The sequence below is a fragment of the Leptodactylus fuscus genome, chromosome 10, assembly GCF_031893055.1.
Source record: "Leptodactylus fuscus isolate aLepFus1 chromosome 10, aLepFus1.hap2, whole genome shotgun sequence".
NCBI classification, from domain to species: Eukaryota; Metazoa; Chordata; class Amphibia; order Anura; family Leptodactylidae; genus Leptodactylus; species Leptodactylus fuscus.
This window is the reverse complement of record NC_134274.1, coordinates 87,395,174-87,467,262: the sequence shown is the minus strand read 5'-3', so window position 1 is coordinate 87,467,262 and position 72,089 is coordinate 87,395,174. Positions and strand designations below refer to the sequence as shown.

Here is a 72,089-nt window from a genome sequence, read left to right as displayed (position 1 = left end):
GGAAATATTCCAAGGATTTCTGGGAGGAGGAGAAGGCTCAGCTACGGGATCTATGTAAGGGTTACAGGAGGCCTCAGTATCCCGAACTTAGGGGAGAGGTGCGGAGGGTGGTAATAATAGAAAGGTACAGGCCTCGCCTGACAGGCATTACACATCACCAGTAATGGGGTCACAGAGACCTCCTCAATTTAAGAGAGAAGATTGGCAAGTGTCTATAATTCTGCAGCTAGACCGACAAGTGCGGCCATGTTGGTTGGTGGAATCATTGCTGGACATCCTCCACTGTACTTGGATCCAATGTTTGGCCAGGGACATGTTTTGTTCTCCTTTTTTATATTTTTCTTCATTTCTTTCCCTTTTCACCCATCAGAGCAGTGACTACCTATGTATAAGTGAAGTCATCTTCCATTTGGAAACCACTGAGTAAAGACTCTTCGTCAGTCAGTCGGAGTTTCGTGTAGGATGCTTTTCCTAACCTGCCCGGCCAAGGTAACCGCATTGAGGAACCTTCTGACCCACAGCTTCCCAGGATCCCTGAAGGTAGGACAAGCACATGGGAAGTCTTACACATCTAGATGAATCCAGTCCGCTCTACTGAACTTTTCCTGTTTGGTCATCACGTAGGCGTACGGCGCCGTACACTATGTCGTCTGCAATAACCCCTTCAGACTTCAAGTCTTGGTGGACCAGTGGCCAGAATTTACTTCTGTAATATGTCGTCCTCCACTAGAGGTGAGCAGTTGCCATCCCTCATATCTAAGTTTTATAGAATGGGATAAGAATATTTTTTAATAAGAATTTTCTTTCTTCTTCCCTAGGAAATGACCGATGACTTGGACCCTTACACCAACTCTTATTTTCTCTTCAGTAAAGATCCACAGAACCTCAGCCAAATGCTTGAAGAACCCATCGCTGTAAACTGGAAGCAGAAGCTACAGATACAAGGTAGGAATAATGGTGGACTACAGAGTGGGATTGGCCCACCCGATTACAGAACGTCCTCCAGTGGTCAACACTCCAAGGGTTGAGCAGATGACTCATCTGGAGCCAACCATGGGCCACTAGCGTCTATTTCTGGTGGATCCATGCTATGTCATGTCATATGAAAGCCAAGTAGTCTAGAAGTGCCAGATGTTGGCGTCTAACTTGTGTTTCTTCTAGATCATCTCTCATATGTTTTTCCTACAGGATGTCAGCCGCAGCTGGAGGAGACGCTTCGTGAGATAAGTTCTAGACATGGGACCAGTATGGAGACCATAAGTAATGTGTTATACACAAGACCTGGGGTGACGAGTCCAAAGGAAGCGGAAAACCGGAGCAGCCGGAGGTGACTCACAGATCCCCATCTCTATGGTCCTATTGATATTATAAATGTGAAAGTTTAGATGTTTGTGGGTTTGTGTGTTTGGATGTTTGTGGGTTTGTTACTCAATCACACCAGAATGGCTGAATGGATTTCCTAGAAATTTCGCACACACCTACATATTGGCCAGGAAGGAGACATAGGCTACTTTAAAAGTGTCTCACTCAACCCAAAATGCTACCGCGACCCTCAAAAGTTGTCTCCTGCTCCACTGTTGGCCCGGGCATGACGTCAGCGCAGGTAGTTACACGCCACTCCTATTGGTGCATGGCGGTGTGTGGGCAGGACAGGGAGCCAGCACAGCAGCCCATAGGTTGGTGCCGAATTGTGAGCGTGGGCAGCGCGCAGGGACCCTTTCCTCAACATGGCGGCTGCCCGCATGGTTCCGAACGCCGCTGACATGCCGGCCAGCCAGTGGTGGTGGGGGCAAGGGGTAGATGTAGGAGGTGACTGTGATCTCTAAAGGGGGCGTGGGTGGGGGGTAAGGGGAGAGCCAGGGGCACGGGTGGGGGAAAGGGGAGGGCCAGAGGTGTAGCAGTGGGGCCGTGAGGTTCTGTCCCACTATGCTGTGGGAGGGCCCAGCGCCGGCCACAAGGAAAGGGCCGTGGGGGGCCACGGGCCGCGCTGCAGGTGGTTTGCGCAAGGGTGAGAGGACAGCGGACGAAGTCGCGGGTTATAGCTAGTGGTCCTATATAGTACAGTGGTTATTAGTAGGACCAATGTGCATAGGGGTGACCAGATATACCTAGACTTGGGTACTGGGAAATAACATTGGCCGTGTTTGATGTTTGCCTTCAGTCCTAGAATCCCACACCCTGAGATACGCGGCCTCCATCGAACAGTCACCCACTTTTATAAGGGTTTACATACATGGTTGGCCAATCCTTACATGGACACACATATGAACACTTAAGACGGAAGCTTCCAGAAACATTTGGTGCCAGGAAACCCATTGAGGCAACTTGGCGAATTCTTTCTTATATCTTCTCATCTGTTCTGGCCTCACCAACCAAATCCTGTCTCCATTTTGCAGGAGTATTAACTTACACTACGGTCCATTAGATCCAGATGAAGCTGGCCTGGTCAGTGAAAAATGGTGGTTTGGCGGCAACGAACGCAGCAAAGATTACATTGCGCGATGTATTCGGATGTTTCCTTCCATGTGTGCAAGAAAAGAGGCCGGACAAGAACCTATTTCATGGGCGATAAGTGAACAGTCTGCAGAAATTCGCGCGGGATACACTGAGGAAGCCTACAGGGGGCAGGGGATACTCGGGAATGTCATTGTAAGACTGGCCAATATAATGACTACAAGGGGCATCCCTCTATACTGCCATATAGCGGCCGACAACACGCGCAGTCAGTCAGCCTGTACGGCCATCGGGTACTCTCCGGTAGGTCGATGGCTGCATTGGAACTTCCAGCCTTCCTAGGACTTGCTAAGACTGAATGCCATACGATGTCTAAATAATACCGCCATGTAAGACTGAAAGTTTATACCGATATTATGTCAATATCACTATAGAAGGCCTAAATAATACCGCCATGTAGTGTCAAAATAGTATTATATCTGGTGCCCACAGACCACGCTCCTGTCATGTATTGTCTAAGTAATGCCGCCATATTACTACATCTGAAATTGCAATTGCACAACATGGTGTAGTCGGAGGAGGGCGGGCGGCCTCGGCATCTATAAAATGGAGCGGCACAATTTTACAGTTTCCGTTTTTTATTCTTCAGTAAACTCAGCGTCCAATAAGAACGTGTGACAAAGCCCTACATCCCTACAAGCTGGGCAGTGATTGGCTGCCTGGATTGGCCCCACATTTGGCGGGTTCCCTGGCTCTTCGGCCTCACAGGTGACTCGGCTGGTACTTGCAGATGAAGTGATGTCTCTCCACACAGTTCAGTTGATCCCAGAAGTTTCCACCTGCGGAGAAATGTCAGTGGTCCTAAAAACTGAGGCTGCAAAATTATATGGTACATCCCAATGAATTATATACTGTACGTGGGCGCCATCACCTGCCTGATCACTGCTGTATACTAACATGTATACATATATACTAAAGCGTTTGCCAAGGGGCAATCTGGACATTCTCTTCAAGGGCAGGGTGACTGAACATACAGTAAGCATCCCTGGTGGTCTATGGCTGTGAAGGGCTCAATGTGAGCATCCCTGGTGGTCTATGGCTGTGAAGGGCTCAATGTGAGCATCCCTGATGGTCTATGGCTATGAAGGGGTCAATGTGAGCATCCCTGGTGGTCTAACAAGGTAAATGAGTTAATGTGAGCATGTCTGGTGGTCTAGGCTGGTGTGGGTTGGATTTCAGCATCCCTGGTGGTCTAGAGCAGTAAGGGATTAATCTGAGCATGGTGAAGGGGTCAATGTGAATATCCCTTGTGTTCTAGGACAGTAAGGTAATAACGTGAGCATCCCTGGTGGTTTATGGCTGTGAAGGGGTCAATGTGAGCATGTCTGGTGGTCTAACATGGTAAATGAGTCAATGTGAGCTTGTCTGGTGGTCTAGAGGAGTAAGCGGTTAATGTCAGCATCCCTGGTGGTCTAGGATGGTGTGGATTGAATTTCAGCATCCCTGGTGGTCTATGGCTGTGAAGGGGTCAATGTGAGCATCCCTGGTGGTCTAACAAGGTAAATGAGTTAATGTGAGCATGTCTGGTGGTCTAACAAGGTAAATGAGTTAATGTGAGCATGTCTGGTGGTCTAGGCTGGTGTGGGTTGGATTTCAGCATCCCTGGTGGTCTAGAGCAGTAAGGGATTAATCTGAGCATGGTGAAGGGGTCAATGTGAATATCCCTTGTGTTCTAGGACAGTAAGGTAATAATGTGAGCATCCCTTGTGGTCTAGGATGGTGTGGATTGAATTTCAGCATCCCTGGTGGTCTATGGCTGTGAAGGGGTCAATGTGAGCATCCCTGGTGGTCTAACATGGTCAATGAGTTAATGTGAGCATGTCTGGTGGTCTAGAGGAGTAAGTGGTGAATGTCAGCATCCCTGGTGGTCTAGGCTGGTGTGGGTTGGATTTCACCATCCCTGGTGGTCTAGAGCAGTAAGGGATTAATCTGAGCATGGTGAAGGGGTCAATGTGAACATCCCTTGTGTTCCAGAACAGTAAGGTAATAACATGAGCATCCCTTGTGGTCTAGGATGGTGTGGATTGAGTTTCAGCATCCCTGGTGGTCTAGGGTAGTAGGGGGATTACTTGTGATCTAGTGTGGTGAAAGGGTTAACTACCCTATAGCCCGGTGCATTACCCACCTGCCTGCACTGAAAGCCTTATATGAGAGCTCTGAGCTGGAGCCGACATAAATATAACACTGGCACAGGCGACAACCCAAACTACCCAACCCCTCTAATCCTTATCAGCCATGGACTCACCTCCAAGACTTAGGCCCAAGCACATGTTGATTCCAAAAAGTTTCATTATTTTGCCCCCGGAGAACTTCAGAAACCGGAATTGCGATCCATCCGCCCAAGTATTAGACCCCTGGGGAGCAGTAATACAGATTAGCAAGCATCGAAATTACCTAGAGCTTCTGTATCCTACAAACCTGCCCCACCTACCTCATCTGGAATCACCGGTGACCAGAGAAGGACTAACCAACTTGTACCAACATGAGCTTTCCTGGAGTCCGTATGGAAAAATTACTCCACTGACCCTAGAGGAAGCCATTGGAGTGCAACGGGGCCCTCACAAGGTTGGATGATCCCATCACTTTGGGCAAGAACCCAAACTTGTTTGTGTGGCCTGCCATATTGTCCGCCTGGTCAGTCTACTCCTGTACAGACCGAAACTAGGCTAAGAAGCGGACGAGGCTTGGTCCTACTCATGTCACCCCAACCCAGAGATAAGATGGCCACCAAAATAAGACCCCGAAGAAACATAATCTATAGGAGTGAACCGCAATACCAGACCCCACCATGGACAAAGGTGGCGCCGTTACAATCAGAGCTTTTTTACATGGCAGTATCAGTTCTATGATGGAGATTGTCACTGACCTTCTGGATGCTGCCACCAGTCCACAGTTTGTTGCCAAGAAATCCTTTGGAACGGGCCAAGGCCATAAGGAATGTATTGTGCTCCTCGCTCATGATACTTGTAAGATGGGCCCGATCAAAGAGAAACCGGCAATGTTTCTGTCACGTATGGAAGGAGAAGGCAGGTGAAAAACACAAATTATACCAAAGGTGAAGACATCATGTTACGACTGACCGCTGTAGAATAGGAAAATAGCAAATACCGCCCTTCATGAACGCAAAGCGGAAACGCCCGGCCTGTGGCATTCAGATTTCCCTTTTACTAGTCCCATGACTATAACACATAATCTCTAAGTAAATCAAGTGTCCTGCTAGATCAATAATGGCCGCCCGCCTTGTGATAACAGAGAGCCATTGTAGATCCTTAGAGATAAGACTTTGTATAGAGGTTTCCATACCACCTTGAAGGCAAATACATCTGAGATGTTTGATCTAGAAACCAGAAGATAATCCAGATTAACTCTCAAGGGTTAACTAAATACAACCTGGAAATAATCTGTATATTGTGAGATGGCGAGGATGATAGCTTGTAGGGTGGTGGTCTCCTAAGAAGAAGTCTACAGCAATATGAAGGATCTGTCTGGTCTGGATGAGGTGGTGGTCATCTCAACAAGGTCATCTTTAGGAGAGGCTACGGTTAGTATGGACTTCAGCTGTCCATGTATATTGGATTTCTGGTGCTGGACCCAATATGGCCAGATTTACCAACAATTTAATGTGAATGGGTTGGAGTTGGTAGGCATTGACCATACAAGAGTTTGGCCAACATCTATCTTATGTGTCTAACCTTCACTCTTCATACATAAAACCAAAGTTGGCCAAACCCATTGCTTTTGGCAACTATATTAGGTGAACTGCAACCTCCCAATTCTAACCTGAAAAATGATGTCCATGGAAGGAAAGACTGGCCAAACCGAACCTCCATATGGGAGTGGCAGGAGGAACAGCTGATGGTGGACCTAGTATTAGTCCACGAGGTATTGGAGGTGTATGACCACCTTAAGGTCCATACAGAACATTACAACTTGAGGATTTCTAATCCTATGACCATAGGTGTCCAGCCTTGTCCTATCCTCTGCTGGGTCTTGACAGGGGCCGGACTATTTCGCCATCCTGCTCAATACTCCTGGGTCTGGTCTGGAGTCTACGTTACGAGGTGCAATCCTATCCCAAGAATATCCTGAGGTTCCTCACCTTTCTCTTTTTTTAGGATCCTCCTCTTGACCTCAGTGAGGAACCAAGTCATACCCTATCCTTGCACCATCCAGGTCATAGTAGCAAACCATTGCCATTGAGATATTCTTACCTCCGCATCCTTCCAGCTAAGTTCCCAAGCCACATATATGTGACAGTAACCATGATAGTAGACCCAGCCATCTTTACAAGGACCTTGACAGAAATTCGATGGCTTCAGGTCATCTGGATCTGATTCTTCAGTTTGTTGTCCATCATGCCCATGGTGGTGGTGTTCATGTGAAGATCCTCCAATCCCAATGTTCAAGAATGGAAGCCGGACTTCAGAGGAACCGGAATCCTCACGGCTCCCAAATAAAAACGCTGCATGGAAAGTTGTGCTCCATTAATGGTCCCACATCTTCTCTAGTGACCAGGAATGGGTTAGGAAAAAACACGACTTACCCTGAGAACCTAGAAGAAACAGGAAGGAGAGCAACAGCGACAACATGGCGGACATGTTCAATCCTGTAGAAATATAATGTGGGTGAATATATCAGACAAAGCCGAACACGTAAAAGAAGGCGTGTGCGAATATACAGACCGGTCCTGCAACGTATCAGAGGCCCAGCAGGGGACAATCCATTACCGGAACCTTTGCAGCTTCACATTAGGTAGAAACCATCACCCAGAAGTGGCAAAGTATCGGGGCAAGTCTACCAAGTATGAAGGAACAAGCCCTCCCTATATACAGTATAGATAGGTTACTGTCACCAGAACCAGCATATCACCCCAGCCCTGCAGATAGATAGGTTACTGTCACCAGCATATCACCCTAGCCCTGCAGGTAGATAGGTTACTGTCACCAGAACCAGCATATCACCCCAGCCCTGCAGATAGATAGGTTACTGTCACCAGAAACAGCATATCACCGCAGCCCTGCAGATAGATAGGTTACTGTCACCAGAACCAGCATATCACCCCAGCCCTGCAGATAGATAGGTTACTGTCACCAGACCCAGCATATCACCCCAGTCCTGCAGATAGATAGGTTAGTGTCACCAGAACCAGCATATCACCCTAGCCCTGCAGGTAGATAGGTTACTGTCACCAGAACCAGCATATCACCCCAGCCCTGCAGATAGATAGGTTACTGTCACCAGAAACAGCATATCACCGCAGCCCTGCAGATAGATAGGTTACTGTCACCAGAACCAGCATATCACCCCAGCCCTGCAGATAGATAGGTTACTGTCACCAGACCCAGCATATCACCCCAGTCCTGCAGATAGATAGGTTAGTGTCACCAGAACCAGCATATCACCCTAGCCCTGCAGATAGATAGGTTATTGTCACCAGAACCAGCATATCACCCCAGCCCTGCAGATAGATAGGTTACTGTCACCAGAACCAGCATATCACCCCAGCCCTGCAGATAGATAGGTTACTGTCACCAGACCCCGGCATATCACCGCAGCCCTGCAGATAGATAGGTTACTGTCACCAGAACCAGCATATCACCCTAGCCCTGCAGATAGATAGGTTATTGTCACCAGAACCAGCATATCACCCCAGTCCTGCAGATAGATAGGTTACTGTCACCAGAACCAGCATATCACCCCAGCCCTGCAGATAGATAGGTTACTGTCACCAGAACCAGCATATCACCGCAGCCCTGCAGATAGATAGGTTACTGTCACCAGAACCAGCATATCACCCCAGCCCTGCAGATAGATAGGTTACTGTCATCAGAACCAGCATATCACCCTAGCCCTGCAGATAGATAGGTTATTGTCACCAGAACCAGCATATCACCCCAGCCCTGCAGATAGATAGGTTACTGTCACCAGCATATCACCCCAGCTCTGCAGATAGATAGGTTACTGTCACCAGCATATCACCCCAGCCCTGCAGATAGATAGGTTACTGTCACCAGACCCCAGCATATCACCCCAGCCCTGCAGATAGATAGGTTACTGTCACCAGAACCAGCATATCACCCCAGCCCTGCAGATAGATAGGTTACTGTCACCAGAACCAGCATATCACCCCAGCCCTGCAGATAGATAGATTACTGTCACCAGAACCAGCATATCACCCCAGCCCTGCAGATAGATAGGTTACTGTCACCAGAACCAGCATATCACCCCAGCCCTGCAGATAGATAGGTTACTGTCTCCAGAACCAGCATATCACCGCAGCCCTGCAGATAGATAGGTTACTGTCACCAGAACCAGCATATCACCGCAGCCCTGCAGATAGATAGGTTACTGTCACCAGAACCAGCATATCACCGCAGCCCTGCAGATAGATAGGTTACTGTCACCAGAACCAGCATATCACCCCAGCCCTGCAGATAGATAGGTTACTGTCACCAGAACCAGCATATCACCCCAGCCCTGCAGATAGATAGATTACTGTCACCAGAACCAGCATATCACCGCAGCCCTGCAGATAGATAGGTTACTGTCATCAGAACCAGCATATCACCCTAGCCCTGCAGATAGATAGGTTACTATCACCAGATCCAGCATATCACCCCAGCCCTGCAGATAGATAGGTTACTGTCACCAGAACCAGCATATCACCCCAGCCCTGCAGATAGATAGGTTACTGTCACCAGACCCCGGCATATCACCGCAGCCCTGCAGATAGATAGGTTACTGTCACCAGAACCAGCATATCACCCTAGCCCTGCAGATAGATAGGTTATTGTCACCAGAACCATCATATCACCCCAGTCCTGCAGATAGATAGGTTACTGTCACCAGAACCAGCATATCACCCCAGCCCTGCAGATAGATAGGTTACTGTCACCAGAACCAGCATATCACCGCAGCCCTGCAGATAGATAGGTTACTGTCACCAGAACCAGCATATCACCCCAGCCCTGCAGATAGATAGGTTACTGTCATCAGAACCAGCATATCACCCTAGCCCTGCAGATAGATAGGTTATTGTCACCAGAACCAGCATATCACCCCAGCCCTGCAGATAGATAGGTTACTGTCACCAGCATATCACCCCAGCTCTGCAGATAGATAGGTTACTGTCACCAGCATATCACCCCAGCCCTGCAGATAGATAGGTTACTGTCACCAGACCCCAGCATATCACCCCAGCCCTGCAGATAGATAGGTTACTGTCACCAGAACCAGCATATCACCCCAGCCCTGCAGATAGATAGGTTACTGTCACCAGAACCAGCATATCACCCCAGCCCTGCAGATAGATAGATTACTGTCACCAGAACCAGCATATCACCCCAGCCCTGCAGATAGATAGGTTACTGTCACCAGAACCAGCATATCACACCAGCCCTGCAGATAGATAGGTTACTGTCTCCAGAACCAGCATATCACCGCAGCCCTGCAGATAGATAGGTTACTGTCACCAGAACCAGCATATCACCGCAGCCCTGCAGATAGATAGGTTACTGTCATCAGAACCAGCATATCACCCTAGCCCTGCAGATAGATAGGTTATTGTCACCAGAACCAGCATATCACCCCAGCCCTGCAGATAGATAGGTTACTGTCACCAGCATATCACCCCAGCTCTGCAGATAGATAGGTTACTGTCACCAGCATATCACCCCAGCCCTGCAGATAGATAGGTTACTGTCACCAGACCCCAGCATATCACCCCAGCCCTGCAGATAGATAGGTTACTGTCACCAGAACCAGCATATCACCCCAGCCCTGCAGATAGATAGGTTACTGTCACCAGAACCAGCATATCACCCCAGCCCTGCAGATAGATAGATTACTGTCACCAGAACCAGCATATCACCCCAGCCCTGCAGATAGATAGGTTACTGTCACCAGAACCAGCATATCACACCAGCCCTGCAGATAGATAGGTTACTGTCTCCAGAACCAGCATATCACCGCAGCCCTGCAGATAGATAGGTTACTGTCACCAGAACCAGCATATCACCGCAGCCCTGCAGATAGATAGGTTACTGTCACCAGAACCAGCATATCACCGCAGCCCTGCAGATAGATAGGTTACTGTCACCAGAACCAGCATATCACCCCAGCCCTGCAGATAGATAGGTTACTGTCACCAGAACCAGCATATCACCCCAGCCCTGCAGATAGATAGATTACTGTCACCAGAACCAGCATATCACCGCAGCCCTGCAGATAGATAGGTTACTGTCATCAGAACCAGCATATCACCCTAGCCCTGCAGATAGATAGGTTACTATCACCAGATCCAGCATATCACCCCAGCCCTGCAGATAGATAGGTTACTGTCACCAGACCCAGCATATCACCCCAGCCCTGCAGATAGATAGGTTACTGTCATCAGAACCAGCATATCACCCTAGCCCTGCAGGTAGATAGGTTACTGTCACCAGAACCAGCATATCACCCCAGCCCTGCAGATAGATAGGTTACTGTCTCCAGAACCAGCATATCACCGCAGCCCTGCAGATAGATAGGTTACTGTCACCAGAACCAGCATATCACCGCAGCCCTGCAGATAGATAGGTTACTGTCACCAGAACCAGCATATCACCGCAGCCCTGCAGATAGATAGGTTACTGTCACCAGAACCAGCATATCACCCCAGCCCTGCAGATAGATAGATTACTGTCACCAGAACCAGCATATCACCGCAGCCCTGCAGATAGATAGGTTACTGTCACCAGAACCAGCATATCACCCCAGCCCTGCAGATAGATAGGTTACTGTCACCAGACCCAGCATATCACCGCAGCCCTGCAGATAGATAGGTTACTGTCACCAGAACCAGCATATCACCCCAGCCCTGCAGATAGATAGGTTACTGTCACCAGAACCAGCATATCACCCCAGCCCTGCAGATAGATAGGTTACTGTCACCAGACCAAGCATATCACCCCAGCCCTGCAGATAGATAGGTTACTGTCACCAGACCAAGCATATCACCCCAGCCCTGCAGATAGATAGGTTACTGTCACCAGAACCAGCATATCACCCCAGCCCTGCAGATAGATAGGTTACTGTCACCAGACCCAGCATATCACCCCAGCCCTGCAGATAGATAGGTTACTGTCACCAGACCCAGCATATCACCCCAGCCCTGCAGATACATAGGTTACTGTCACCAGACCCAGCATATCACCCCAGCCCTGCAGATAGATAGGTTAGTGTCACCAGACCCAGCATATCCCCCCAGCCCTACAGATAGATAGGTTACTGTCACCAGAACCAGCATATCACCCCAGCCCTGCAGATAGATAGGTTAGTGTCACCAGACCCAGCATATCCCCCCAGCCCTGCAGATAGATAGGTTACTGTCACCAGACCCCAGCATATCACCCCAGCCCTGCAGATAGATAGGTTACTGTCACCAGAACCAGCATATCACCCCAGCCCTGCAGATAGATAGGTTACTGTCACCAGAACCAGCATATCACCCCAGCCCTGCAGATACATAGGTTACTGTCACCAGAACGAGCATATCACCCCAGCCCTGCAGATAGATAGGTTACTGTCACCAGAACCAGCATATCACCCCAGCCCTGCAGATAGATAGGTTACTGTCACCAGAACCAGCATATCACCCCAGCCCTGCAGATAGATAGGTTACTGTCACCAGAACCAGCATATCACCCCAGCCCTGCAGATAGATAGGTTACTGTCACCAGAACCAGCATATCACCGCAGCCCTGCAGATAGATAGGTTACTGTCACCAGAACCAGCATATCACCCCAGCCCTGCAGATAGATAGGTTACTGTCATCAGAACCAACATATCACCCTAGCCCTGCAGATAGATAGGTTATTGTCACCAGAACCAGCATATCACCCCAGCCCTGCAGATAGATAGGTTACTGTCACCAGCATATCACCCCAGCTCTGCAGATAGATAGGTTACTGTCACCAGCATATCACCCCAGCCCTGCAGATAGATAGGTTACTGTCACCAGACCCCAGCATATCACCCCAGCCCTGCAGATAGATAGGTTACTGTCACCAGAACCAGCATATCACCCCAGCCCTGCAGATAGATAAGTTACTGTCACCAGAACCAGCATATCACCCCAGCCCTGCAGATAGATAGATTACTGTCACCAGAACCAGCATATCACCCCAGCCCTGCAGATAGATAGGTTACTGTCACCAGAACCAGCATATCACCCCAGCCCTGCAGATAGATAGGTTACTGTCTCCAGAACCAGCATATCACCGCAGCCCTGCAGATAGATAGGTTACTGTCACCAGAACCAGCATATCACCGCAGCCCTGCAGATAGATAGGTTACTGTCACCAGAACCAGCATATCACCGCAGCCCTGCAGATAGATAGGTTACTGTCACCAGAACCAGCATATCACCCCAGCCCTGCAGATAGATAGATTACTGTCACCAGAACCAGTATATCACCGCAGCCCTGCAGATAGATAGGTTACTGTCATCAGAACCAGCATATCACCCTAGCCCTGCAGATAGATAGGTTACTATCACCAGATCCAGCATATCACCCCAGCCCTGCAGATAGATAGGTTACTGTCACCAGACCCAGCATATCACCCCAGCCCTGCAGATAGATAGGTTACTGTCATCAGAACCAGCATATCACCCTAGCCCTGCAGATAGATAGGTTACTATCACCAGATCCAGCATATCACCCCAGCCCTGCAGATAGATAGGTTACTGTCACCAGAACCAGCATATCACCCCAGCCCTGCAGATAGATAGGTTACTGTCATCAGAACCAGCATATCACCCTAGCCCTGCAGGTAGATAGGTTACTGTCACCAGAACCAGCATATCACCCCAGCCCTGCAGATAGATAGGTTACTGTCTCCAGAACCAGCATATCACCGCAGCCCTGCAGATAGATAGGTTACTGTCACCAGAACCAGCATATCACCGCAGCCCTGCAGATAGATAGGTTACTGTCACCAGAACCAGCATATCACCGCAGCCCTGCAGATAGATAGGTTACTGTCACCAGAACCAGCATATCACCCCAGCCCTGCAGATAGATAGATTACTGTCACCAGAACCAGCATATCACCGCAGCCCTGCAGATAGATAGGTTACTGTCACCAGAACCAGCATATCACCCCAGCCCTGCAGATAGATAGGTTACTGTCACCAGACCCAGCATATCACCGCAGCCCTGCAGATAGATAGGTTACTGTCACCAGAACCAGCATATCACCCCAGCCCTGCAGATAGATAGGTTACTGTCACCAGAACCAGCATATCACCCCAGCCCTGCAGATAGATAGGTTACTGTCACCAGACCCAGCATATCACCCCAGCCCTGCAGATAGATAGGTTACTGTCACCAGACCCAGCATATCACCCCAGCCCTGCAGATACATAGGTTACTGTCACCAGACCCAGCATATCACCCCAGCCCTGCAGATAGATAGGTTAGTGTCACCAGACCCAGCATATCCCCCCAGCCCTACAGATAGATAGGTTACTGTCACCAGAACCAGCATATCACCCCAGCCCTGCAGATAGATAGGTTAGTGTCACCAGACCCAGCATATCCCCCCAGCCCTGCAGATAGATAGGTTACTGTCACCAGACCCCAGCATATCACCCCAGCCCTGCAGATAGATAGGTTACTGTCACCAGAACCAGCATATCACCCCAGCCCTGCAGATAGATAGGTTACTGTCACCAGAACCAGCATATCACCCCAGCCCTGCAGATACATAGGTTACTGTCACCAGAACGAGCATATCACCCCAGCCCTGCAGATAGATAGGTTACTGTCACCAGAACCAGCATATCACCCCAGCCCTGCAGATAGATAGGTTACTGTCACCAGAACCAGCATATCACCCCAGCCCTGCAGATAGATAGGTTACTGTCACCAGAACCAGCATGTCACCCCAGTCCTGCAGATAGATAGGTTACTGTCACCAGACCCAGCATATCACCCCAGCCCTGCAGATAGATAGGTTACTGTCACCAGAACCAGCATATCACCCCAGCCCTGCAGATAGATAGGTTACTGTCACCAGAACCAGCATATCACCCCAGCCCTGCAGATAGATAGGTTAGTGTCACCAGACCCAGCATATCCCCCCAGCCCTGCAGATAGATAGGTTACTGTCACCAGACCCCAGCATATCACCCCAGCCCTGCAGATAGATAGGTTACTGTCACCAGAACCAGCATATCACCCCAGCCCTGCAGATAGATAGGTTACTGTCACCAGAACCAGCATATCACCCCAGCCCTGCAGATACATAGGTTACTGTCACCAGAACCAGCATATCACCCCAGCCCTGCAGATAGATAGGTTACTGTCACCAGAACCAGAATATCACCCCAGCCCTGCAGATAGATAGGTTACTGTCACCAGAACCAGCATATCACCCCAGCCCTGCAGATAGATAGGTTACTGTCACCAGAACCAGCATGTCACCCCAGTCCTGCAGATAGATAGGTTACTGTCACCAGACCCAGCATATCACCCCAGCCCTGCAGATAGATAGGTTACTGTCACCAGACCCAGCATATCACCCCAACCCTGCAGATAGATAGGTTACTGTCACCAGAACCAGCATATCACCCCAGCACTGCAGATAGATAGGTTACTGTCACCAGAACCAGCATATCACCCCAGCCCTGCAGATAGATAGGTTACTGTCACCAGAACCAGCATATCACCCCAGCCCTGCAGATAGATAGGTTACTGTCACCAGAACCAGCATATCACCCCAGCCCTGCAGATAGATTGGTTACTGTCACCAGAATCAGCATATCACCCCAGTCCTGCAGATAGATAGGTTACTGTCACCAGAATCAGCATATCACCCCAGCCCTGCAGATAGATAGGTTACTGTCACCAGACCCAGCATATCACCCCAGTCCTGCAGATAGATAGGTTACTGTCACCAGAACCAGCATATCACCCCAGCCCTGCAGATAGATAGGTTAGTGTCACCAGAACCAGCATATCACCCCAGTCCTGCAGATAGATAGGTTACTGTCACCAGAACCAGCATATCACCCCAGCCCTGCAGATAGGTTACTGTCACCAGAACCAGCATATCACCCCAGCCCTGCAGATAGATAGGTTAGTGTCACCAGACCCAGCATATCACCCCAGTCCTGCAGATAGATAGGTTACTGTCACCAGAACCAGCCTATCACCCCAACCCTGCAGATAGATAGGTTACTGTCACCAGAACCAGCATATCACCCCAGCCCTGCAGATAGATAGGTTACTGTCACCAGAACCAGCATATCACCCCAGCCCTGCAGATAGATAGGTTACTGTCACCAGACCCAGCATATCACCCCAGCCCTGCAGATAGATAGGTTACTGTCACCAGAACCAGCATATCACCCCAGCCCTGCAGATAGGTTACTGTCACCAGAACCAGCATATCACCCCAGCCCTGCAGATAGATAGGTTAGTGTCACCAGACCCAGCATATCACCCCAGTCCTGCAGATAGATAGGTTACTGTCACCAGAACCAGCCTATCACCCCAACCCTGCAGATAGATAGGTTACTGTCACCAGAACCAGCATATCACCCCAGCCCTGCAGATAGATAGGTTACTGTCACCAGAACCAGCATATCACCCCAGCCCTGCAGATAGATAGGTTACTGTCACCAGACCCAGCATATCACCCCAGCCCTGCAGATAGATAGGTTACTGTCACCAGAACCAGCATATCACCCCAGCCCTGCAGATAGATAGGTTAGTGTCACCAGACCCAGCATATCCCCCCAGCCCTACAGATAGATAGGTTACTGTCACCAGAATCAGCATATCACCCCAGCCCTGCAGATACATAGGTTACTGTCACCAGAACGAGCATATCACCCCAGCCCTGCAGATAGATAGGTTACTGTCACCAGAACCAGCATATCACCCCAGCCCTGCAGATAGATAGGTTACTGTCACCAGAACCAGCATATCACCCCAGCCCTGCAGATAGATAGGTTAGTGTCACCAGACCCAGCATATCCCCCCAGCCCTACAGATAGATAGGTTACTGTCACCAGAACCAGCATATCACCCCAGCCCTGCAGATAGATAGGTTAGTGTCACCAGACCCAGCATATCCCCCCAGCCCTGCAGATAGATAGGTTACTGTCACCAGACCCCAGCATATCACCCCAGCCCTGCAGATAGATAGGTTACTGTCACCAGAACCAGCATATCACCCCAGCCCTGCAGATAGATAGGTTACTGTCACCAGAACCAGCATATCACCCCAGCCCTGCAGATACATAGGTTACTGTCACCAGAACGAGCATATCACCCCAGCCCTGCAGATAGATAGGTTACTGTCACCAGAACCAGCATATCACCCCAGCCCTGCAGATAGATAGGTTACTGTCACCAGAACCAGCATGTCACCCCAGTCCTGCAGATAGATAGGTTACTGTCACCAGACCCAGCATATCACCCCAGCCCTGCAGATAGATAGGTTACTGTCACCAGAACCAGCATATCACCCCAGCCCTGCAGATAGATAGGTTACTGTCACCAGAACCAGCATATCACCCCAGCCCTGCAGATAGATAGGTTACTGTCACCAGACCAGTATATCACCCCAGCCCTGCAGATAGATAGGTTAGTGTCACCAGACCCAGCATATCCCCCCAGCCCTGCAGATAGATAGGTTACTGTCACCAGACCCCAGCATATCACCCCAGCCCTGCAGATAGATAGGTTACTGTCACCAGAACCAGCATATCACCCCAGCCCTGCAGATAGACAGGTTACTGTCACCAGAACCAGCATATCACCCCAGCCCTGCAGATACATAGGTTACTGTCACCAGAACGAGCATATCACCCCAGCCCTGCAGATAGATAGGTTACTGTCACCAGAACCAGCATATCACCCCAGCCCTGCAGATAGATAGGTTACTGTCACCAGAACCAGCATATCACCCCAGCCCTGCAGATAGATAGGTTACTGTCACCAGAACCAGCATGTCACCCCAGTCCTGCAGATAGATAGGTTACTGTCACCAGACCCAGCATATCACCCCAGCCCTGCAGATAGATAGGTTACTGTCACCAGAACCAGCATATCACCCCAGCCCTGCAGATAGATAGGTTACTGTCACCAGAACCAGCATATCACCCCAGCCCTGCAGATAGATAGGTTACTGTCACCAGAACCAGCATATCACCCCAGCCCTGCAGATAGATAGGTTACTGTCACCAGAACCAGCATATCACCCCAGTCCTGCAGATAGATAGGTTACTGTCACCAGAACCAGCATATCACCCCAGCCCTGCAGATAGGTTACTGTCACCAGAACCAGCATATCACCCCAGCCCTGCAGATAGATAGGTTAGTGTCACCAGACCCAGCATATCACCCCAGTCCTGCAGATAGATAGGTTACTGTCACCAGAACCAGCCTATCACCCCAACCCTGCAGATAGATAGGTTACTGTCACCAGAACCAGCATATCACCCCAGCCCTGCAGATAGATAGGTTACTGTCACCAGAACCAGCATATCACCCCAGCCCTGCAGATAGATAGGTTACTGTCACCAGACCCAGCATATCACCCCAGCCCTGCAGATAGATAGGTTACTGTCACCAGAACCAGCATATCACCCCAGTCCTGCAGATAGATAGGTTACTGTCACCAGAACCAGCCTATCACCCCAACCCTGCAGATAGATAGGTTACTGTCACCAGAACCAGCATATCACCCCAGTCCTGCAGATAGATAGGTTACTGTCACCAGTACCAGCATATCACCCCAGCCCTGCAGATAGATAGGTTACTGTCACCAGAACCAGCCTATCACCCCAACCCTGCAGATAGATAGGTTACTGTCACCAGACCCAGCATATCACGCCAGCCCTGCAGATAGATAGGTTACTGTCACCAGAACCAGCATATCACCCCAGCCCTGCAGATAGATAGGTTACTGTCACCAGAACCAGCATATCACCCCAGCCCTGCAGATAGATAGGTTACTGTCACCAGACCCAGCATATCACCCCAGTCCCTGCAGATAGATAGGTTACTGTCACCAGACCCAGCATATCCCCCCAGCCCTGCAGATAGATAGGTTACTGTCACCAGACCCAGCATATCACCCCAGTCCTGCAGATAGATAGGTTACTGTCACCAGAAACAGTATATCACCCCAGCCCTTCAGATAGATAGGTTAGGGTCACCAGAATCAAACAGTGTAACTTTGCCTGTATGGAACTTGTCTGTTATCCAGTTCAAAGCATCAGTTGAGAATGGGAGAGTAGGACACAGAGAATTCAGGAACTCCCAGCATGGATTGTGCACATGCAAAGATTAATCCGGGCAATGCACCTGTCACATGGTCAGGGTTTCCAGGACCGGCTTCCAGGAATAGGACTCGCCTGTCCCCAGCACTCTGTTATCCTCTCCCACTGTCCATTTGGTTTGGTCCCATACCCCTGTCACTGGAGGTTCTGTGCCCCACATGACTGCTGAGACCAATCAATGTCCTCAGGAGTCACTGGAAAGATTCTTTTTTATGTTACACCCCGACCTCCTGTCTGGATCATCCAGTTCTTAGAAACCCCTTTAAATCAGTCAATGCAATCTATCGGTGGAGACCTCCCATCTCCAATATGTGATCTTCAAATACCATATAAACAGGACCCTCATCTATATCTGACAATGGAGATGGCTTCCCCAGGTTCCCCCTCACTGCCCCGCTGCTCATTGCTGGACCCTGGAGGAGATGAAGGTCCGGAGACCCTACAAACAGAACTGGATGGTCCACGATACCCCATAAGCAGACCTATGTGCGAGGAGCGGTCGCCTACCTGGACGTCTTGTTCTTCTGCTTTCCTTCAGGAGTCTGCAGATACTTTATATATCTCAGTCAGTGTGTCAAGGTCCAATATAATATTAGCTATGAGATTCATTTTATTTGCCTTGTTCTCGTGAAAAATAGACGGGCCTGAGATTCACACACCCAAAGAGCAAACACAACATGTCAGCTAAGTCACCCTTCACCGGCTTGTCATAAATATGAGGAGGTTACGGGACAATCCACCTCACCTGTCCTGCAGAGAACGCAAGACTATGGGACTGGTCATATAATCCTATAAAGCTGTGTACTTACGGGGTGTGAGCGGCCTCTCCACTGTCCGCCATCGGTGGTCGGCTCTCTATCCTCTATCGGGAACCTGTCACCGGGATTTACCGATGTCCATCAAAGCCTTGTTCAGACAAGTGTAATGTCGCCTTGTATGACTGTCAACCACAAGGAAGTTGTAGAGGGCACTAAGATATAGGCAAACAACATGTATGTGACGTGTACGCTACATTACTAACAGTGTCATGGACATGAGTGGATGTCGCCAGACGTCCACCCATCCAATCCACACAGGGAAAGAACCCTGAGATGTCCATAAATGAAGGAGTATTGACCACGCTTCTGCCTTTGTTGGTGATGGGGACGCTCCTGTATGGAGACACTGGTGGCCGGCCTTGCTCAGGTGGGATTTTGGTCCACTCTTCACATGCTGAAGGTTCGGTCGGCTCCTTCTATGAGCTCTGAGATTCGGATCCTTTCACTCCTGATCTCGCAGGAGCTCCTGGTCGTGGCCGCTTTATGGTGAAACCATGTTCTTTCCACTTCCGGGTTATGGCCCAACAGGGCTCGCTGGGACATTCAGTCGTCTAGAAATCCTTCAGTAACCAAGGCCGTCAGTATAAGGGTGTGAAGGTCTTGGACAGATCACTGGTGTTACCCATCATGAGAGGTTTATTATGCGGCTCCTTAGTAATGAGACGCCTTCTTATAAGATATCAGTAGAACCCGCTGATATTATTTGTCACTAATAGAGATGAGCGAGTAGGTATTCGATCCAATACTACGGTATTTGAAATATTCGTACTCGATCAAATACTACTAGCTGTTCGCAGTAAAGATTTGATTCAGAGCCAGCATTGATTGGCCGAATGCTATACAGTGTATACAGTGTACAGCATTCAACCAATCAACGCTGGTTCTGCAGCAGGTTCGTCCTTGCTAGTCTGGAGAGCTGGCAGCTTGCTGTTATGAGGGAGCTTACTTTTTCTCATAGGAATGCATTGACCAGCGTTGATTGGCCAGTGTACAGCATTCGGCCAATCAACTCTGGTTCTGCAGGAGGTTCGTCTGTGAGGAGGTGGAGACTAAGATAAGTCCACAGCAGTCTCCATTGTGGTCTGATCTTAGACTCCGCCTCCTCACAGACGAATCTCTGGCAGAACCAGCGTTGATTGGCCAAATGCTGTACACTGGCCAATCAATGCTGGTCAATGCATTCCTATGAGAAACAGTAAGCTCCCTCATAACAGCAAGCTGCCAGCTCTCCTGACTAGCAAGGACGAGTCTGCTGCAGAACCAGTGTTGATTGGCCGCAGGCTGGTCTTTGCTAGTCAGGAGAACTGGCAGCTTGCGGTTATGAGGGAGCTTACTTTTTATCAGCGCAACTTCAAGCACTGTGCAGTTAAAGCGCACAGACCCCATAGACTATAATGAAGTTTGTGCGCTTCAACTACACAGCGCTCCTCCTAAACACTCTCCTCCTACTACTCGCGGACTTGGTGGCTTTCCTTTAGTCGAATAGTGGTTTCCCCTGAAACGAGCATTTTTTCCCATAAACTATAATGGGATTCGATATTCGATTGAGTAGTCGAATATTGAGGCTCTGCTCGAAACGAATCTTGAATATTTCACTGTTCGCTCATTTCTAATCACTAAGTGTCAGGATTCTTTCCTAATTCCTGATAGATTTTGGCCGGTCTAAGGACTTTAAAGGACTTTTGCTCCTCTTCTTTCTCCAAGTGTTGAATACTTTTTCCCTGTAACATTTCTCATTATTACACATCATGCATGGACATCTTGGGTTTCATCTCTTTGCCTGTGTGGATGGATTGGATGGATTGGCTGAATTGGATGGATTAGATTAATTGGATGGATTGGATGAATTGGTTGAATTGGATGGATTGGATGGACTGGATGAATTGGATGGATTGGATGGGTTGGATGGATTGGATGGGTTGGATGAATTGGATGGATTGGATGGGTTGGATGAATTGGATGGATTGGATGAATTAGATGGGTTGGATGGATTGGATGAATTGGATGGGTTGGACGAATTGGATGGGTTGGATGAATTGGATGGGTTGGATGGATTGGATGGGTTGGATGAATTGGATGGGTTGGATGAATTGGATGGATTGGATGGGTTGGATGAATTGGATGAATTAGATGGGTTGGATGAATTGGATGGGTTGGATGGATTGGATGGGTTGGATGAATTGGATGGGTTGGATGAATTGGATGGATTGGATGGGTTGGATGAATTGGATGGATTGGATGGGTTGGATGAATTGGATGGGTTGGATGAATTGGATGGGTTGGATGGATTGGATGGGTTGGATGAATTGGATGGGTTGGATGAATTGGATGGATTGGATGGGTTGGATGAATTGGATGGATTGGATGAATTAGATGGGTTGGATGGATTGGATGAATTGGATGGGTTGGATGAATTGGATGGGTTGGATGGTTTGTTACTGACGTCTGGTGAGAATTCCTTGTCACCTTTAGAAATAGATTTACTTAGAAGATTGGTGACGTATTCAATACTTATGTCACCCACTATTTATATTATCGTGTTTCTCCGCACAAGGGGTCTTACATTTTTTTTTTGCTCCAAAGGATGGGTCAGGGCTTATTGTCAGCGGATGTCTTTTTTAAATTTTTTTTACATGAACAATAATCCACTCACTGGACCCCCTTACACCATCACAATTAGGGCTAGTTCACAAGGAGGCGCATTTTGACAGTGGATTTCACCTCAAAATCCGCCTCCATACAATGGTGGTCTATGGAGACCACTAGCGAACGAGCTGCCCTTTCTTCAGGCGGATTCCGCGGCGGCAGTAACCTCCGGAGACGGCCCATTCATTTGAGTCGACTCCGGAGGGGGAATCCATGACTGCGACGGTCATGGCAGGCAGGTTTTGACTTGAGAGTCCGCCCCACCGCCCCCGTGTGAACGAACCCTTAGAGTCTGCCAGTGCCAAAGTGGATGGGCTCTCACAGATCTGTGTCATTCACGTCACAGGCCATTGCATTACTGCCCCACTGCAGCCAAGTGTCGGCCACAATGTCGCGATACCAGCAGGACAACCCAATCTGTGTGAGAGCCCAGCACTCGCCGTATACAACCCTTATTGGTGTGGAGAACTCTTTCACTAGCGCCACCTTGTACAGACACATCCCTCAAAGTCAATGCCTGATTCTTCTGTGGGGCGTCTGCTTTCCTGGATATTTCACTCCTGCTGTATTGTCCAATGTACATATCATGGCGGACGCTTCCATTGACAGAATGCTACTTCGGGTGTTTTCCATTTCTATCCTTTGAGGATTACAATACTGATGACCCGAGACAATACAATGGAGGGAGCGGCGGCCGGCGGCCATGTGTACAGATGAGAAAGTCCTTTAATCTCTCCCGGCTACTGAAGTCTTAAGTCAATAGGTAAAGAAATATCTAAACATGTCACTTTACACTTCAACTGTGTCCAAAAATATCATGTGGGTGCCCGTCCTCCACTGACACTACATAGATGTCCATGGGGCGTTCCAGTATTTGCACAGAGCTGAAGATCCCAGCATTGTTTCGGCCCTATGAGGAGATCGGCGCGTCCTCTCAGCCGCTCCAGGTCCTCAGACAAGCAAATATTTGAGCTTTGATACAATAACATTCTTCAGGTTGTCTAGAAACATATGTCTATCTTATTGTGGCAACGGATCAATATCCCCACAGCACCCCCGAAGGTGAAAGAGAGTATTACATCGCACACACTGAAAGCAATGGCAGAAGAACCACCAAGATGTAATAAGAGGGTAGACCTGAGGAAGTGGGGGTAGACACCAAACTGCCCCTGCACCCATAGGTATCCTGCAATCTTGTCACAGAGGTACAAGGAGGTGACGGAGAGCGCCCTCTGCTTCTAACAACTACTGCCACACATCACAACCAACCAGGTATGGTGTGGTATCTAGAACTGATGACCATTCACAGAGGTGGTCGGTGGGGCCACCGTGAAGGTCCTCTGATAATGGCGACCATAAGAATAAGACATAGGGACTGGGAGGATTAGCAGGCAGTTTATGGGCGAGGTGTGGAGGGTGTAGTGGTAACCAAACTCTGCTACTCCTCCCTCTAGAGACCGGTAACTAGATGGAACACAACACAAACACCCGGGGAGGAGAAGACAGGTAGGTGCTCGCTGTACTATAAGACAGGACTGTATGTTACATTGTACATAGGATGGGAGTCGGAAATTAGGTAGGTGCGGGGGGAACAGTCATCACACTTACAGGGCATGGCTCCATATTAGTAGTCGGTGACTGATGGTTCTCCAGTATGCTCCAGTGTTATAGAGGTGGACGGAGCGGTGGTCACATAGGTATACGCCACAACGTTCACTGGAAGGGTCCCGACACTTATCCCCTATCCTTTAGTGGGAACCTTCCTGAATCTGCTCTTCCCTGGTCCTCAGACAATAAATCCTTGTCTATGTCCCCTCATGTCCTGCCTAGACTATGGTGACATCCCAATGTACAGCCCCTATGTACTCCCAATGTACAACCCCTATGTAATCCCAATGTACAACCCCTATGTACTCCCAATGTACAACCCCTATGTAATCCCAATGTACAACCCCTATGTACTCCCAATGTACAACCCCTATGTACTCCCAACGTACAACCCCTATGTACTCCCAACGTACAACCCCTATGTAATCCCAACGTACAACCCCTATGTACTCCCAACGTACAACCCCTATGTACTCCCAACGTACAACCCCTATGTAATCCCAACGTACAACCCCTATGTACTCCCAACGTACAACCCCTATGTAATCCCAACGTACAACCCCTATGTACTCCCAACGTACAGCCCCTATGTACTCCCTATGTACAACCCCTATGTAATCCCAACGTACAACCCCTATGTACTCCCAACGTACAACCCCTATGTAATCCCAACGTACAACCCCTATGTACTCCCAACGTACAACCCCTATGTAATCCCAACGTACAACCCCTATGTAATCCCAACGTACAACCCCTATGTACTCCCAATGTACAACCCCTATGTAATCCCAACGTACAACCCCTATGTAATCCCAACGTACAACCCCTATGTACTCCCAATGTACAACCCCTATGTAATCCCAACGTACAACCCCTATGTACTCCCAACGTACAACCCCTATGTAATCCCAACGTACAACCCCTATGTAATCCCAACGTACAGCCCCTATGTAATCCCAACGTACGACCCCTATGTAATCCCAATGCATGACCCCTATGTACTCCCAATGTACGACCCCTATGTAATCCCAATGCACGACCCCTATGTAATCCCTATTATACAACCCCTATGTACTCCCAATGTACAGCCCCTATGTAATCCCAATGTACAGCGCCCTCCAATCCAGTGACGTCCGGTGTATCAGTGATGTAAGCTCGGTTCAGTGGGGGTTGGGCATTATATGCAGAATTCAGACCGTTAACTATGGGTACAAGATTCTGGTCTGAACAAAGCTGTAGTGGAGGTCTCTGATACACAAACTCTTCTATGTTTATTTCAGAAGGAGAACAGAAGCCCCTCCAGGAGACCATTCACATGGTGAGATAAGACGCTGGCCTAAGGTCTAAGGTTTTGCGGCTGCCTCGTCTTCTGTGAGGACATCACTTTTGGTTTCCATGTTGTGCGACCTGCCCATACCGGGGCCATTATATGGGCTGGGTCGTGTTCTCGAGAACTTCCCTTACACATGAGGAATCAGGAATCTAACGGGATATGAAGAAGCCGGTGAGATCTAAACTCCATACACTGGCACATGCTCAGGCACAACATGGCCGTCTCCGGTGTCCTTCAGTGGCAACTACTACGCAACGCGCAAAGAAATGGGATTAATGGGATCGTAAAATTTTCGGAAATTTTAGTTGTCTATGTAGATGTTGGGATTGTTTATATGAACGGTTCCGCCATCGGCCGATCAGACACATCATGGCCGAGTCTTATCCGTACAGCTAGCCTATGTTAGATTTAGAGCTGAACTGTTTGGGTCTCCATGTTGTTTCAGGATCCAGGAGGATTACAAAGGGTTAATGGGAACATGGAAGACATCAAGATACCAAGGATGGAAAGACATCAATCCCTACTGCAGGTAAGTGGCCAGAACCAGCCGTAGACCGCAGCTTCTTAGCCTCCATCTTTCCACCAATACCCAAAAAGGTTCCCCAAAATCCAAGATGTCTTCACTGCTGCACCGCAGATTGGAGAAGCTTTCCAGTTTTCGCACCGCAGATTGGAGAAGCTTTCCAGTTTTCGCCCCGCAGATTGGAGAAGCTTTCCAGTTTTCGCACCGCAGATTGGAGAAGCTTTCCAGTTTTCGCACCGCAGATTGGAGAAGCTTTCCAGTTTTCGCACCGCAGATTGGAGAAGCTTTCCAGTTTTCGCACCGCAGATTGGAGAAGCTTTCCAGTTTTCGCACCGCAGATTGGAGAAGCTTTCCAGTTTTCGCACCGCAGATTGGAGAAGCTTTCCAGTTTTCGCACCGCAGATTGGAGAAGCTTTCCAGTTTTCGTCTTCCGGTCTAAGACAGATCTGGTGTCTGGGAAGGTCGGGCGTGGCAGAAGTCTAACCTTCCTTCTCCTTGTCGTATTTCAGGGCCTGTCTCACGGCGAGCGGCGCTACATGTTCAGTATCATCAATGTCTACGACCCCGCGCCGGCTCGGAGGAGGTTGTACCGCAAACACAGAATGCGCTGCCAACAGATCGCCAAGGTCTGACCGAAATAACCGGAAACAAGTACAGAAAAAAAGGAAATTTATTCACCTTCCAAAAACACAGGCAGCATGTTATAAAGAGGAGGCGGAGTCATCCTGGACCCCACCGGCGCTATCACCTACACTACCCGCTAGAACATGGCGCCGCCGCCTGCACCTCTAAGTCACTCACAAGCACCACGACTAACGCAGGAAATCACAAGGTCAGGAGAGAAATCATCACAGTAAGAACCCCGATGTGAGAAGGCAGCGTGGTAAGATGGGTGAGAGCGCCATGCCAGCGGTGACCATGGGTGGCGGGCATCAGTCTGACTGTGCTTGTACTACAAGAAATAATAACAACAACCTTTGCACCAAATCATGGATTTTCTGTCATGAGACCTATAGGGGGCAGCAGTTTATAAATCGATAGATTGGGGGCCCCTACAAATCTTCCAAATATCACATCTGATCTAGGTGTCCTGCTGCAGTACCCCATTACTGGTCGCTGGCACATGAGATCTCATGGCACCCTCATCAATCTCATGCACCCGACCCCATTGCCAGTATTCAGGAGCGATGCGCCAATCTACCTCATGTTCACTCTCCACAGTTATTTTTGGGCAGCTGCACAATTGGACGTCCTCTGAAGGAAACCCAATCGGGCTGACGACGTGAAGCATCGTTTAACCACCTATTACCTAGCGGGCGCCCTCCATGCCAGACACATCGCCCCATTCCAGGGATCGGCTCCTCTCCAAGACAAAATGGACATTGTCATCGGCAGGCACCTTGGGGTTTGCACAGACATTGCCTTGTGTGACCTACACTAGAAGATCTCCGCCTGCAGGATCAGCCCTGACACCCCCTGAGCGGAGCCCTTCAGTGCAGGAGGAGCTTCAGCTCTGCACAGGCGGTGTCAGGGCTGGTTCTGTGTGCGGCCATCTTCTAGTAATGTCTGCAAGGAGAAGGTCATGGGGACGCACACAGACCCGGAGGATGGACACAGTGATGGCCGCACACAGGAACGGAGGATGGACACAGGGATGGCCGCACACAGGCCCGGAGGATGGACACAGGGATGGCCGCACACAGGCCCGGAGGATGGACACAGGGATGGCCGCACACAGGCCCGGAGGATGGACACAGGGATGGCGCACACAGGAACGGAGGATGGACACAGTGATGGCCGCACACAGGCCCGGAGGATGGACACAGGGATGGCCGCACACAGATCCGGAGGATGGACACAGGGATGGCCACACACAGACCCGGAGGATGGACACAGGGATGGCCGCACACAGGCCCGGAGGATGGACACACACAGACCCGGAGGATGGACACAGGGATGGCCGCACACAGATCCGGAGGATGGACACAGGGATGGCCACACACAGACCCGGAGGATGGACACAGGGATGGCCGCACACAGACCCGGAGGATGGACACACACAGACCCGGAGGATGGACACAGGGATGGCCGCACACAGGCCCGGAGGATGGACACAGGGATGGCCGCACACAGGCCCGGAGGATGGACACAGGGATGGCCGCACACAGACCCGGAGGATGGACACAGGGATGGCCGCACACAGGAACGGAGGATGGACACAGGGATGGCCGCACACAGATCCGGAGGATGGACACAGGGATGGCCGCACACAAGCCCGGAGGATGGACACAGGGATGGCCGCACACAAGCCCGGAGGATGGACACAGGGATGGCCGCACACAGATCCGGAGGATGGACACAGGGATGGCCGCACACAGACCCGGAGGATGGACACAGGGATGGCCGCACACAGGAACGGAGGATGGACACAGGGATGGCCGCACACAGATCCGGAGGATGGACACAGGGATGGCCGCACACAAGCCCGGAGGATGGACACAGGGATGGCCGCACACAAGCCCGGAGGATGGACACAGGGATGGCCGCACACAGATCCGGAGGATGGACACAGGGATGGCCGCACACAAGCCCGGAGGATGGACACAGTGATGGCCGCACACAGGCCCGGAGGATGGACACACACAGACCCGGAGGATGGACACAGGGATGGCCGCACACAGACCCGGAGGATGGACACACACAGACCCGGAGGATGGACACAGGGATGGCCGCACACAGACCCGGAGGATGGACACAGGGATGGCCGCACACAGACCCGGAGGATGGACACAGGGATGGCCGCACACAGGAACGGAGGATGGACACAGGGATAGCCGCACACAGACCCGGAGGATGGACACAGGGATGGCCGCACACAGGAACGGAGGATGGACACAGGGATGGCCGCACACAGACCCGGAGGATGGACACAGGGATGGCCGCACACAGGAACGGAGGATGGACACAGGGATGGACGCACACAGACCCGGAGGATGGACACAGGGATAGCCGCACACAGACCCGGAGGATGGGCACAGGGATGGCCGCACACAGGCCCGGAGGATGGACACAGGGATGGCGCACATGGGGCCCGGAGAATGGCCGCACACAGGCCCGATCCCTCGCACACCACCCTGAAGAGTGACCTGATGGAGGAGACGATCTCTGGAATGGTTAGACGATGGCTGGAATGGAGAGGAGCAGGTAAGTATACGGCACATCAGTAACACGACGTATAGTTTGAGGGTTTGACACTCTCCGGCCACTTTGGGGGGGCGCCGTCACTGGAGATTATGCTGCACCCAAACTGTTAGTGGTGACCCGTGAGACAAGAGCGATATCTGGAAAGTCAGAGATTCGGATAAAGAGAAAAAAAAACCATCTGATGAGTTGAGTCCCCAATCCCGAGGAAGATGGCGTCCGGCATCAATCCCCAGGCAGGGGCACGAGATATCCTTTGCTCTCCGCCCCTTGTGTAACATACTTGCTATTGCCATATCAAACTGGGATCGAACATGAAATACAAGGTCGCTGACTTCCAGAAACAGCGCCACCATTGTCCATGGGCTGTCTGTGATACTGCAGCTTAGTCAAATGTCAATTGGCAACTGAGATGTATTGCCCGAACCAGCCTTTACGAAAGGGTGGCGCTGTTCCTGGAACACATCAGTCACGTATTAGTAATGTCACTACAACCCCTTTAAATATTGGTCCGTAACAAATCCCCCTTAACAAGGATCCTGAGATGCCGCTGAGACTGGATCGAGTGAGTTGCTACAGGCAAGAGGTGAAGCAGCAGCTGAGTCTTGGTGGGTTTGGGCCTCATCAAATAAATATCTTCGTCCTGCTTGCAGCCGGCCTGTGCCTGTCTGTAGAAGAGCGCCCCCATCAGATATCAGTGCGTCACGATCCAGGCAGCGCCCCCTGCTGGGCAGGGCATGGATGGTAGGATAAGACAGTATAACAAGTGGAGACAGATGGCAGTGTGCGTGTGAGACAGGGCGTGTGTATCATTGGGGGGTGTCTGTCCGTACCCGCACCCTCTACATGGAGGACCCCGGTCAGACCTCACCCGCTCAGCCAATGTAAATGCGATGGAAGTCGTTTGCTCCGAATGCGGCGTTACATTTAGGGCACTTGCGCTGCCGCGTGTCGTATCTGGTCTTCACACACTCAAAGCAGAAGACGTGGAAACACTTTGTTAAGACGGCGTCCATCTTGCGAGAGTTGCAGCAAGGGCACGTGAGTCGGGACTGCGGAAGACAAGAAGTAGTCACGTTAGGAAAGTAACACGGGTGGGCTTTAGTAGGGGTCCGAGGAGATGACTGAAGGGTCTGCTGCATAGCGCCATCGCTCTGATAGTGGCCGTGCCTGGTATTGCAGCACACTACATCTCAATCGAATGGGACTGAGCTGCAATACTACGAACAGCCACTACTGACATTGTGAAAGAGCATGCTCAGTAAGCCACGTACAGCGCCTACCAATGAGATCGCACCAAAGACATCACATGATCGCAATCACAGCACATTTATCACAGGATGATCTTGCTTGACAGTACTGCTGTAAAATGCAAACTTGTCAGGGCGCCCCCTGGTGTTCTTTCCTTTCACAGTGTCCAATGTTGGTGAGAAGAAAATCATTTTACACCGATTCTTACTGACTGTCCTGTATAATAGCAGGAATCACCGGCGACCATCATGTGAGAGGGAATAGAAAGAACAGCAGGGGGCACCAACAACATGAATGGAACCCTAGGGGGTACTGTAACAAGATTACAGCAGCAGGGGGCAGTGTCACAAGATTGCAGCAGCAGGGGGCAGTGTAACAAGATTACAGCAGCAGGGGGCAGTGTAACAAGATTGCAGCAGCAGGGGGCAGTGTAACACGATTGCAGCAGCAGGGGGCACTGTCACAAGATTACAGCAGCAGGGGGCAGTGTAACACGATTGCAGCAGCAGGGGGCAGTGTAACAAGATTGCAGCAGCAGGGGGCAGTGTAACAAGATTGCAGCAGCAGGGGGCACTGTCACAAGATTACAGCAGCAGGGGGCAGTGTAACAAGATTGCAGCAGCAGGGGGCACTGATCCCATGCCGGCCATTTGTTACCTTGCACTCTTTGATCTCTTCCATCAGGATCTTATCACAGGTCGGTACGAGATCGGGCTTCTTGGTAGACTCCAGTTTCTTCCTAAGGCGGGAGATGTCCTCCTGGAAGGACAAGAAGGAAGACAGGGGGTTTCAGCAGACTTTCAAGACGTTCTGTATCTCCCATACAATTCTATAGAAAGCCCCACATGAGGACAGAGGCCTCTCCCCTCGCCGATGAGCTGGGGGACACTTATGGAGACCCCCAGATATTGGTATTTAGGATTCTTCTGACTGCTTGAGCTGGTCGGACCTCAGACATGTGTCACCCATGAGTAAGTCTCTGCTTTACCTGCGCTCTCTTGTAGTTAAAGGCATCCTTCTCCCGGCTCGCGCTGTTTTCTATAATCTCCACCCGAAGGTCTTGCAGTTTTTTCTGGGACAGCTCCAGTTGGACCCGCAGCTCCTCGGCCTGCTGTGACGCGTCCATCGCCTGCAGACGTGAGAAGGTGCACGACGTATAAAGCAGTCACATTGCAGATTTAGAATTTATGGCTCAGGTAAACACTCCTGGCACTTCAATCACTAAAGGGTTAAAATGCGCATAAAGCACCAGAGCTCACGCATTTTAGCCTTAAACCAGTAACGTGACCCCCCCCCCCCCCCCCCCCATGTGTTCCTGCATTTTTACATTTTATTTCTATGTAGCTTTAGGGGACCTTGTATTTTGTGGGTAGACAGAATGTACGGAATATTTTTTAGGCCCCACAATGTCCATGGTAGCCCCTCTCCTGTGGACATCTGAGATCCCAGGGACAGGAGGATAAGATATTCGGCTCCCCTCCCTGTATCCTGTCCGCTGCATGTGTCCCCCGCACACTGGCTGGAACGAGAACCCGCGTGTTTCTGGAGTTAGAGCTACTTTAGTAGGTGTTCCTGGTGCCGTATACCCTGCCTGTGTCCTGCTCGGGCAGAAATATTAAGCGGTTACACTAATGGACAAGGGTTGGAGAGAGGAGCGGGCATGTTGCTGACGCTAGGTTCACATCTGTGTTTGGGGGGGGGGGGGGGGTCTGCTTGGGGACACCATTAGTGCAGCGGCTGAGCTCCCACTCCACCGGGAACACCAAGACAATCCTCTCATCAGTAAACCACTTAGATGCTGCAGTCGCCACTGACCATTGCATCTAAAGGGTTTATCAGTCCGGATTGGAGATTCTTCCATTGCTCCACATTGGATCACCGATACAGGACTGATTCTGTTATAGCAGAGCAGAGCACATTAGTGGCCTCCATACACAGCTTGTCATTAATGGGGTTCTTCCACAAAGAGAAGACTGCAGCACTTCCCCGTACCAGTGTCATTGCAGTGAATGAGCGCGGCGACCGCCACGAGCCCCACCGACATTCAGCCTGGAGCAGGGGAAGGGTCTTCTCTTCATGGGCACATAGTGAGGCAGCGTGTTGTTACCTTGCGCTTGCTGAGGTCCAGTGCTTGCGTGCGCAGGGTCAGCTCCTTCTCCCCGGTGTTGATGCTGCTCTGTAACAGATGCTCCTTCTCCTCCAGTTTCCGGAGAACCTGCAGCTGTGCGTCCACCTGAAATAAAGAGGTGCATGAGACAGAAGAAGATCTGAGGCCCAGGGGTCTTAATCTGCGGGGGATGAATCCCAGGCTCATTGCCAGGAGCTGCTTGGCGTTGAGGAGTAAGACATACTGTCCTATAACTGAGCCAGGAGCTGCTGGGAATGAGTTTTGGCTACACGGCCTCTATACTATAAAACCTCCATGGCTCCTGTATCCGCACCTGTGTCCGCAGGGTGAGCAGCTGATCCGCCAGCTCCTCCTTCTCCTCTTTCAGCAGTTTATGGATCTGGTTGGATTTGATCCGTTCCGACATCAGCTTGAAGTTGGCGTCGTCCTTCTCTCTCAGCTGCTGCATCAGACGGATATTCTGCTCCTGCATGTCTTCGAATGCCTGGCCCGTGACGTCCATTTCTGACAGCAACGCCTCCTCCTCCTAACAGGCGCAAAGAGCAAAACTTACTGACAACGTAGGGAACGCAAATCTGGGTGAATTATTAGGGGAGGGTCCTGCCTAGGGGACGGTTTGCTATTGACCAGAGTAGTGAACATTTACAGCCCAACTTGTCTATGTATTACATGGGCAGTTCACTGATGTAATACTGGCTATCCCCTGTGGGGGCGCTGTAGTGGAACTGAACACTTACTGCCAGGATTGTCACCAAATCAGGCGACGCCCGGGTCCCAGGATGGAAGGCGCGCACTTCACTTGTTTGGCGGTGGACAGTCTTTTCTGCAGAGCCTCCGTCTGTTCCTCTGCCGCTCTCATTCGCCGTAACGCGTCCTCATCCGCCATCTTCTTGCTGTCTCTGCGCTCTCTCTCTCCTCCAGCTCCCGATGCCGCTGGCGGAGTTCTTCCAGCTAACAGGACAGAACGCAGGAGATATGACGATCTATCCATATAGACAGATGGAGGTGTCATGGCGCTCACGGTCGGACCACCTTACCTCGGCTTTGCTCTTCCTCTCTGCCGCCATCAGCTGCACCTTGTCTCTTTGCTCTTTGGGTGCTGAGCGATACATATCCAAGAGCAGCTTCATGTCTCGTAAGGACTCCTGGACCCGCCTAGGGCGAAAGAAACGAAAACCAACAGGACTTAGCACTCGTAACCCAAAAAACAGCCAATTGCACAAGGGCAACGTGATCTGCACCCTGTTCTGTAGCATTAGACTGGGGTAGACAGGGGTGGTTATATATAGACTAGAGATGAGCAAACACCATTCGATGGAATATCAGGCTGCACGAGGTATTCGATTCCAATCGAATACCACGAGGCAAACGCAGTAAAAATTCGTATCCCCTCCACCTTCCCTGGCGCTTTTTTTTTTTGCACCAATAACTGCGCAGGGGAGGTGGGACAGGAACTACGACAATGGAGGCATCGAAAAAAAAAACGGAAAAAGGAATTGGCGGCCGAAATCAGGTGACCTCCACTTTAGACAAATGGTGAATTTAACATTCGATTAATTTGAGACTGTGAACTATATGACTGTGAGTCTACAGGCGAGCTGACTTTTTTCCCATAGGAATGCATTGACCAGCGTTGATTGGCCAGCGTACAGCATTCGGCCAATCAACGCTGGTTCTGCCGGAGGAGGCGGAGTCTAAGATCCGTCCACAGCAGTTTCCATTGTGGTCCGATCTCAGATGTAGCAGTGCTGACACAGCACTACTACACAGAGAAGCGGAAAAGCTCAGCACACACAGAGATGTAGCAGAGCTGAGTGTGCAGCATGGTTCAGCGCACACTCAGCACTGCTACATCTGAGATCGGACCACAATGGAAACTGCTGTGGACGGATCTTAGACTCCGCCTCCTCCAGCAGAAGCAGCATTGATTGGCCGAATGCTGTGCTCTGTATGACATTCGGCCAATCAACGCTGGTCAATGCATTCCTATGGGAAAAAGTCAGCTCACTGACGATCTTTTGGGGCCCATTATTTGGCAGGGGTCTGAGCGTGTCGTGCACTCACTTCAGTTCGGCCTTCATCTGCTTGACACTCTCGGCATCCTTGCGTTTGATGTCTGGCTCGTGCTTTGACATCTCCTTAGAAGTGTCTCCTCTGTCCTTCTCCCGGCCGCGCTCCCTCTCCCGCTCCTTCTCCCGTTCCCGCCTGTCCCTCTGCTGGGGCTGCGCCTGCACTTCCTCCTCTCACGTTTCAGGACGGGCTCCGGCTGGGACGAGGCCGGTGTCGGGGGGGCACTTTCTTCCGGCTCGGTCTTGATCTCCATGGGTTCCTCTTTGGGCTCCTCCACGCTGGACTGTGAGGGTAGCAGGAAGAGACCACTACTACTGCGAGAACGCATCTAAAAGACAGAGGGATGGTCGTCATGCAGTCGGTGCCGTGGGCCGCGCTCCTGGACGTCCTCGCTCACTTACCTTATTGATGTCTCCTTGGATCTCGCGCAGACGTCTCTTGTATCGCAGAACCTCCCCCTTTAGCTGATGGTTGTGGTTCTGGAGGCTGCTTATTAAATGTCTCATCTCCCGATTGATGGGACCTACCAAACAAAAACACCCCGTAAAAGTTGATTTTTGTGTTTTTATGTTTTATCTTCTGTAGTCCCACTATGTGACCTGAACACTAGGGAGCGCCCTGACTGCTGGTGTAATAATCCTCCGCACTTGTGTATTGCAGGACATTACACCTTTCAGCCTGATAACCTCTGGAAGAGTCTACTAGTGTGTTTCCCCGAAAATAGACGTGGCATGGCAGACATTTTGCTGCCTTGCCTAATATAAGATGCTCCCCCGAAAGTAAGACGTGGTCAATAGAAATGAATGGAAGTAGCCGGCAAGCCGGGGGGGGGGGGGGGGGGGGTGTGAATCGGCGTGCCGGGCGCTTCCATTCATTTCTATGGGAGCGTGTGTGGGCACCGACCGGAGGCATTAGCGCTGGATGTCTGCTGACACCAGAAGACACCAGGCGGCTACGGCGGCCGCCCGACTCCCGGGTGGCTGCCATAGTTAAACACCCGGCATCCTGCCGGGTGTTTAACTATGCCGGCCACCCGGGAGTCGGGCAGCTGCCGTAGCCACCTGGTGTCAGTAGACATCCAGCGCTAATGCCTCCGGTCGGTGGGCATTAACCCTTCTGGCGCCGGTGATCGCCGGGACCTGGAGCATGCTCCAGGGCCGACGTCACATTGGCATGACAGCTGGGAGCCTTGTAAAGGCTCTATGCAGCCTGCAAAAGAAATGACGATTTTTTTGCAATGCAATGCAATTGCAAAGGTCTGATCACTAATGCATTGCATTAGTGATCAGACCTTTGCAATTGCATTGCAAAAAATCGTCATTTCTTTTGAAGGCAGGTTGCCTGTCTGTAATGTATTACAGGGGGTTAATAAATGCAAAGAATAAGAAAATAAAAATAATGCAAAAATATATATATATATATATATATATATATATAGATATATATATATATATATATATATATATATATAACACATATAAAAGTATGTAAATACTGTGACACACATACCGTACATGTTAGGTATCCCTGTGTCCAAAATCGCCTGCTCTACAAATCTATAAAAATGTTTTTATACTGTACAGTATTTAATAAATGTTAATTTTTATATTTAGCAATATATGTGATTTCTTCTTTGAAAAAAATAAGACACCCCCTGAAAATAAGACATGGCGCATCTTTGGGAGCAAAAATTAATATAAGACACCGTCTTATTTTCGGGGAAACAGGGTAGGTTAGCCCTGACGGCTGGAAGCTTCCTGAGCCAGCGCCATCATCAGGCCCATAATAGTACAGCATTTCACATTAACCACTACCTGACATATCACGCTTGCTCTCCAGACTCACCAGCCTGCTCGTTGGCCGCCAGGGTCTGCTCAAACTCAATCCTCAGCATCTCGTACTCCTTCCGTACTTGAGCGAGTGTGTCCTCCAGCTGAATCACCTCTGTCCGCACTTTCTTCTGAAGAGCAACCTCATCCCTCTGCAAGATAACCGGGGGGATAATGTTATAATACACTAGTTGGTACCCGCGACTTGGTCTGCGGTGATTGTAGCAGTGGGTATATACAGGTGCGGGTAAGGTTTTCGTACTGTGTATAAGGTCTGGGATATGAAATGTAACTGTGTATCTTGTTTTTGCTGTAATTCAGAGAATCCGTGAGACTTTTGTGTTGCAGTTACTTTGTATTAGAGCCGCTATATATACGGTGTTGTGAGAAACTTTACATAGTGACTTTGGGCCAGAAGTATCTGAAGTTAACCCTTTCCCGCCGATGGCATTTTTTGATTTTCGTTTTTGACTCCCCTCCTTCTAAACCCCATAACTTTTTTATTTCTCCGCTCCCAGAGCCATATGAGGTCTTAATTTTTCCTGGGACAAATTTTTCTTCATGATGCCGCCATTATTTATTCTATATAATGTACTGGGAAGCAGGGAAAAAATTCAGAATGGGGTGGACTGGAAGAAAAAATGCATTTCTGCGACTTTCTTACGGGCTTTGGTTTTACGGCGTTCACTGCGCAGCCAAAATGACCTGTCCCCTGTATTCTGTGTTTCGTTACGATTTCGGGGATACCAAATTTATATGGTTTTATTTACATTTTGACCCCTTAAAAATCCAAAACTGTTTAAAAAAATTATTTTTTGAAAAGTCGCCATATTCCGACAGCCGTAACTTTTTTATACGTGCGTGTACGGGGATGTATAGGGCGTCTTTTTTTGCGGGACCGGGTGTACTTTGTAGTTCTACCATTTTCGGGAAATGTTATTGCTTTGATCACTTTTTATTCAAATTTTTATCAGAATCAAAACAGTGAAAAAACGGCGGTTTGGCACTTTTGACCATTTTTCCCGCTACGGCGTTTACTGAACAGGAAAAATATTTGTATAGCTTTGTAGAGCGGGCGATTTCGGAAGTGGGGATACCTAACATGTATGTGTTTCACAGTTTTTAACTACTTTTATATGTGTTCTAGGGAAAGGGGGGTGATTTGAATTTTTAAGCCTTTTTATTTATTTTTTTTATATTTTTTTTACTTTTTTTAAACTTCTTTTTTTTGCATTTATTAGACCGCCTAGGGGTATTGACATGGGTGGGCGGTGTCGCGGATTGTCAGAGCGGTGGGGGTCGGCAAACATGGCTGCTCTGGAGCGTTAAAGAGCGCCTCCTGGAGTATCGGTAAGGTGAGGGGCAAAGTGGTAAAGTATATGTATATGTGATTGTGTGGGGTTAGGGGCGAGGCTGTAGGGGGTAATAGGAATTTTGTGGCTTGCTATGGTCCAAAGTGTGTGAGATTGCAGAGATGGTGGTGTGAGTTTGGGTTTTGTGGGGGTCCTGGCACAAACGTATGTGCGCTATTGTGACGAAAAGTAGCCTATTGCGCAATGGGGTGTATTAACTATGTTTGTGGAAAATTTCAGCCAAATCGGTCGAGCGGTTTTTCCGTGATTGAGGAACAAACATCCGAACATCCAAACTCACAAACCCACAAACTTTCACATTTATAATATTAATAGGATGGTCATGTATACGGGGGCATTTGAACAGAATGGGTCAGTGAGCCCTCTATTAAGAAAGACACAGACGCCACACTGACAAAACCCACCGTCGTGTGCATGGAGCCTTAGTACGTTTCTGGGTTTCGGGCACTCACCTCGATAAGCTCCAGTTGGCGCTGGTGATTGCCGCGTGTCCCGTGTAGAAGTGACCGCGCCTCGTCCAACTGAGCCTTCAGCTGCAGAGATTCATTATACAGGACGGAGAACTGAGACTGCATGCAGCGGTACTCCGGAGACAGGCGCACGTTCTCCTCCACGGCGTTTGCCAGCAAAGCCTGATTGGGTATGTGAGATAGAAGGGATTATAGAATGGTGGTGGGTGACAGACGGCCCCCCGGACTCCTACCTGATCTCCAGCAAGCAGGCTGTAACAATCGTTCCCATGTGTTAGAGGAAACATCATGAATGTGACCGGCCGATGGTATCATATAAGTGCCATATGGCCTCTTCTCAGGCCGGTGACATCACATCCATTGGTCACATGATCATGCTGCTGCTCAGTCCTATTCAAATAAATGGAGCTGAGCTGCAGTACCAAGTACAGCCACTACCCAATGTATGGCGCTGTGCTTGGCAAGTAGTGAAGAGGCCACAGAACACAATCTAATAGTCCTGGACAACCCCTTTAACGTGTCAAGTCAGCAATGACACCATAGAAACCACCTGGTGGCCGGGTCTATACCCAAAGTGCTGTGTCCCCCAGTGAAATCAGCTAGAAAAAGTACCTGGAGCTCCTGGTTCTCCGCGGTCACATCCTGCAGGTCTTGTCTCAGTTTGTCCAATTCCTGCAGACGGTTGACCGCCAACTCCTTATTCATGTCGACCTCCGACGTCATCTCCTCAAACTGCAGGAAGACGGAAGAGAAGCAGAAATGTAAAGATTGAGAAATAACGTCAAAGATCCAGAAGCCGAGGGAAGAGTCCAAGATAAAGACATGCCGGACACCACGAGGGGCGGACATAGTACTAAGTGTATGTGCAGAAATGGAGGATTAAGAATTCCCTATAGATTGGTGTATACAGCTCTGACGGAGACCCTATAGATTGGTGTATACAGATCTGATGGACACCCTATAGATTGGTGTATACAGCTCTGATGGAGACCCTATAGATTGGTGTATACAGCTCTGATGGAGACCCTATAGATTGGTGTATACAGCTCTGATGGAGACCCTATAGATTGGTGTATACAGCTCTGATGGAGACCCTATAGATTGGTGTATACAGCTCTGATGGAGACCCTATAGATTGGTGTATACAGCTCTGATGGAGACCCTATAGATTGGTGTATACAGCTCTGATGGAGACCCTATAGATTGGTGTATACAGCTCTGATGGAGACCCTATAGATTGGTGTATACAGCTCTGATGGAGACCCTATAGATTGGTGTATACAGCTCTGATGGAGACCCTATAGATTGGTGTATACAGCTCTGATGGAGACCCTATAGATTGGTGTATACAGCTCTGATGGAGACCCTATAGATTGGTGTATACAGCTCTGATGGAGACCCTATAGATTGGTGTATACAGCTCTGATGGAGACCCTATAGATTGGTGTATACAGCTCTGATGGAGACCCTATAGATTGGTGTATACAGCTCTGATGGAGACCCTATAGATTGGTGTATACAGCTCTGATGGAGACCCTATAGATTGGTGTATACAGATCTGATGGAGACCCTATAGATTGGTGTATACAGCTCTGATGGAGACCCTATAGATTGGTGTATACAGATCTGATGGAGACCCTATAGATTGGTGTATACAGCTCTGATGGAGACCCTATAGACTGGTGTATACAGCTCTGATGGAGACCCTATAGATTGGTGTATACAGCTCTGATGGAGACCCTATAGATTGGTGTATACAGCTCTGATGGAGACCCTATAGATTGGTGTATACAGATCTGATGGAGACCCTATAGATTGGTGTATACAGCTCTGATGGAGACCCTATAGATTGGTGTATACAGCTCTGATGGAGACCCTATAGATTGGTGTATACAGCTCTGATGGAGACCCTATAGATTGGTGTATACAGATCTGATGGAGACCCTATAGATTGGTGTATACAGATCTGATGGAGACCCTATAGATTGGTGTATACAGCTCTGATGGAGACCCTATAGATTGGTGTATACAGATCTGATGGAGACCCTATAGATTGGTGTATACAGCTCTGATGGAGACCCTATAGACATATAGGACATACAAACATGAGAGTGGAAAAACGAACGACAAAAACACACCAAAGCAGCATTATTGGAGGAGCATACTGTATAAGGAAAGTCCACTGAGCTCTGAACTTGGAGCTTCACAAGCAGCCCCTGATCCTACAGTAAAAGGCCTCTGGTACTTGCTTATCTATCCCTGAGCAGTCGCGGCATCGGCTTCTAAGAAGTTCAGTATTATTAACACACGGCAGATTATATACAGACGCCTATACGCTCATGAGGTGACCTCAAAGTTATAATAGATCCCAAAACCTATGATAAAGAGAAGAGACACAAAAATGCTGGAGAAGAGCTAGGAGGGGTGAAGAGGAAGAACGTGTCACATGGAAAGTCCACTGAGCTCTGAACTTGGAGCTTCACAAGCAGAGGCTGATCCTACAGTAGATGTCTCCTGCGTCCACGAAAGTCATTATTATCCACACACACAGCGGGTCACTAGATCATTCAGGTGGGCTTACAAGTCGTTTCTTCTTCCAAAATCTCAGCAGGCCCACCCACGAGAGAAGAGAAGAGAAACAAAACACTCTAGAGGAGCATTAGGAGAAGAAAAGAGCGATGGAAAGTGTGGCTGCTCTGAACTCTGAACTTGTAGCTTCACAAGCAGAAACTGCAGGAAAACAAAAGCAGCAACGTATGATGGAACTAACCCGAACCCCTGTGTAGGGGCGTCGCTATAGGGGGGCAGAGGTAACAGCCGATACTGGACTGGACAACAGGAATGAAGGAAAGTCACCTGTCCAGTACTAACGGGGAGACATTACTGCCTATAGGGGACATTACTTCACCTTCTTAGAGTTGATGGTTATGGTTCCTCCGTACAAGCTGCTTCCCGCCCCGTACACTTTGTAGCCCTTGGAGTTCACCTGACAAGAGAATATCTATTAATTCCGGGGTCACGTGAACCATGTGGCTGCCGCGCGATGACATCATCAGTATGTCTTACCCTCTCCAGGACCTCGGACAAGTGTCTGTTCAGCCGCTGCTCCCTTTTGCGGACCTTATCGATGTCCCACTGTAGATCTTCGATGAGACCGTCCAGCACAGACACTCGGGACTCGGCGTTCTCTAGACGTGTTTGCAGCTGGGCGAACTGGAGGGAGAACAAGGACTGGAGTTAGGGTGTAGTCGGTGACACCTCCGCCGGGCGCCCTTACAGATGTGCGTCAGCATGGGTGCCTGGTGCCAAGGTCTACCAAGTAATACCATGACAATACAGCTGGGAATCCTGCTTAGTAGTAGAGCTGCAATACCAAGCCCAGCCACTATACGGAACATCGCACCCCACCGATCAGGGCCGGTCACCCCTCTAATATTACAGCTCTGCAGTGGCGGCTTTACCTCCTGGGTCATGTTCTGCTGCTTCTCCTGCAGCCGCTTGCACACTTCCTGCAGCCGCATGTTCTCATTCGTCAGCATGGAGTTCAGTTCTTTGACGGCTTCCTCCATCTGAGCCGAATCTACCGGAAAAAAACAAAGAGTGTATAGCGCAGTGCACACTGACACCACCCAACCAACCCACCCACCACCTGATGTTCCTAGATCGGCGCGGCTGGCGATGAAGGTCTTACCATTACTGCTGAGCTTGGCAGACACAAGGTCCAACCGGGCGTGCAAGCGATCGTACACCAGCACAATGCGGGAAACGGCTCGGCGAGAAGACTCCACGCGTTCCTGCAGCTGAGACTCAATCTCCTCACTGCTGCTGCTGGCCAGGGTGCCCAGGAAGGAGAAGGACGACTCCGTCAGGCCGTCCCCTGCAAGCGAAACAAGCGCAGAAATGTCAGCAACACTTAAAGGGATATTCTGGGACTATGGGATTGATTGCTGTGGCCGTGATTGGTATTGCAGCTCAGCCCCATGCAATGGAATGGGACTGCCCTACAGTAGGAACATGTGACCAATGGAAGTGACGTGGCCTGAGACGAAGAAATGGAGCTCAGTATACACAGACAACCTCACGTCTCCTTGAAGAAGTAAAGCCCCTTTATTGGGCAATGCTGTGACTTCATCAGACCACAAATCTGGAAGGATCCACTTTGGGGAAGGGGGGGGTGTCTTAGGACTGGGGATTGCACTCTCACCTCTTTCGCTGTCCTTACGCTCTGAGTTACTGTCGGAGTCCGGCTCGGGCTCTGGAATGGCCAACGCTTTACGTTCACTAAGGAATTCCCCCAAGTCTTGGTCCAAGTCGTAGCGGCCGAGGAGGATGCGAATATTTTCATCAAACTGAACGGGTGGAAAGTAAAGGACAGTATATAAGAAAACGGAAACATGGCTGCAGCGGACCACCGTGGGCTTATGTCCATCATCTCACCCTCCCCATTATCAATCAGAAAGTATGCTCGTCATTTAACCCCGTAAAGACGCCAAATCGTTTGTACATTAATGACTGTTTAACCCCTTCCCGCCGATGGCATTTTTTGATTTTCGTTTTTGACTCCCCTCCTTCTAAACCCCATAACTTTTTTATTTCTCCGCTCCCAGAGCCATATGAGGTCTTAATTTTTGCGGGACAAATTTTTCTTCATGATGCCGCCATTATTTATTCTATATACTGTACTGGGAAGCAGGGAAAAAATTCAAAATGGGGTGGATTTGACGAAAAAATGCATTTCTGCGACTTTCTTACGGGCTTTGGTTTTACGGCGTTCACTGTGCAGCCAAAATGACATGTCCCCTGTATTCTGTGTTTCGGTACGGTTCCAGGGATACCAAATTTATATGGTTATATTTACATTTTGACCCCTAAAAAAAATTCCAAAACTGTGTTAAAAATTTTTTTTTCTAAAAGTCGCCATATTCCGACGGCCGTAACTTTTTTATACATAGGTGTACGGGGATGCATAGGGCGTCTTTTTTTGCGGGGCCGGGTGTACTTTTTAGTTCTACCATTTTCAGGAAATGTTTTTGCTTTGATCACTTTTTATTCAAATTTTTATCAGAATCAAAACAGTGAAAAAACGGCGGTTTGGCACTTTCGACTATTTTTCCCGCTACGGCGTTTACCGAACAGGAAAAATATTTGTATAGATTTGTAGAGCCGGCGATTTCGGACGCGGGGATACCTAACATGTATGTGTTTCACAGTTTTTAACTACTTTTATATGTGTTCTAGGGAAAGGGGGGTGATTTGAACTTTTAATTCTTTTTATTTTTTTTATATTTTTTTTTACTTTTTTTTTTATTTTTTTTTTGCATTTATTAGACCCCCTAGGGGGTGTTGAACCCCAGGGAGATAATCCCTCTGATAGCTAGCCCCGACCCTCGGCAGGATGTAATGGCGTAGGTACAGTGCCATACTATTACGGCGCTGATCGGTAACATAACAATACCCTAAGATCTTGTATTATATGGCCACATATAGCCATACGATCCCGCCACGTAGAGGCCACGTCACTGACCTGACTCCAGTAGCGATTGATGATAAGAAGCGATGCATCATCTGTGGCCTGCCGCTTCTCCAGGGTCTCTATACGGTCCCGCAGCTCATCTTCTATGGCCTGTCTTTGGTCCAGCATGCCGGCCAGCTTCTTGTTCTTCACCTGCAGGGTCCGCAGGTCCTGCTCCTCCTGCAAGAGGTCACAGACAAGGTCAGAAATGGGGGAAAGGGAAAGGAAACAACCAGAGAAGCAGCACAAGCATCGGACTTACTGTAGAGGAGACCCCGCCAAGCTTTATAGTCTCCACTGTGGTCCCAGAATCCTCCACTGCTGCCTTCTTCTCAGGGGGCCCGGAGGGGCCGGCGTCCCCCGCTGCTCTCTTACTACCCGCACCCGACATCCTGGAAGATCCAGTAGAAGTGGTGCTGAGATCTGGAGAGGTGTGTCTGATAGAAAGACAATTATACATCAATGAATATCCCCCGTACAAGGGGTAAAACTGCCCCTATATAACAGCGCCATCTACAAATACCCCCATACAGTGTCTACCACTCCCCTATATAATACTGCCATCTACAAATACCCCCATACAGTGTCTACCACTCCCCTATATAACAGTGCCATCTACAAATACCCCCATACAGTGTCTACCACTCCCCTATATAATACTGCCATCTACAAATACCCCCATACAATGGGTAAAACTGCCCCTATATAACAGCGCCATCTACAAATACCCCCATACAGTGTCTACCACTCCCCTATATAATACTGCCATCTACAAATACCCCCATACAGTGTCTACCACTCCCCTATATAACAGTGCCATCTACAAATACCCCCATACAGTGTCTACCACTCCCCTATATAATACTGCCATCTACAAATACCCCCATACAGTGTCTACCACTCCCCTATATAATACTGCCATCTACAAATACCCCCATACAGTGTCTACCACTCCCCTATAGAATACTGCCATCTACAAATACCCCCATACAGTGTCTACCACTCCCCTATATAACAGTGCCATCTACAAATACCCCCATACAGTGTCTACCACTCCCCTATATAACAGTGCCATCTACAAATACCCCCATACAGTGTCTACCACTCCCCTATATAACAGTGCCATCTACAAATACCCCCATACAGTGTCTACCACTCCCCTATATAACAGTGCCATCTACAAATACCCCCATACAGTGTCTACCACTCCCCTATATAATAGCGCCATCTACAAATACCCCCATACAGTGTCTACCACTCCCCTATATAACAGTGCCATCTACAAATACCCCCATACAGTGTCTACCACTCCCCTATATAACAGCGCCATCTACAAATACCCCCATACAGTGTCTACCACTCCCCTATATAACAGTGCCATCTACAAATACCGCCATACAGTGTCTACCACTCCCCTATATAACAGTGCCATCTACAAATACCCCCATACAGTGTCTACCACTCCCCTATATAACAGTGCCATCTACAAATACCCCCATACAGTGTCTACCACTCCCCTATATAACAGTGCTATCTACAAATACCCCCATACAGTGTCTACCACTCCCCTATATAATAGCGCCATCTACAAATACCCCCATACAGTGTATACCACTCCCCTATATAATAGCGCCATCTACAAATACCCCCATACAGTGTATACCACTCCCCTATATAATAGCGCTATCTACAAATACCGCCATACAGTGTCTACCACTCCCCTATATAACAGCACCATCTACAAATACCCCCATACAGTGTCTACCACTCCCCTATATAATACTGCCATCTACAAATATCCCCATACAGTGTCTACCACTCCCCTATATAACAGCGCCATCTACAAATACCCCCATACAGTGTCTACCACTCCCCTATATAACAGTGCCATCTACAAATACCGCCATACAGTGTCTACCACTCCCCTATATAATACTGCCATCTACAAATACCCCCATACAGTGTCTACCACTCCCCTATATAATACTGCCATCTACAAATACCCACATACAGTGTCTACCACTCCCCTATATAATAGCGCTATCTACAAATACCCCCATACAGTGTCTACCACTCCCCTATATAATACTGCCATCTACAAATACCCCCATACAGTGTCTACCACTCCCCTATATAACAGCGCCATCTACAAATACCCCCATACAGTGTCTACCACTCCCCTATATAATACTGCCATCTACAAATACCCCCATACAGTGTATACCACTCCCCTATATAATACTGCCATCTACAAATACCCCCATACAGTGTCTACCACTCCCCTATATAACAGTGCCATCTACAAATACCCCCATACAGTGTCTACCACTCCCCTATATAACAGCGCCATCTACAAATACCCCCATACAGTGTCTACCACTCCCCTATATAACAGTGCCATCTACAAATACCCCCATACAGTGTCTACCACTCCCCTATATAACAGTGCCATCTACAAATACCCCCATACAGTGTCTACCACTCCCCTATATAATAGCGCCATCTACAAATACCCCCATACAGTGTATACCACTCCCCTATATAATAGCGCCATCTACAAATACCCCCATACAGTGTCTACCACTCCCCTATATAACAGTGCCATCTACAAATACCGCCATACAGTGTCTACCACTCCCCTATATAACAGTGCCATCTACAAATACCCCCATACAGTGTATACCACTCCCCTATATAATAGCGCCATCTACAAATACCGCCATACAGTGTCTACCACTCCCCTATATAACAGCGCCATCTACAAATACCCCCATACAGTGTATACCACTCCCCTATATAATAGCGCCATCTACAAATACCGCCATACAGTGTCTACCACTCCCCTATATAACAGTGCCATCTACAAATACCCCCATACAGTATCTACCACTCCCCTATATAATAGCGCCATCTACAAATACCGCCATACAGTGTCTACCACTCCCCTATATAACAGCACCATCTACAAATACCCCCATACAGTGTCTACCACTCCCCTATATAATACTGCCATCTACAAATACCCCCATACAGTGTCTACCACTCCCCTATATAACAGCGCCATCTACAAATACCCCCATACAGTGTCTACCACTCCCCTATATAACAGTGCCATCTACAAATACCCCCATACAGTGTCTACCACTCCCCTATATAACAGCACCATCTACAAATACCCCCATACAATGGGTAAAACTGCCCCTATATAACAGCGCCATCTACAAATACCCCCATACAATGGGTAAAACTGCCCCTATATAACAGCGCCATCTACAAATACCCCCATACAGTGTCTACCACTCCCCTATATAATAGCGCCATCTACAAATACCCCCATACAGTGTCTACCACTCCCCTATATAATACTGCCATCTACAAATACCCCCATACAGTGTCTACCACTCCCCTATATAACAGCACCATCTACAAATACCCCCATACAGTGTCTACCACTCCCCTATATAATACTGCCATCTACAAATACCCCCATACAGTGTCTACCACTCCCCTATATAACAGTGCCATCTACAAATACCCCCATACAGTGTCTACCACTCCCCTATATAACAGTGCCATCTACAAATACCCCCATACAGTGTCTACCACTCCCCTATATAATACTGCCATCTACAAATACCCCCATACAGTGTCTACCACTCCCCTATATAATACTGCCATCTACAAATACCCCCATACAGTGTCTACCACTCCCCTATATAATACTGCCATCTACAAATACCCCCATACAGTGTCTACCACTCCCCTATATAACAGTGCCATCTACAAATACCCCCATACAGTGTCTACCACTCCCCTATATAACAGTGCCATCTACAAATACCCCCATACAGTGTCTACCACTCCCCTATATAATAGCGCCATCTACAAATACCCCCATACAGTGTCTACCACTCCCCTATATAACAGTGCCATCTACAAATACCCCCATACAGTTTCTACCACTCCCCTATATAACAGTGCCATCTACAAATACCCCCATACAGTGTCTACCACTCCCCTATATAATACTGCCATCTACAAATACCCCCATACAGTGTCTACCACTCCCCTATATAATACTGCCATCTACAAATACCCCCATACAGTGTCTACCACTCCCCTATATAATACTGCCATCTACAAATACCCCCATACAGTGTCTACCACTCCCCTATATAACAGTGCCATCTACAAAATACCCCCATACAGTGTCTACCACTCCCCTATATAACAGCGCCATCTACAAATACCCCCATACAGTGTCTACCACTCCCCTATATAACAGTGCCATCTACAAATACCCCCATACAGTGTCTACCACTCCCCTATATAACAGTGCCATCTACAAATACCCCCATACAGTGTCTACCACTCCCCTATATAACAGTGCCATCTACAAATACCGCCATACAGTGTCTACCACTCCCCTATATAACAGTGCCATCTACAAATACCGCCATACAGTGTCTACCACTCCCCTATATAACAGTGCCATCTACAAATACCCCCATACAGTGTCTACCACTCCCCTATATAACAGTGCCATCTACAAATACCCCCATACAGTGTCTACCACTCCCCTATATAATACTGCCATCTACAAATACCCCCATACAGTGTCTACCACTCCCCTATATAATACTGCCATCTACAAATACCCCCATACAGTGTCTACCACTCCCCTATATAACAGTGCCATCTACAAATACCCCCATACAGTGTCTACCACTCCCCTATATAACAGTGCCATCTACAAATACCGCCATACAGTGTCTACCACTCCCCTATATAACAGTGCCATCTACAAATACCGCCATACAGTGTCTACCACTCCCCTATATAACAGTGCCATCTACAAATACCCCCATACAGTGTCTACCACTCCCCTATATAATACTGCCATCTACAAATACCGCCATACAGTGTCTACCACTCCCCTATATAATACTGCCATCTACAAATACCCCCATACAGTGTCTACCACTCCCCTATATAACAGCGCCATCTACAAATACCGCCATACAGTGTCTACCACTCCCCTATATAATACTGCCATCTACTAATACCCCCATACAGTGTCTACCACTCCCCTATATAACAGCGCCATCTACAAATACCCCCATACAGTGTCTACCACTCCCCTATATAACAGCACCATCTACAAATACCCCCATACAGTGTCTATCACTCCCCTATATAATACTGCCATCTACAAATACCCCCATACAGTGTCTACCACTCTCCTATATAACAGTGCCATCTACAAATACCCCCATACAGTGTCTACCACTCCCCTATATAACAGTGCCATCTACAAATACCCCCATACAGTGTCTACCACTCCCCTATATAATAGCGCCATCTACAAATACCCCCATACAGTGTCTACCACTCCCCTATATAACAGCGCCATCTACAAATACCGCCATACAGTGTCTACCACTCCCCTATATAACAGTGCCATCTACAAATACCCCCATACAGTGTCTACCACTCCCCTATATAATACTGCCATCTACAAATACCCCCATACAGTGTCTACCACTCCCCTATATAACAGCGCCATCTACAAATACCCCCATACAGTGTCTACCACTCCCCTATATAATACTGCCATCTACAAATACCCCCATACAGTGTCTACCACTCCCCTATATAACAGCGCCATCTACAAATACCGCCATACAGTGTCTACCACTCCCCTATATAACAGTGCCATCTACAAATACCCCCATACAGTGTCTACCACTCCCCTATATAACAGCGCCATCTACAAATACCCCCATACAGTGTCTACCACTCCCCTATATAACAGTGCCATCTACAAATACCCCCATACAGTGTCTACCACTCCCCTATATAATACTGCCATCTACAAATACCCCCATACAGTGTCTACCACTCCCCTATATAACAGTGCCATCTACAAATACCCCCATACAGTGTCTACGACTCCCCTATATAACAGCACCATCTACAAATACCCCCATACAGTGTCTACCACTCCCCTATATAATACTGCCATCTACAAATACCTCCATACAGTGTCTACCACTCCCCTATATAATACTGCCATCTACAAATACCCCCATACAGTGTCTACCACTCCCCTATATAATAGCGCCATCTACAAATACCCCCATACAGTGTCTACCACTCCCCTATATAACAGCACCATCTACAAATACCCCCATACAGTGTCTACCACTCCCCTATATAATAGTGCCATCTACAAATACCGCCATACAGTGTCTACCACTCCCCTATATAATACTGCCATCTACAAATACCCCCATACAGTGTCTACCACTCCCCTATATAACAGTGCCATCTACAAATACCCCCATACAGTGTCTACCACTCCCCTATATAATAGCGCCATCTACAAATACCCCCATACAGTGTCTACCACTCCCCTATATAACAGCACCATCTACAAATACCCCCATACAGTGTCTACCACTCCCCTATATAATACTGCCATCTACAAATACCCCCATACAGTGTCTACCACTCCCCTATATAATAGCGCCATCTACAAATACCCCCATACAGTGTCTACCACTCCCCTATATAACAGCGCCATCTACAAATACCCCCATACAGTGTCTACCACTCCCCTATATAATACTGCCATCTACAAATACCCCCATACAGTGTCTACCACTCCCCTATATAACAGTGCCATCTACAAATACCCCCATACAGTGTCTACCACTCCCCTATATAATACTGCCATCTACAAATACCCCCATACAGTGTCTACCACTCCCCTATATAATAGCGCCATCTACAAATACCCCCATACAGTGTCTACCACTCCCCTATATAATACTGCCATCTACAAATACCCCCATACAGTGTCTACCACTCCCCTATATAACAGTGCCATCTACAAATACCCCCATACAGTGTCTACCACTCCCCTATATAACAGCACCATCTACAAATACCCCCATACAGTGTCTACCACTCCCCTATATAATACTGCCATCTACAAATACCCCCATACAGTGTCTACCACTCCCCTATATAACAGTGCCATCTACAAATACCCCCATACAGTGTCTACCACTCCCCTATATAACAGCGCCATCTACAAATACCCCCATACAGTGTCTACCACTCCCCTATATAATACTGCCATCTACAAATACCCCCATACAGTGTCTACCACTCCCCTATATAATACTGCCATCTACAAATACCCCCATACAGTGTCTACCACTCCCCTATATAATACTGCCATCTACAAATACCCCCATACAGTGTCTACCACTCCCCTATATAACAGCACCATCTACAAATACCCCCATACAGTGTATACCACTCCCCTATATAATACTGCCATCTACAAATACCCCCATACAGTGTCTACCACTCCCCTATATAATACTGCCATCTACAAATACCCCCATACAGTGTCTACCACTCCCCTATATAATACTGCCATCTACAAATACCGCCATACAGTGTCTACCACTCCCCTATATAATACTGCCATCTACAAATACCCCCATACAGTGTCTACCACTCCCCTATATAACAGTGCCATCTACAAATACCCCCATACAGTGTCTACCACTCCCCTATATAATAGCGCCATCTACAAATACCCCCATACAGTGTCTACCACTCCCCTATATAACAGCACCATCTACAAATACCCCCATACAGTGTCTACCACTCCCCTATATAATACTGCCATCTACAAATACCCCCATACAGTGTCTACCACTCCCCTATATAACAGCGCCATCTACAAATACCCCCATACAGTGTCTACCACTCCCCTATATAATACTGCCATCTACAAATACCCCCATACAGTGTCTACCACTCCCCTATATAACAGTGCCATCTACAAATACCCCCATACAGTGTCTACCACTCCCCTATATAATACTGCCATCTACAAATACCCCCATACAGTGTCTACCACTCCCCTATATAATAGCGCCATCTACAAATACCCCCATACAGTGTCTACCACTCCCCTATATAATACTGCCATCTACAAATACCCCCATACAGTGTCTACCACTCCCCTATATAATAGCGCCATCTACAAATACCCCCATACAGTGTCTACCACTCCCCTATATAATACTGCCATCTACAAATACCCCCATACAGTGTCTACCACTCCCCTATATAACAGTGCCATCTACAAATACCCCCATACAGTGTCTACCACTCCCCTATATAACAGCACCATCTACAAATACCCCCATACAGTGTCTACCACTCCCCTATATAATACTGCCATCTACAAATACCCCCATACAGTGTCTACCACTCCCCTATATAACAGTGCCATCTACAAATACCCCCATACAGTGTCTACCACTCCCCTATATAACAGCGCCATCTACAAATACCCCCATACAGTGTCTACCACTCCCCTATATAATAGTGCCATCTACAAATACCCCCATACAGTGTCTACCACTCCCCTATATAATACTGCCATCTACAAATACCGCCATACAGTGTCTACCACTCCCCTATATAATACTGCCATCTACAAATACCCCCATACAGTGTCTACCACTCCCCTATATAATACTGCCATCTACAAATACCCCCATACAGTGTCTACCACTCCCCTATATAATACTGCCATCTACAAATACCCCCATACAGTGTCTACCACTCCCCTATATAACAGCACCATCTACAAATACCCCCATACAGTGTATACCACTCCCCTATATAATACTGCCATCTACAAATACCCCCATACAGTGTCTACCACTCCCCTATATAATACTGCCATCTACAAATACCCCCATACAGTGTCTACCACTCCCCTATATAACAGCGCCATCTACAAATACCCCCATACAGTGTCTACCACTCCCCTATATAATACTGCCATCTACAAATACCCCCATACAGTGTCTACCACTCCCCTATATAATACTGCCATCTACAAATACCCCCATACAGTGTCTACCACTCCCCTATATAATACTGCCATCTACAAATACCCCCATACAGTGTCTACCACTCCCCTATATAACAGCACCATCTACAAATACCCCCATACAGTGTATACCACTCCCCTATATAATACTGCCATCTACAAATACCCCCATACAGTGTCTACCACTCCCCTATATAATACTGCCATCTACAAATACCCCCATACAGTGTCTACCACTCCCCTATATAACAGTGCCATCTACAAATACCCCCATACAGTGTCTACCACTCCCCTATATAATACTGCCATCTACAAATACCCCCATACAGTGTCTACCACTCCCCTATATAATACTGCCATCTACAAATACCCCCATACAGTGTCTACCACTCCCCTATATAACAGCGCCATCTACAAATACCCCCATACAGTGTCTACCACTCCCCTATATAACAGTGCCATCTACAAATACCCCCATACAGTGTCTACCACTCCCCTATATAACAGCGCCATCTACAAATACCCCCATACAGTGTCTACCACTCCCCTATATAATACTGCCATCTACAAATACCCCCATACAGTGTCTACCACTCCCCTATATAACAGTGCCATCTACAAATACCCCCATACAGTGTCTACCACTCCCCTATATAACAGCGCCATCTACAAATACCCCCATACAGTGTCTACCACTCCCCTATATAATAGTGCCATCTACAAATACCGCCATACAGTGTCTACCACTCCCCTATATAACAGCGCCATCTACAAATACCCCCATACAGTGTCTACCACTCCCCTATATAATACTGCCATCTACAAATACCCCCATACAGTGTCTACCACTCCCCTATATAATACTGCCATCTACAAATACCCCCATACAGTATCTACCACTCCCCTATATAATACTGCCATCTACAAATACCCCCATACAGTGTCTACCACTCCCCTATATAATACTGCCATCTACAAATACCCCCATACAGTGTCTACCACTCCCCTATATAATACTGCCATCTACAAATACCGCCATACAGTGTCTACCACTCCCCTATATAACAGCGCCATCTACAAATACCCCCATACAGTGTCTACCACTCCCCTATATAATACTGCCATCTACAAATACCCCCATACAGTGTCTACCACTCCCCTATATAACAGCGCCATCTACAAATACCGCCATACAGTGTCTACCACTCCCCTATATAACAGTGCCATCTACAAATACCCCCATACAGTGTATACCACTCCCCTATATAATACTGCCATCTACAAATACCGCCATACAGTGTCTACCACTCCCCTATATAATACTGCCATCTACAAATACCGCCATACAGTGTCTACCACTCCCCTATATAATAGCGCCATCTACAAATACCCCCATACAGTGTCTACCACTCCCCTATATAATAGTGCCATCTACAAATACCGCCATACAGTGTCTACCACTCCCCTATATAACAGCGCCATCTACAAATACCCCCATACAGTGTCTACCACTCCCCTATATAACAGTGCCAACTACAAATACCCCCATACAGTGTCTACCACTCCCCTATATAACAGCACCATCTACAAATACCGCCATACAGTGTCTACCACTCCCCTATATAATAGTGCCATCTACAAATACCGCCATACAGTGTCTACCACTCCCCTATATAATAGCGCCATCTACAAATACCCCCATACAGTGTCTACCACTCCCCTATATAACAGCACCATCTACAAATACCGCCATACAGTGTCTACCACTCCCCTATATAACAGCGCCATCTACAAATACCGCCATACAGTGTCTACCACTCCCCTATATAACAGTGCCATCTACAAATACCCCCATACAGTGTATACCACTCCCCTATATAATACTGCCATCTACAAATACCGCCATACAGTGTCTACCACTCCCCTATATAATACTGCCATCTACAAATACCGCCATACAGTGTCTACCACTCCCCTATATAATAGCGCCATCTACAAATACCCCCATACAGTGTCTACCACTCCCCTATATAATACTGCCATCTACAAATACCCCCATACAGTGTCTACCACTCCCCTATATAATAGTGCCATCTACAAATACCGCCATACAGTGTCTACCACTCCCCTATATAACAGCGCCATCTACAAATACCGCCATACAGTGTCTACCACTCCCCTATATAACAGCGCCATCTACAAATACCCCCATACAGTGTCTACCACTCCCCTATATAATACTGCCATCTACAAATACCGCCATACAGTGTCTACCACTCCCCTATATAACAGCGCCATCTACAAATACCGCCATACAGTGTCTACCACTCCCCTATATAACAGCGCCATCTACAAATACCCCCATACAGTGTCTACCACTCCCCTATATAACAGTGCCAACTACAAATACCCCCATACAGTGTCTACCACTCCCCTATATAACAGCACCATCTACAAATACCGCCATACAGTGTCTACCACTCCCCTATATAATAGTGCCATCTACAAATACCGCCATACAGTGTCTACCATTCTCTTCTCTCTGACCACCCCCCAAAGTGTCAAAAATGAAACGTAGCTGACAGGAGAGCGCAGAGATGTGACTGCTGACAGCCAGTGCTGTATACGCTGTATACCTTCTCATCTATAACACATCCCGCTTATCAGGCCCGCAGCGTGTTACTATGGCTGACGCTGCTAAGACCGGGTACACACAGGGCAAAACCGCCGCAGGGGGCTAAACTACATTGACTTACACTGCAGCAAAGTGGATGGGATTACAGGAGTGTCTCAGCCAAGAGAAATGTGGGGCTGAACCTCCAAACCACCAGGGGCGCCATATCCATGGACTGAACCCGCAAGCTGCGGAGCGTATAAGGGGGAGATCTCCGGGCTGCAGAAATGGCGCACTACTGGGAACGGAGGTGGTTGCAGAGCTGCAGACATTCCAGGGGGCAACACCGAGGCTCAGTGGTTAGCACTGTAACCTTATAGAGCTGGAGTCCTGGGCTCGAATCCTGACAAGGACAACAACTGTCAGGAGTTTGTATGTTCTCCCCGTGTTTGCGTGGATTTCCTCCCATACCCCTATATGGGGCTCACAAGCTACAATAAAAACAAAAAAACAAAAGAGAGAGGGATGTGTGAGTTACCGGGGTCCCTGTGCCCATTACTAAGGTGTGTTAGCCCCCGACGCCCCGGTATGTGTATACAGCAGTCATGTATGTGGTGTCTATAGCTGTGGATGGAGGGGGTTATACTCCATACTAGTTACAGCCCCGGCGCCCCGGTATGTGTATACAGCAGTCATGTATGTGCAGTGTATGTGGTGTCTATAGCTGTGGATGGAGGGGGTTATACTCCATACTAGTTACAGCCCCGGTATGTGTATACAGCAGTCATGTATGTGCAGTGTATGTGGTGTCTATAGCTGTGGATGGAGGGGGTTATACTCCATACTAGTTACAGCCCCGGCGCCCCAGTATGTGTATACAGCAGTCATGTATGTGGTGTCTATAGCTGTGGATGGAGGGGGTTATACTCCATACTAGTTACAGCCCCGGTATGTGTATACAGCAGTCATGTATGTGCAGTGTATGTGGGTGTCTATAGCTGTGGATGGAGGGGGTTATACTCCATACTAGTTACAGCCCCGATATGTGTATACAGCAGTCATGTATGTGGTGTCTATAGCTGTGGATGGAGGGGGTTATACTCCATACTAGTTACAGCCCCGGTATGTGTATACAGCAGTCATGTATGTGCGGTGTATGTGGTGTCTATAGCTGTGGATGGAGGGGGTTATACTCCATACTAGTTACAGCCCCGGTATGTGTATACAGCAGTCATGTATGTGGTGTCTATAGCTGTGGATGGAGGGGGTTATACTCCATACTAGTTACAGCCCCGGTATGTGTATACAGCAGTCATGTATGTGGTGTCTATAGCTGTGGATGGAGGGGGTTATACTCCATACTAGTTACAGCCCCGGTATGTGTATACAGCAGTCATGTATGTGCAGTGTATGTGGGTGTCTATAGCTGTGGATGGAGGGGGTTATACTCCATACTAGTTACAGCCCCGGTATGTGTATACAGCAGTCATGTATGTGCAGTGTATGTGGTGTCTATAGCTGTGGATGGAGGGGGTTATACTCCATACTAGTTACAGCCCCGGTATGTGTATACAGCAGTCATGTATGTGCAGTGTATGTGGTGTCTATAGCTGTGGATGGAGGGGGTTATACTCCATACTAGTTACAGCCCCGGCATGTGTATACAGCAGTCATGTATGTGCAGTGTATGTGGTGTCTATAGCTGTGGATGGAGGGGGTTATACTCCATACTAGTTACAGCCCCGGCGCCCCGGTATGTGTATACAGCAGTCATGTATGTGCAGTGTATGTGGGTGTCTATAGTTGTGGATGGAGGGGGTTATACTCCATACTAGTTACAGCCCCGGTATGTGTATACAGCAGTCATGTATGTGCAGTGTATGTGGTGTCTATAGCTGTGGATGGAGGAGGTTATACTCCATACTAGTTACAGCCCCGGCGCCCCGGTATGTGTATACAGCAGTCATGTATGTGCAGTGTATGTGGTGTCTATAGCTGTGGATGGAGGGGGTTATACTCCATACTAGTTACAGCCCCGGTATGTGTATACAGCAGTCATGTATGTGCAGTGTATGTGGTGTCTATAGCTGTGGATGGAGGGGGTTATACTCCATACTAGTTACAGCCCCGGTATGTGTATACAGCAGTCATGTATGTGCAGTGTATGTGGTGTCTATAGCTGTGGATGGAGGGGGTTATACTCCATACTAGTTACAGCCCCGGTATGTGTATACAGCAGTCATGTATGTGGTGTCTATAGCTGTGGATGGAGGAGGTTATACTCCATACTAGTTACAGCCCCGGCGCCCCGGTATGTGTATACAGCAGTCATGTATGTGCAGTGTATGTGGGTGTCTATAGCTGTGGATGGAGGGGGTTATACTCCATACTAGTTACAGCCCCGGTATGTGTATACAGCAGTCATGTATGTGCAGTGTATGTGGTGTCTATAGCTGTGGATGGAGGGGGTTATACTCCATACTAGTTACAGCCCCGGTATGTGTATACAGCAGTCATGTATGTGCAGTGTATGTGGTGTCCTATAGCTGTGGATGGAGGGGGTTATACTCCATACTAGTTACAGCCCCGGCGCCCCGGTATGTGTATACAGCAGTCATGTATGTGCAGTGTATGTGGTGTCTATAGCTGTGGATGGAGGGGGTTATACTCCATACTAGTTACAGCCCCGGTGCCCCGGTATGTGTATACAGCAGTCATGTATGTGCAGTGTATGTGGTGTCTATAGCTGTGGATGGAGGGGGTTATACTCCATACTAGTTACAGCCCCGGTATGTGTATACAGCAGTCATGTATGTGGTGTCTATAGCTGTGGATGGAGGAGGTTATACTCCATACTAGTTACAGCCCCGGCGCCCCGGTATGTGTATACAGCAGTCATGTATGTGCAGTGTATGTGGGTGTCTATAGCTGTGGATGGAGGGGGTTATACTCCATACTAGTTACAGCCCCGGTATGTGTATACAGCAGTCATGTATGTGCAGTGTATGTGGGTGTCTATAGCTGTGGATGGAGGGGGTTATACTCCATACTAGTTACAGCCCCGGCGCCCCGGTATGTGTATACAGCAGTCATGTATGTGCAGTGTATGTGGTGTCTATAGCTGTGGATGGAGGGGGTTATACTCCATACTAGTTACAGCCCCGGTATGTGTATACAGCAGTCATGTATGTGCAGTGTATGTGGTGTCCTATAGCTGTGGATGGAGGGGGTTATACTCCATACTAGTTACAGCCCCGGCGCCCCGGTATGTGTATACAGCAGTCATGTATGTGCAGTGTATGTGGTGTCTATAGCTGTGGATGGAGGGGGTTATACTCCATACTAGTTACAGCCCCGGTGCCCCGGTATGTGTATACAGCAGTCATGTATGTGCAGTGTATGTGGTGTCTATAGCTGTGGATGGAGGGGGTTATACTCCATACTAGTTACAGCCCCGGCGCCCCGGTATGTGTATACAGCAGTCATGTATGTGCAGTGTATGTGGTGTCTATAGCTGTGGATGGAGGGGGTTATACTCCATACTAGTGACAGCCCCGGCGCCCCGGTATGTGTATACAGCAGTCATGTATGTGCAGTGTATGTGGTGTCCTATAGCTGTGGATGGAGGGGGTTATACTCCATACTAGTTACAGCCCCGGCGCCCCGGTATGTGTATACAGCAGTCATGTATGTGCAGTGTATGTGGTGTCTATAGCTGTGGATGGAGGGGGTTATACTCCATACTAGTTACAGCCCCGGCATGTGTATACAGCAGTCATGTATGTGCAGTGTATGTGGTGTCTATAGCTGTGGATGGAGGGGGTTATACTCCATACTAGTTACAGCCCTGGTATGTGTATACAGCAGTCATGTATGTGGTGTCTATAGCTGTGGATGGAGGAGGTTATACTCCATACTAGTTACAGCCCCGGCGCCCCGGTATGTGTATACAGCAGTCATGTATGTGCAGTGTATGTGGTGTCTATAGCTGTGGATGGAGGGGGTTATACTCCATACTAGTTACAGCCCCGGTATGTGTATACAGCAGTCATGTATGTGGTGTCTATAGCTGTGGATGGAGGGGGTTATACTCCATATACTCCATACTAGTGACAGACACTTGTGGGGTGCAGGTGATGCCATTGAGGGGTCTCTATCAGTCCTCAGCCCGGAGTATAACCCCCTCCATAGACATCCAGGATGTAGCAGAGCTGACAGCTCCCCGGACTGAGGACGCCCCTGCACTCACACCCTGCAGGTGGCCCCTCCCCTCGCCGGGCGCACACTGACACCCCCGGGTTTCACCCTCCGCTCTATATATCACATATTTTATACATTTACCTCTAGACACAGCAAAGCCCAGGACAGCCGTCGGAAGCGGAAGTGACGTGATGAGAAGCCATAGAGCGTCCGAGAAGGCGGGACTGCGGCGGCCATCTTGGTAAAGGAATCCGCTGCGGGTGACGTAACAGCATTGAAGCCTTCATCCTCCATCTTGGTAAAGGAGGTCGTATGGCTATCACGTCGGGGCGGAACTTCTTGTTGGTGATCGGAGGCGGCCATGTTGGTGGTGGCAGGAAGTTCTGTGAGACTCGGCGGGGTTGGAGTCAGGTGTGTAGGTGTAAACAGTGCCAGTGACGGCTGGATGGGAAGGCCCTGGGTGAGTATATAACAGTAGGCTCCCCTATGGCCCCGGGTGACTATATATCTATAGGTAAGAGGCTTCCCTATGGCCCCGGGTGACTATATATCTATAGGTAAGAGTCTCCCCTATGGCCCTGGGTGACTATATATAGGTAAGAGGCTCCCCTATGGCCCTGGGTGTGTATATAACAGTAGGCTCCCCTATGGCCCTGGGTTAGTATATATCTATAGGTAAGAGGCTCCCCTATGGCCCTGGGTGTGTATATATCTATAGGTAAGAGGTTCCCCTATAGCCCTGGGTGTGTATATATCTATAGGTAAGAGGTTCCCCTATAGCCCTGGGTGACTATATACCTATAGGTAAGAGGCTCCCCTATGGCCCTGGGTGACTATATATCTATAGGTAAGAGGCTCCCCTATGGCCCTGGGTGTGTATATATCTATAGGTAAGAGTCTCCCCTATGGCCCTGGCACACAGATAGAACTGATTATACTAGTTCTTATGGCTTTCGGAGTGTTACAGATTCGGATTATGGCGCCTCCGAGGTTATCTGCCTTGTCTGGTGGTGTAGACATCACGGCCGTACTTGGCACTTATTTGGGAAAACCCCTCTGGATCTTTAAATCTTCAGGCTGTGCTCACCTACTGCAGGGTCTGGACGTAGACGTGATCATTCTCCAGGCTATTGCTCGTCATTATACAAGGTCATGGCCCGGTCTAGGAAACTCGTCACTGCCGTGACTACTGGGGAAGCGGAAGGTGGGAGAAGCCGTGACTACTGGCGACGTAGAAGGCGGGGGCTGCCGTGACTAATAGGCGAAGTGGAAGGCGGGGCTGCTTTTAATTACCTTGGGGTCCCGAGCTGGCCCCCTATACCCCCACACCTTCTATAGGCATCTCGTGGGCTCAGATCCAGGTCACGGCTCCTCCCAACACATTGAAGTCATATTTTACAACCTCTGCAGTATTGCCCAGGGTGTTGTAATGTCGTCAATATGTGCAGTGTGAGGAGTGACCTCTGGGGGCGCTGTGCCAAGTTCTTACTCAGCAGTGGTTGGAGTAAGAGCCGGTCACATTATTACCTTGTCTGTGTAATGGGTTATTACTTGTGTGACCCTAATCCTGATTCCAGTTCTTGTTTCTTCTGCAGGATGTTGCGTCACCTCCAGACATGACACTTGTAAGGGGACGACTGAATGATCTGGAGAATGATGAACTCTGACCTATGAGGTGTCCTGGTGCAGTGAGGTAGAGGCGCCGCCATGCGCTGGTCTGCGGTGGTCAGAACTCCTTGCTGCCACCTCTCGGCCCTCTTCCTCCTGACCCTCCTCCTGGCCTCCTTCTGTTTCCGCGGTCTCTTGTACTCCCCCATGTTTTCTCGCAGACTCTTCCTCCAGCAGCAGAGTCGGGATTTCTTGCAGCAGAACTTGCAGGATGGAGCTGACGCCTTCAGCCATTTTCAGCAGCTTGTGTCCTTGGGGCCCAATAACGGGTCTGTCCTGTGCAACCACAGGTCTGTGGCATCGCCCGCAGGTACCGGCATCCCCCTGGTCGTCACCATCATCACGACAAGGCGCCGGCCTGAGTATCATTACCTCCTGCAGGTCGCCCTTGGATTTCTGCACCGACTGAGTGACTGCGGCCCGGACTGTTCTGACTTTAAGCTTTTAGTATGTAACGTGGACCCTGTCCCTGACACGCACGCCGATGCCTGCCTCCTCTCCCAGCTCCTGCCGTCGGTGGCACGCTATCTGACTGACCGCGTAGCCGAGGCCCCCAACCGCTTTGAGCAGGAGAAGCAGGACTATACCTACTGCCTGTCCCGCTCCCTGGAGCTGTACTCGCCGGAGTACGTCCTTCTGGTCGAGGACGACGCTGTCCCGCTCAAGGATATCTTTAGTGCCTTCTTCCACTTGGTGCAAGTGCGTTTCCCCAAGGAACCTCTAGGGGGAGCCCTGTATGCAAAGCTTTACCATCCAGAAAGATTGCAAGGCTACGTGAACCCGGAGCCCATGCGGATTTTGGAATGGATTGGCCTGGGAGGAATATGGGGCTTAGTTCTCACTTGGCTGTACACGGTTGTGTTTCACCGGCCGCGGTTTAGCTGGGGCGTCTGCGTGGCCTTGACCGTCTATGCCATGCTGCTGGCAGAGCTGGCGGGTAGGCATTATCTGTTAGAACTGCGCAGGGCGTCTCCTGCTCTTTACAACGTGGTGCCCGCCACAGAGTGCTGCACCCCTGCCATGCTGTTCTCTGAAGCCTCTGCCCGCAGGACCGTGCAGTATCTGGAGGAACTGGAGTGTGCGCCGGGTTATGCCAAGGACATCGCCCTGTACAATGAGCTTTGGAGAAGGAAGGAGAGGGCGTGGGCCCTGGAGCCCAACCTGGTCCGACACGTGGGAATGTTTTCTACCCTCAGAGGGTCGTATGAAGGAGAAGAACCCAAACTCTTATGATTGCTCCATGTCTATCCCCTGCTGTCCCCTAGGAGGCGCACTTCTGACCAATCAGATCAGTGGCCACCAAAGCCTGTGCTCCTATGCCCATTGTTGGCATGGGCACATACAAGGTGCGGAGTGTAGTCCGAATATGACACGGTGTCCAAAACACGGTAGTGTGCATACGAACACTTTAGGGGCACCGCAGACCCCATTTAAGGGTTGCACATTCTAGAAAGCCCCATGCCCGCCCTCCTCAGTGTAAAGCGGTGGCAGGAGCCCACCGTATAATCTGGTAAGTAGCATTGGGGCGAGTTCAGTATCCTGGTCAGGGTGAGGATTTAGCGGCCAAAGCTGCACCGTGCTCCCATGTTTTGGCTCCAGGAACTCTACTTGCCCCAATGGCTACCATCCCCTGAAACAATTGATGTGACATTGATGGCTTATCCTTAGGCTGGGTCAATATCAGAGCGATGAGGATCAGTGTATGGAGTCGGAGCGCTCCTTTACATGGTGTAGTGGCTACTATTAAATACCAGACGGGAAGCAAATGGCTCTGTATACTGTGTAGTGGCCGCTCTGCACCATCGCGGATCAGCTCTCAGTTTAGACTCCTGTGTGTATACGGGTCAGAGCTGCCACTTACTAGGTGGTGCCTCTGACTTTCTACGCCCCGTATGGACCGCCCACTTGTCACTCCGACCCTCAAAGGGGTGTTCTGTGATTTAGGTCATCCATTAAAGATGGTTTGGCCCCCAGCCGATCAGCTGTGTGTAGGGGCTGCAGTGTTCTTACCAAGCCCACTGCCATACATTACATGCTTGGTGTCACAGCTCAGCCCACTCACTCGAATGGGACTGAGCTGCTATCAGGCCGTGTGTCCGGTGTATGTGATGTCACACGGCCGGTGTTCTTCAATCGATAACCTGTCCCAAGCCAAGTCCTGGAGAAAATGGGCGCTGATCTGCAATGGTTTAGCATGGCCGCTACACCGTGTCGCTGCTAGCAGCTTCATCAGTGGGTTGTCGGGTGTCAGACCCATCAGATAGGATATAGAAAACATGGCTGCTTTATACGTCTTCATGTCCATTGGTCACATGACGGTGCTATAGCCGAGCCTGAACTTCAGTATGGCCGTGTCACCTGAAACTTGTTGTGATCCCGCACGACCCTTAGGTCTTCCCGCACATGTCCGCGCGTCTGGTCTGTTGTGGTGCAGAGCTGGTCCTATTCTACTCCACGTCATTGCACCAGAGCAGATCAGAAGCCCTCATAGAGGTGAGTGGATTAGGACGTTCCGTTGCAAAATTGGGCCCGCAGCAAACTGCACCTGCAGGGGGCGATGTAGTGGAACACGTCCCAGTCTGACAAATACCTGGAGCACGGCGAGGCCTACAGATGCTGCTGGCGTCCATGTACAGTCCATTGTAGCTGCACTTTTCTGAATCCCCCCCCCCCCCCCCGATATCCATGGGTCAGCACTTTACTACACCAAGATCAGTCAACAGCAGGCGGCTTGCCGATTCTTTTAGGATAGTAAAAGCTTTATTGTACACAGCCAGACAAACTGAACACTATATGAAAGAATATGACCACTTTTTTATACCTTTTCTCTCTGTACTGTACTTCTTAAAGGGAGTGTCTCCGGATCCCAGCCCTGCAGATAGATAGGTTAGTCTCACCCGATTCCAGCAGTGCAGATAGATAGGTTAGTGTCACCCGATTCCAGCCCTGCAGATAGATAGGTTAGTCTCACCCGATTCCAGCCCTGCAGATAGATAGGTTAGTGTCACCCGATTCCAGCCCTGCAGATAGATAGGTTAGTGTCACCGGATCCCAGCCCTGCAGATAGATAGGTTAGGGTCACCCGATTCCAGCAGTGCAGATAGATAGGTTAGTGTCACCGGATCCCAGCCCTGCAGATAGATAGGTTAGTGTCACCCGATCCCAGCCCTGCAGATAGATAGGTTACTGTCACCCGATTCCGGCAGTGCAGATAGATAGGTTAGTGTCACCCGATCCCAGCCCTGCAGATAGATAGGTTAGTGTCACCCGATCCCAGCCCTGCAGATAGATAGGTTAGTGTCACCGGATCCCAGCCCTGCAGATAGATAGGTTACTGTCACCGGATCCCAGCCCTGCAGATAGATAAGTTAGTGTCACCCGATTCCAGCAGTGCAGATAGATAGGTTAGTGTCACCGGATCCCAGCCCTGCAGATAGATAGGTTAGTGTCTCCCGATCCCAGCCCTGCAGATAGATAGGTTAGTGTCACCCGATTCCAGCAGTGCAGATAGATAGGTTAGTGTCACCGGATCCCAGCCCTGCAGATAGATAGGTTACTGTCACCGGATCCCAGCTCTGCAGATAGATAGGTTACTGTCACCGGATCCCAGCCCTGCAGATAGATAGGTTACTGTCACCGGATCCCAGCTCTGCAGATAGATAGGTTACTGTCACCCGATTCCAGCCCTGCAGATAGATAGGTTAGTGTCACCCGATCCCAGCCCTGCAGATAGGTTACTGTCACCGGATCCCAGCTCTGCAGATAGATAGGTTACTGTCACCGGATCCCAACTCTGCAGATAGATAGGTTACTGTCACCGGATCCCAGCCCTGCAGATAGATAGGTTACTGTCACCGGATCCCAGCCCTGCAGATAGATAGGTTAGTGTCACCGGATCCCAGCCCTGCAGATAGATAGGTTAGTGTCACCGGATCCCAGCCCTGCAGATAGATAGGTTAGTGTCACCGGATCCCAGCCCTGCAGATAGATAGGTTAGTGTCACCGGATCCCAGCCCTGCAGATAGATAGGTTAGTGTCACCCGATTCCAGCAGTGCAGATAGATAGGTTACCTTAAATGATACGGCGATTGCCATTTGTGAATCGCTGTTGCTGAGATATCGCCATCTTTGGAGCAACAAGGGAGTCGCTATTGCTCCGAAGAGGTAAGTGGCAACACTCTCAAAAATGGCAATGGAGGCACTGATTCACAAGATGACCCTGCAGGGATTGGGTCCTGGTGACACTCCCTTTAAGAGAGTTGTCTTATGATGAAGACCATTCCTGTCTGTGCCCTATTGTACTGTCTCCATAGTTGGGGGATTCTCCTCTATGGTTTTGTCGTCAGTCACTGACCTCCCTTATGTGCTTTTTGCACGGGTACTTTCTATATCAAACATGGCGTGACCGTTGTGTATGAAGCCAGGTGCCTTATTCTCTACTAGACAATGGTCCTTCAGGAGCCATGGAAGAAAAATAAGGACTGAGGTGGGGCCGAGAAGCCAAGCACCTTTAATGTTCTTGTCCGATCTGGAGAAACGTATCGAAATCTGACATGTTCCACTCTGTGCCTCCATTGATTTTAGGGGTTCATGTTGCATGCATCCCAGTGTCGCTATTAAAAGAACCTTTCACCACCTCCAGCTCTTTGCGTCCTTCAGTAGGTGGCGCTCCACTGATTCTGGCACACTTGGAATTTCTTCTCTAGGCCCTACTGTTCCTGAGAAATCAGTGCTGTTAGTTTAGCAATTGCTATTTAGGTTCTGTAGGTGGGCGGTCCTGGCTGGAGTAGGTAGTCACAGACCGCCCACCTGACAGAAGTGAGCGGAAACTAACATCACTCGTTACTTGGAAACGATAAGGACTAGAAAAAAAATTCCAACTGTACCAGAATCAGTGGAGCGCCACCTACGAAAGGATATAAAGAGGTGGAGGGGATAAAACATCCCCTTTAAATCGAGCACACTGCCCCTCCATTCACAAGGAGGCTTTAGAGGGACTTCCGGTCTCCTGATCATTGGGGGGACCCAGACCCCAGAAACTGGACACATGTCCTGTGGATAGGAAATAAGTGTCCGTAACAAGACAACTCCTTTAAGGACACATGTCCTTGGCAGGCTAGTGAAGTCAATGGTGACATCCCTGGTGGTCTAGCTTGGAGAAGGCTCAGGTTAGTGACGGCATCCTAGGTGGTCTACGGCAGTAAAGGGCACATACCGACGTCTTTGGCAGTCTATAGTGTACAGTGTTTACACCCCAGGTGGTCTAGTTCGGTGAAGGGGTTAATAATGGCATCCTTGGTGGGCTAGGGCAGGTAATGGCAGCCAGTGTCCACATCCCAGGTGGTCTAGCTCGGTGAAGGGGTTAATAATGGCATCCTTGGTGGACTAGGGCAGGTAATGGCAGCCAGTGTCCACATCCCAGGTGGTCTAGCTTGGTGAAGGGGTTAATAATGGCATCCTTGGTGGACTAGGGCAGGTAATGGCAGCCAGTGTCCACATCCCAGGTGGTCTAGCTCGGTGAAGGGGTTAATAATGGCATCCTTGGTGGACTAGGGCAGGTAATGGCAGCCAGTGTCCACATCCCAGGTGGTCTAGCTTGGTGAAGGGGTTAATAATGGCATCCTTGGTGGACTAGGGCAGGTAATGGCAGCCAGTGTCCACATCCCAGGTGGTCTAGCTTGGTGAAGGGGTTAATAATGGCATCCTTGGTGGACTAGGGCAGGTAATGGCAGCCAGTGTCCACATCCCAGGTGGTCTAGCTCGGTGAAGGGGTTAATAATGGCATCCTTGGTGGACTAGGGCAGGTAATGGCAGCCAGTGTCAACATCCCAGGTGGTCTAGCTTGGTGAAGGGGTTTATAATGGCATCCTTGGTGGGCTAGGGCAGGTTATGGCAGCTGTGTCCACATCCCAGGTGGTCTAGCTCGGTGAAGGGGTTAATAATGGCATCCTTGGTGGGCTAGGGCAGGTAATGGCAACTAGTGTCCACATCCTAGGTGGTCTAGCTTGGTGAAGGGGTTAGTAATGGCATCCTTGGTGGGCTAGGGCAGGTTATGGCAGCTGTGTCCACATCCCAGGTGGTCTAGCTCGGTGAAGGGGTTAATAATGGCATCCTTGGTGGGCTAGGGCAGGTAATGGCAGCCAGTGTCCACATCCCAGGTGGTCTTGCTCGGGATCAATGATGGCGTCCCTGCTGGTCTACATAGTGAGACCTTCTTACTCCTGGTGGTCTAGTGAGCTAATCCCACCCTTTGCCCGTCATGGACGCTCTCGCCTGAGGACAAGGAATTTATTTTTTTGCAAAAATATTAGGAAAAAAATGGAAAAAAAAAATCTGGTGATTGTGGGAGCGGGAAAACGTTGCGGATTATTATTATGTCGCATCCTAATTTGTAATGAAATAAATCAAAGTTTTTATTTTTAACCAGCAATGCGGTGATTTATTTCTTGGTGCATAAGCCCCTCCCTCTCTCGTCACCTGCAGACCGTGGTGGGGGTCCTGAGACAATGGGTCCATGTCCATGGGTTGTGTTTGGTATTACATCACGGTTCAGTGAAGAAGCAACCCAGGCCTTGAGACAGCGCATGTGCACACAGGAGTATATGGACCACAGGCTAAGAACCGAGAGCCATGGGCTCAGCACGTGCCCATTAAATGCTACACATAGGAGCGCACAGATAAGCAGCTATTGTCCTGTGTGTACAGTGTCCTGGGAATTTATGACTTTAACCCTTTCCAGACCCCACACCCTATCACCAACAAACAAGTCTCTGGGCTTGATACAAAGGGCAGCGTGATAAGGAGGTGTTCAGACTTTGACTGCTATGATTGTGATGAGACAGCAATGAGACCTACAGACATAGCAGAGCCGCTGTGCTGCGCCCTCCGTGTGCCAGGCTGTCCCAATGTCCCAAAATGTCACCGTGTAGATAATCCCCCCACAGTAATGGAGTCCCGGTTGTGCTGATCACTTACACAATACTGTCATGGCCGACTAATGATGGTGGGTAAAGGGAAGCTGCCCAAATGCCTTCAGTCAGGGGCGTGACTAGGAAAGATGGGGTCCCCTACCATGCATATGAGTGCCCCCTCCCCCCCAAACAGACTCCTTCACACGACACAACTTCCCTTTCACTGTCCCCCCCCCCCCCCCCCCCCGGGTGTATTGCCCCATTATTGGTCCCCATATAGTAGACAGTCCCTGTTATCGGCACCCATACAGTAAGGGCCCCCAAACAATACTGGCCCCCACGGAGGACTGGGCTGGGATGGGTTAATAACAAGACGGACACCCGGCACAAACTGGACATGGGGGGCGAGTGTGAACGAACCCTTACAAGTGTTTTCTGATGACCTATCCTTAGCCTGGGTCATTCTCTGGGAACCCCCACAGATCAGCTTTGTGCAGGGCTGAGCTGTACATGTGCCGTACGACAGATGAATGTGACGTCACCGGCTTCTGAAGCGGAAGAGGCGCTGAAGCAACTGCCCTGCGGGGATCGCCAAAAATATTACACTCTCATAAATCCCTTTAAGATCAAAGAATCGGTCATTGCCCACATTAAAGGGATTATCCACCTGTCAGATGGGCGACGCTTCGTGTTCAGTCTGCTCTGTGTGGTCAGTCCGTCCCCTGAAGACAGGCCCCTCCCACTGTAGTCACAACTCCGCCTCTTTTTCCTGCGCAGCAGGGTCTTGTAGGAAGAAGGCGCTCTCCATAAGGTGAACCCAAACCCCCCGCCCCAACCCCGCCCTGCCTGAAGTGGCTGCCCCACCATTTCCTGCCAAATGTGACCCCCTTATGTCTGCCGCCCCTCCCCCGGCTCCTGAATGTCTCCAGGTGGGGTCTTGTGGCCTGATGTGTATGGGGGGCCTGTTGTTATGGTTATTAGGGGGTCTGTGTGTCATACATGGTATAGGAGTATTGGCAGGCCCCTGTCTCAGAGAGTGGGGGGGGGGTCTCTCCATGTGTCTGACGTCACTGCCGGAACCTTCTGATTGGTGCTGCGGGGGCCGGGGAACAGAATAAAAGGTGCGCACACCCCGGGAACCAGAGCAGCAGAAGGGAGCAGGTGAGTGCAAGGCAGAGGGGTGGTGTATGGGGGAGGGGGAGCATAGTGTGCGCCCCCCCCCAGACACAGCTAATGACACCCCCCTATTACAGATAAGGGGACACCCCCAGATAATAACAGCCCCCCCACACACACAGGTAATGTTATGAACTAGGGGGTACTATAGCTATAATAATGGCCTAGTACTGCCCCCCCCCCCCCCAAAAAAAAAAACACAAGTAATATCACCTGTGGGGGGCACTATTATAGTTAATGCACCCCCAAGAGCTAATAACAGCCCCCCCCAAACACAGGTAATGTTATGAACTAGGGGGCACTATAACTATAATAGTGGCCTAGTACCATCCCCCCAAAACACAAGTAATATCACCTGTGGGGGGCACTATTATAGTTAATGCACCCCCCAAGAGCTAATAACCCCCCCCCCCCCCCCAACACAGGTAATGTTATGTACTAGGGGGCACTATAACTATAATAGTGGCCTAGTACCATCCCCCCAAAACACAAGTAATATCACCTGGGGGGGGGGCACTATTACAGTTAATGCACCCCCAAGAACTAATAACAGCCCCCCCCCAAACACAGGTAATGTTATGAACTAGGGGGCACTATAGCTATAATAATGGCCTAGTACTGCCCCCCCCAAAAAAAAAAAACAAAAACACAAGTAATATCACCTGTGGGGGGCACTATTATAGTTAATGCACCCCCAAGAGCTAATAACAGCCCCCCCCAAACACAGGTAATGTTATGAACTAGGGGGCACTATAACTATAATAGTGGCCTAGTACCATCCCCCCAAAACACAAGTAATATCACCTGGGGGGGGGGCACTATTACAGTTAATGCACCCCCAAGAGCTAATAACAGCCCCCCTTCCCCCCACATACACACACGCGGGTAGTGTTATCAACTGTGGGGGGCACTATAGCTATAATAGTGGCCTAATACTGCCCCTCCAAAAAAACCAAGTAATATCACCTGGGGGGGGGGGCACTATTACAGTTAATGCACCCCCCCCCCCCCCAAGAGCTAATAACAGCCCCCCCTCACACACACAGGTAATGTTATGAACTAGGGGGCACTATGGCTATAATAGTGACCTAGTAATCCCCCCCCCCTAAAAAAAACAAAACACAAGTAATATCACCTGGGGGGGCACTATTACGGTTAATGCACCCCCATCCCCCCAAGAGCTAATAACAGCCCCCCCCCAGGTAATGTTATGAGCTAGGGGGCACTATAGCTATAATGGTGGCCTAGTACTGCCCCCACCCAAGAAAAACAAACAAACAGAAACAAGTAATATTACCTGTGGGGGGCACTATTACATTTAATGCACACCCCCCCCCCCCCTCTCACACTGGTAATGTTATTAACTGGGGGCGGTATTATTGTAATAGTGCCCTCCCTCCCCCCTATTAGTAACATTACCTGTGACGGGGGGGGGGGGGGGGGGGGGGGGTTGTTGTTTACTGTTATAGTAACCCTAATAGTGCCAAACACCCCCCCCCCCAGTGTTACAGGGTCCTGTGACTGTCATTGTTATGGGGGTCCGGTGCTGTGTTATGGGGGTGCTGGAGCTCTTATTGTTATGGGGTCCGGTGCTGTGTTATGGGGGTGCTGGAGCTCTTATTGTTATGGGGGTGCTGGAGCTCATTGTTATGGGGGTGCTGGAGCTCATTGTTATGGGGGTGCTGGAGCTCTTATTGTTATGGGGGTCCGGTGCTGTGTTATGGGGGTGCTGGAGCTCTTATTGTTATGGGGGTGCTGGAGCTCATTGTTATGGGGGTCATTTTACCCCAGATTACTGCCCCTGCCTTATTGGCACCCTGGTATTGACCACAAATATGGCGACACGTGACACGCGGCCGCTGACTATTTCTGCTCCTGTCTCGGTGTGTACGTGCCCCATTAGTCTCACCTAACCGGCTAGCACAAGTCTTTGCCCCAGGTGACATTTGTTATTGCCCCCTTTGCCCCCAGTATCCGTGCACAACTACTGTACAGTGGCCGGCCTCCATGGAATGAGCCCCAGAACAAACCCTAAGAACCCCAACATATAGGGGCAGATTCACACCCGGCACCAGCAGCTTACCTACATCATAGTTTTGCATCTGATCCTGACATTGACTCTAAAAGCTGCATCAAAAACTGCCATAAAACAGCAGCGTGTGAATCTGCCCTAAGGCCGCATTCCCGTCCGCACAATAACATGTTTACCTCGGACCCGGCTACTTTATTTGCACTTTAACCTTTCACCGAATTGTATTATCGTCTCGAAAGCCTGAAAAACCCGTTTAACCCAGAACGCAGGCCTCGGCGCCTTCACACTGACTCCTGCCTGCTGCAGGGTGACAGAAACGTGGGTGCCATAGAAAACAATGAGGAGAAACCCCCTGAAGGATCAGGCCCCATAGACACGGCCATGCTTGTGTTCTGTATATTGTCTGCAGTTACGGATACTATACTGACCTATGGCCCTATACACATGGCTGATCAGTGTCTGGCCTGTAAGTTATGGAGCAGACCTTAATCTTGTCTGTATTCGCAGCTCAGACTCGCACACAAGTGTCAGGGATCATACAAGTCGTCTTGTGGATCTGTGATTGCAGGTGACATGCTGACACTAGGCGGACATGGTTTTGGCCGATTGCAGATTGGTTTTTGGAGACGTTACATGAGCATGTAGCCTGAAGAAGGTCGGACGCCTGGTAGTGTATAGCCTCCTGGTAGTGTATAGCCTCCTGGTAGTGTATAGCCTCCTGGTAGTGTGTATAGCCTCCTGGTAGTGTGTATAGCCTCCTGGTAGTGTATAGCCTCCTGGTAGTGTGTATATAGCCTCCTGGTAGTGTGTATATAGCCTCCTGGTAGTGTGTATATAGCCTCCTGGTAGTGTGTATATAGCCTCCTGGTAGTGTGTATATAGCCTCCTGGTAGTGTGTATATAGCCTCCTGGTAGTGTGTATATAGCCTCCTGGTAGTGTATAGCC

At 49.2% G+C, this 72,089-nt stretch overlaps 4 protein-coding genes and 1 long non-coding RNA gene across 5 annotated transcripts in view; 3 read left to right on the top strand and 2 right to left on the bottom strand.

Moving 5' to 3' along the window:
- LOC142219360 (glycine N-acyltransferase-like) overlaps positions 1-2,987 on the top strand; it is a 6,313-nt gene extending 3,326 nt beyond the window's left edge. The window contains exons 3-7 of the mRNA XM_075288360.1: positions 371-540; positions 625-732; positions 819-945; positions 1,189-1,327; positions 2,397-2,987. Coding sequence (XP_075144461.1) covers positions 463-540; positions 625-732; positions 819-945; positions 1,189-1,327; positions 2,397-2,796 — 852 coding nt within the window. The 5' untranslated portion in view covers positions 371-462 and the 3' untranslated portion in view covers positions 2,797-2,987. The remainder of the gene's footprint in view (positions 1-370; positions 541-624; positions 733-818; positions 946-1,188; positions 1,328-2,396) is intronic.
- A 211-nt stretch (positions 2,988-3,198) lies between these two features.
- On the bottom strand, positions 3,199-7,112 carry LOC142219364 (dromaiocalcin-1-like). The gene is made up of 5 exons (XM_075288363.1): positions 7,058-7,112; positions 6,726-6,976; positions 5,381-5,518; positions 4,760-4,868; positions 3,199-3,293 (listed from the first exon to the last, which is right to left on the bottom strand). Exons 1-5 carry the CDS (start codon positions 7,110-7,112, stop codon positions 3,217-3,219), a joined length of 630 nt encoding a protein of 209 aa, XP_075144464.1. The 3' UTR covers positions 3,199-3,216.
- Positions 7,113-28,246: 21,134 nt separating this feature from the next.
- On the bottom strand, positions 28,247-59,541 carry RNF20 (ring finger protein 20). The gene is given in 22 exon segments (XM_075288307.1): positions 28,247-30,032; positions 30,889-30,990; positions 31,220-31,360; positions 32,339-32,464; positions 32,673-32,885; positions 33,159-33,272; positions 33,275-33,310; positions 33,397-33,514; positions 34,424-34,592; positions 34,595-34,757; positions 34,831-34,952; positions 36,275-36,410; positions 38,084-38,263; positions 38,714-38,833; positions 41,010-41,087; positions 41,168-41,314; positions 41,563-41,681; positions 41,793-41,978; positions 42,306-42,450; positions 43,626-43,793; positions 43,876-44,050; positions 59,498-59,541. Coding segments are annotated over 21 exon segments (2,889 nt in total). The 5' UTR covers positions 44,005-44,050; positions 59,498-59,541; the 3' UTR covers positions 28,247-29,855.
- Positions 59,542-59,729: 188 nt separating this feature from the next.
- PGAP4 (post-GPI attachment to proteins GalNAc transferase 4) lies at positions 59,730-63,677 on the top strand. The gene is made up of 2 exons (XM_075288353.1): positions 59,730-59,816; positions 60,952-63,677. Exon 2 carries the CDS (start codon positions 61,064-61,066, stop codon positions 62,255-62,257), a length of 1,194 nt encoding a protein of 397 aa, XP_075144454.1. The 5' UTR covers positions 59,730-59,816; positions 60,952-61,063; the 3' UTR covers positions 62,258-63,677.
- Positions 63,678-64,826: 1,149 nt separating this feature from the next.
- On the top strand, positions 64,827-67,447 carry LOC142219369 (uncharacterized). Its single transcript, XR_012717551.1, has 2 exons — positions 64,827-66,267; positions 66,921-67,447. It is a non-coding gene; the product is annotated as an uncharacterized LOC142219369 (long non-coding RNA).
- Positions 67,448-72,089: the final 4,642 nt, after the last annotated feature.

Bases quoted from the DNA above. Each gene is read 5' to 3' on its own strand.
- LOC142219364 (XM_075288363.1), bottom strand. From the start codon at position 7,112: ATGTCCGCCATGTTGTCGCTGTTGCTCTCCTTCCTGTTTCTTCTAGGT. The intron at 6,977-7,057 runs GTAAGTCGTGTT...CTTTCCATGCAG, and splicing joins GTTTCTTCTAGGTTCTCAGG to CGTTTTTATTTGGGAGCCGT. The intron at 3,294-4,759 runs GTGAGTCCATGG...ATTTCTCCGCAG, and splicing joins CTTGGGCCTAAGTCTTGGAG to GTGGAAACTTCTGGGATCAA.
- PGAP4 (XM_075288353.1), top strand. From the start codon at position 61,064: ATGCGCTGGTCTGCGGTGGTCAGAACTCCTTGCTGCCACCTCTCGGCC.